This window comes from Centrocercus urophasianus, unplaced genomic scaffold, assembly GCF_019232065.1.
Source record: "Centrocercus urophasianus isolate 14NV4802_14NV808 unplaced genomic scaffold, USGS_Curo_1.0 seq_73, whole genome shotgun sequence".
Lineage (NCBI taxonomy): Eukaryota > Metazoa > Chordata > Aves > Galliformes > Phasianidae > Centrocercus > Centrocercus urophasianus.
In genome coordinates this window covers 1,396,406-1,466,700 of record NW_024885344.1, presented here as the reverse complement: position 1 = coordinate 1,466,700, position 70,295 = coordinate 1,396,406, and the positions used below count along the sequence as shown (strand labels likewise).

At 50.1% G+C, this 70,295-nt stretch overlaps 2 protein-coding genes across 4 annotated transcripts; both read right to left on the bottom strand.

The window, feature by feature from the left end:
- Window positions 1-21,593: 21,593 nt before the first annotated feature.
- On the bottom strand, window positions 21,594-41,452 carry MFNG (MFNG O-fucosylpeptide 3-beta-N-acetylglucosaminyltransferase). The gene is made up of 9 exons (XM_042837902.1): window positions 40,584-41,452; window positions 36,312-36,360; window positions 35,610-35,712; window positions 35,360-35,513; window positions 34,653-34,738; window positions 33,371-33,536; window positions 32,622-32,707; window positions 31,695-31,774; window positions 21,594-22,298 (listed from the first exon to the last, which is right to left on the bottom strand). Exons 1-8 carry the CDS (start codon window positions 40,929-40,931, stop codon window positions 31,708-31,710), a joined length of 1,059 nt encoding a protein of 352 aa, XP_042693836.1. The 5' UTR covers window positions 40,932-41,452; the 3' UTR covers window positions 21,594-22,298; window positions 31,695-31,707.
- A 2,236-nt stretch (window positions 41,453-43,688) lies between these two features.
- CARD10 (caspase recruitment domain family member 10) lies at window positions 43,689-58,541 on the bottom strand. Of its 3 annotated transcripts, XM_042838053.1 has the most exons (22): window positions 58,502-58,541; window positions 56,326-56,544; window positions 56,054-56,191; window positions 55,407-55,732; window positions 54,017-54,199; window positions 53,631-53,786; window positions 53,342-53,536; window positions 53,074-53,268; window positions 52,840-52,986; window positions 52,214-52,329; window positions 51,970-52,010; window positions 51,731-51,851; window positions 51,285-51,465; window positions 50,374-50,497; window positions 49,790-50,030; window positions 49,426-49,495; window positions 49,235-49,334; window positions 48,606-48,764; window positions 46,808-46,929; window positions 46,094-46,209; window positions 45,351-45,533; window positions 43,689-45,262 (listed from the first exon to the last, which is right to left on the bottom strand). In XM_042838053.1, the coding sequence occupies exons 1-22, from the start codon at window positions 58,506-58,508 to the stop codon at window positions 45,247-45,249; spliced, it is 3,156 nt and encodes a 1,051-aa protein (XP_042693987.1). In that variant the 5' UTR covers window positions 58,509-58,541; the 3' UTR covers window positions 43,689-45,246. The 3 variants fall into 3 exon arrangements, with proteins under 3 accessions (XP_042693987.1, XP_042693986.1, XP_042693988.1); XM_042838052.1 differs by having other exon boundaries at window positions 43,689-45,533; XM_042838054.1 differs by having other exon boundaries at window positions 43,691-45,533; window positions 53,411-53,536.
- Window positions 58,542-70,295: the final 11,754 nt, after the last annotated feature.

Below are 70,295 nucleotides of genomic sequence, written 5' to 3'. Positions count from 1 at the left end.
TGCAAAAATGTGCGTCTGTCACTGTGGCCATGAGTGACTCTATACACATAGGACAATGCTGAAAGGGGACAATGGGTACAACATGCTGCCACGTGTGTACATGGGTGTGTGGGAAACATGGGGAGCAACATGTCCTCTGAATGTTTGTGCCCACGTGTGTGTGGGACTGTTTCCTATGGGCAGCACCTATGCACTCACCAATGTGTTTCTGTACATCCACAGCCTGAACATCCCAGTGGATGCAATTCTATGAGTACACACAAAGCTATGCTAACTGCGTATGCTGTGTTCCCCCTGGGCATGTTCATTTTCCTGAGAAGGCATCCCTCTCTGGGTGGAAGAGCCCATCTGCCTCCTGCACAGTCTCTACTCTGGGTCTCTGCTTCTCCTTCCTTGCCTTCCCTCAGTTCCCCTCCCCTCACTGCAGCAGTCTGCCCTGGAAACTGACTCCCATGCAGCAACACACAGCCAGGGAATCCCCTTCCTTGTAGTTCCCTGGTATCTTCCCGTATCAAGAGCCAGAAGGAAAAGAAAACCTTGCTCAGCAACCTGAACTGTACCTATTCCCTTCAGTGTTCCTGTTGCCCCTTGTTAGTCCTCAGGATCTGCATCACAAACCTCCACCCAAACTCTGAACTTCCACCACAAACCAGACTTGAGGTTTACATCCAGTCCCTGGGCCATGCAGAGCTGATATAGCCCCAGTAGGACAGCTGAAGATAGCAGAGTTAATAGACAGCAGACGTTGTATCCAAGGGTATAAAACAGAATCCTGACTGGCTTACAATTCCCCAGCCAGCATCACCCACAACTGGGTTTGATATGTACCAAGTAACCTCCTGGCTGGGATCCAAAGCATGGAACCTGCTCATTGAAGGATCTCTTGGGTCAATGGCCCTTTAACAAGAAGCCCCAAAGCCATTTCTTTGTTCCCTTAACCGGTTCCTCAAATCACTACCTTCCTACCACCTTACCCTGAGCTCTGTATATTTCTCCCAGAGCTGATCTAAATTACTCCCCAAATTGAGCAGCAAGCAGTCAGCCTCCATTTTTGGCTTTGACTTTGCCTTGTGTCCCAGTCTGCTCCTGTTCCCTCTGGAAAAATAAACTAGCACACAAGAACCAGACGTGAAAAACTAACTATCTTCCCCGGCAGTTTCCCAGCAAGCTGCAGTTCCATCCAGACCTAGGATCTCACATTAGCCATAAAAATGGAATCTAACACTTAAGATCCATTTCTTTTCCCTTCACTGAAATCCACAATCTGTGATAATCCCAAAATTTACCCAATCCTATATGCTGACAGTCTCTAAACTCATTATCATCTCCTTTAACCTGTTCCCAGCTTTCTCTGAAAAGGGACCCAGCCTTCCACCTTGCTGTTCACCAGCAAGGCAATAAACTTCTCCATGGCAAATCCCTTCCCCAACATTTACCCCACACCCTACAGGCTGGGAAAGTCCATCCCTCTGATCGTTCAGACTTATAGTGCAGTCCTCTGGGAGTCAGGCCAGGATCTTCTAATTATTTGGGGTTTTGATTTTTTTTTTTCCCAAGAGAAGATCTCTACATGCAGCTAAGGCAGTTTGGGCAACCTTTTCACTGCTGGAAATCACTAGTACAAAAAAAAAAAAAAAAGGAACACTTTGTCTTAATAACCAAGTGCCCATCAAAACCAGACCCAGCAGCCAGCCAGGGCTCCCCATGTGCAACAACATCAGCATATCTGCTCCTCTCTCAGCCTGAAGCTCCTCCATCACCCCAAGGTCGCTATTCCCAGCCCTGCCTCTTTCTCCTTCCTCCTTGTCTTCTTTCTTTCCCCATGAGCAGCTCCTGCCCTGCGGCATCCCTGCCTGAAGGTCCCTGCTGAGCATGCAGAGCAAGCCCCTGATTACCATTCAAGCTGGATACTCATTAGGCAGAAATGCCCCTCCAGGAGATCCATTAACAGTCCGTAAGGTTAACTTAATCCAGCCAGTCTTGTGTGGTCTCTGCCCAAATTCCCGACTGCATTAACAATCCTGAGTCTTAATTAGCATGTGAGGCAGAGGTGGCATTATTAATGGAGATAATACTGAGTGTTAAGAATAAACAGGCCAGGCTGGCTCTCCCCCACCATGCATGCAAATTCTCTTCTGTGCAGAAACTGCATGAGTATCCCCATGGGCAGTGCACATGGGCTGGGGTGTTCTCAACCAACAAAGGTTGGTTGAGAAACAAAGCCCAAGGACACACAGCCAGGATGGCAGAGGACAGTGGAGAGAAAATGGGGTCTTCTCTCCCAGAGGGACCCATCAGCTGCTGGAGACAAGAATGGCAAGGGGAATGCATGATTCACGTTGTTGTATATGTGCACATAGGATAATGTGAAGGGCATTGCCCTTAGATGGAACATGCAAGAAGAGTGTCTGCCTGGTAGTAGCTACTAGAGCGTGGCTGATGGGACAGCAGTAGCTGGCTGTAGATGGGGAAGTCCACATCCTCTCTCACCCCAGGCAGAGCCATCTGTTTCCCAAAGAGGAGATGCCCCACCTGGCATGAGAGAATGGCAAGGGTCACAAGCATGCTGGGGCTGCATGGTGCAGCATGGAGCTGTGCAAGGAGAGGTTACACATAGTATATCTGCCCTTTCACAAACCTACCACCATGATGCTCGCTGCTACAGCTTGCACTCACAAAAACGTAAAACAAAAGGGGAGAAGAAGCCAAGCCAAAGAATAACATCCTCCTTGGCCACGGCTTGCAGAAGTTGAATACCCACAGGGCAGTCACCCATTGAGCATGATTCAGTGTCTGCATACCATGACCCTACAGCACTCACCGAGCAGCAAAGAATGGTGCTGCAGTCTCAGGCTGCTCAGGCCCATGCTCAGCATCCATCTAGCTGCCTCCACCCACCCAGAGGCACAGCAGGCAGCAGGCAACAAGAGAGGCCCTGAGCAGAGCCTAGCTCTCCGAGTTCCCAGCACAGCAAGCTCTGGATCCCTCAGGCCCACCAGCCAGCCCCTGCCAAATCCATTTGTCCAATCTTGTGCTTTCTACTAATCCTGTTGAGCCATCCTTTAAGTTGCTCTCAGGCAGAGATAAAAAATGCAGTTGATGCCTTAAGATGCTTCCCCCGACCTTGCTCAATTCAAGATAAAGGGCTTTGATTTAAAAAATTACGGTGGGGGTCTGTCATTTATCCATCCCGTGGATTAAAGGAAGGCAAACAGAGGCACAAGGTGCAGCTGGTGTTAAGTGAAGAGACACAGAAGAAAAGAAAGGTTACCTCAGCATGGGAGAGCAGGCAGAAGAAAGGAAAGGATGGAAAATTAAGAGAGTAGACAGAAAAATACCTTCTCCCTCATCATCTCGACTACTAATTACTGACATAAGAGCCTTACATACACCTAGTGTGTTGCAACGTCTCTCTACTTTCCCTCATTTACTCAGGATAGTAGCTTTCCTCTATAGAAGATAACTAAATGCTGTGGAAATCACAGAATCACAGAATGGCCAGGGTTGGAAGGGACCTCAAGGATCATGAATCTCCAACCCCCTGCCACATGCAGGGCCACCAACCTCCCCATTTCATACTAGACCAGGCTGCCCAGGGCCCCATCCAACCTGGCCTTGAACACCTCCAGGGACGGGGCATCCACAGCCTCTCTCAGCATTTTCCAGTACCTCACCACTCTCTCTGTAAAGAATTTCCCCCTGGCATCTAACCTAAATCTCCTCTCTCTGCACCCTGCAAATTCATTAGGCTATTTCACTTTTTGCCCTCTCACAGATCCTATAGGGACTTCTTTTTTCCTATCATGAGCCCATTTCCTCCCGCTGAACTTATTTTGTTTGAAGAATGCTCACAAAATGGCTGGTGTTTCATTTTCATTCATCTTCTCCGCATTAGCTGGCTGAGGGTCTTGCTCAACCAGTAAATACAATAAGATCTTAATATCAGCAAGGATTTTGTCTCTATGTTTCTCAGTCTGCTTGAGAAAAATCTTTCAAATGGATCAACTTCTCCATGTGCTGTGTTTGGTCTAAGATCCTTCTCATATATAATCCATGCCCTTTTATTCTCTCCTCCAACTCTGCTGCACTGCACATCACACCAGCTTGTCCAACCCATATTTTCCCAAGAAACTTGAGTCTACAGACTAACAATCATCAATCATTCCTTTCCTCTCTGCTGATCTGAACACAGTCCCAACCAGATCTCCATCACCTCTGGCCTCAGTCTCCTCACCTGCGATACTTTGACCAATCCCAACTCCTGCCTGTACTGAACACTACAGACTATTCCCAGAGAAGCTATTTCTATATCCTGAGGTCCACTTCAACTTTTCTTTCCCTTTTTTTTTTTTTTTTTTTTTTTTCCAAGCCTCCTTAGGACCCTGCTCTGTCTCGTTTTAATGGTCGAGGGCTTCAGATGGTTCAAATTCCTTTTCCAGCTTCTTCTCCACTTCTCACACTTCGTCACTTTGTTTTGTTTTTTTTGTCACCTTCAGCTGACACAAAAGCTTTCATTCGTGTGGAACCTGGGACTGCTCATCCCTGTGACATCATATCAAAACTCCGCTAGCAATGCCCCATAGCTTTCTGCCACTGTGATCTGCTGTGGCCAAGAGAGAAGCAGAAAAAAGAAAGGCAAAGGAGTACTGGAAAAGAGATGATAGAGACTGCAATACAACAGAAGTCTATAAAACCCACATGAGAAGGGTGAAGGAAACATGTGCCAACTGTCTCTTCCCATCCAAGAAACAAGGGTCATGAAATTAAGCCAGAATTCAACAGATTCAAGACAAACAAAAGGAGATGTTTCATAGCATGATGCCTTTTTTAAACTTCCAAACTTCCTGCTGTGAGGTTTTTTGGATCCTAAAACTCTACTTCAAAAAGTAGTTGAACAAATCCACAGAGGAAAAGCATCCATACAGGTCTCAGATGTGTGCAGTCTTCTAAGACAGGATCCCTCAGCCATACATCACTGGAGGCTAAAGGGGAGTTCAGAAAAGTGGTCCTATGCAGTTGTCCTGTCCTTATAGTCTTACTTCTGGAAATCCTCTCTCAGCCAGTCCAGTATCTCCAACAGAAATATTGGACTGAAATGATCTTTGGCCTGGCTCAGCATGGTCCTTTCACTTTGGCTTTCAGGTGTCTTGAGCATATAGGAGCTATGAGTATCATTTTGGGACATTAAGTCTCATTGGAAATGGATGCACAAGAGAGCAAACAACAGACCTTATTCCAATAAGAGTTTTTTCCTCTTTGCCGTAGAAGCTGGAAGCAGAACTGAGGACCAGTCATCCCAGTGCTCCCAGTACAGATCCTTGTCAGAGATAAAATTTGTTCTTGGATGCTAGTCCCCTCAATGAATTGTTTCAAACTTCATAAGACCAAATTCCCTTTCCCTGTTGGTAAACACAGAGCCCTTTCAGCAGACCATCTGTACCAGGGCCAACCCTCCCCCTTGAATTCCCTTCCATTTTCCTGACCTGTCTATCACACAATTCACGGCAGCCTCTCCACACTAATCCTTTTATTATGATCTGACTCAATTTTCCTGGCCTGTGACTGTAATGGGGAAAAAAGAGGAGGGGTGTTAATCCTTCTGACCTTGTTGTCCCAATTTTGGGCCATCTGTGACTAGGGAGTCAGAAGGGAGAAGAATGATCCTCCCAACCCCGCTGTCCCCATGCCAAATCATCTTTGTCCAGAAAGAGGCATTCACCCACTGTGAAAAGTTTAGCTTGTACTCTCCTAGAAAGCACCCCAGGCAATTCCTACAGGATTGCTTCCTAGGCAACCTCTCCAATCAGAAAGGATAGGAAGAAGCCAGCAGTGTCCTCCACCTCCATCAGACTCTATTTACTCACTCCTCCCATACCACCTCTCTGTTTCCTCAACAACAGCGTCTGAATTTCTCCCCAGCAGTGAGACAGGGAATCAATATAAAGTAAACAGCAACCAAACATCTCTCAATTTTTTTCCTGGCAATCTTACATATGCAAAAGAGGCATTGCAGGTCATTTCACTTTCATCACTGGCCAAGTCTGTCTTGCTCCCCTGTATCCCTTTTCACCATCATGTAATTCCTTGCTGTAAGCAGTTGCATCACCCTAAACCTGCCAGATTATCTCATAGTTGACTGAAGCACTCTCACCAGGAAGCTTGCACCTGTCCTGCAGGCATTTGCCCCTTCACTCACCCTCATCCCTTATCTCTGCCCATCCTTTTCCACCTCTAATAATCTTTTCCTTTTCTTGATGTTTGTTCTCTAGCAGAGAGAAATGCTTCTCTCCATATTCACAAACACACATGTTCTCATGCATACATCGATGTTCCCAGAGGAAAGATAGCTCATCGAATCCCTATAGGAACCTAATAACACACAGGGAGCTCTGATCCATCTGATCTACAGTCTGAGATTGTGATTCACAGTAAAAGTGAAGACAAACATGTGACACCTTGCCTTAAGGCAACCAGTAGCCTGTACATCATCCCAGGACACAGTCTACATGTCTATTGTGCCTCCAACGGTGAATAGTTTGCCACCAAAACTGTTCAGAACTGATGTGGGTGCTGGGAAGCAGAGGGGAAGGGATTTTCCCACAAGCCAGCTGTGGCAGAGCTACAATGCTGTGGCCCTCTCCCCACATCGTGCTACAGATGACCCTTCCTCACATAAGTATCAGCTCCACCTCTCTGCTATCAGAATAACTGACACCCGCAGGAATCAAAACCAGCCATGGCTTCATGTAAATAGCACTTCCCCTACAGCTTACCAAGACCAGATAGGCGTTATCTTTGTCTGCGGATGTTCCTGCATAGAGAAAAACATGGATTCCTGACCCCAGACACTTCATCTCACCTCTGAGAAATTCACATGGCACCATCAGCTCCGTAAAGCACAGCCTGGAACTAAACTCTAAGACAAAAATGATGAAAAAATGGAGATGCTCTCCTGGACTGAGGGCACTTGGGAAGACAAGGCCCCAGAACACCCATTGGGTCCATGCAGAATAATGGATGGGCCTCACCTTCCACAGTAGGTCAGATTCTGCTCCAGGGTTTTGATCCTGTGCCTGTCTCTGTGACACGTGGTGTCATGCTATGCAACACTATATTGCCATTGTGTTTACCCAAACCTGGTCTGCCTGCGAACCTCAAAATCTCCCTGCAATCAGCAACAGCTTTCTCACAAATCCTTAGGACCATTCACCTCCACCTGGCTCCTAATGGCTCGTTTCCAGCCCCTTATAATGCCATTGAAAGCAACAACCACCCTCCCCTCCTTCTGGACCTCAGCTGGTCAGCTGGAACCGGGTTTCCTCTTGGCTTGGAAGTATTGAGCAAATGAGGTCATTTCTCCTCAGCAACACAAAATTATTTGGTCGGTCCTATTCACGAGCAAGCAGTTCATCTCAGGCAATGGCCAAGTACCTCCATGTTCCCAGGGGACACAGAGTCTGTTGTCACCCCTGTTCTCTTAAAGTGGAGCTCATGGGATGGCAAAGTGAGACACAAAGCTGCCCCACTGGATGGAGAACATAGGAAAGCCAGGACACAGCTCTAATAACATGAGGCAGTAACTACTGTCAGACCATAGAATTATAGAATCATTAATGTTGGAAAAGACTGCTAAGATCATCCAGTCCAACTGTCAGCCCATCATCATCATGAGACTTAAGCAACTACAGCAGACTCACAACAGCAGTCCTGCCACCTCCCAAAAGCCAAGCTGGACAGTCCTATAGGCAGAACGCATGGTGTTCTGCAGGTCTCCCCATACCCACCCACAGCCATCACTGCTCAGGACAGCTCTGCTTCTCCCTGGAGGAGAGAAGCTTCCAGTTTTCCTGTGCTGAGTTGCTGCTGTCCTGCCCTGGTCCCCAGGTATGAGTGGGGGCTGCAGGTGTGCCTGAGGGATGTCACATCCCTTCCCCAGAGCTGGGCACATCTCCTCTGCTTTCAAAAGTGTGAGCACAGAGATGTTCCCGTATCTCCTGTGCTAATATAAGGAACAGCTTTGTCCAAGCCCACGCTTACAGAGGACAGAGAGGGAAAAAAACCACGATGTTTGGGCTAAGGGAGAGAACAAGCAGGTCTCTCTTTCCCAGCAGTTGTGCTGATATTTTGTGACACAGCTGCTGACAGCATCGGAAGGTTGCAGCAGGCCCTGATGTGACCACAAGCTTTTTTTCCCAGGTGGGTAGCGCTCTCCGCCACTTGCGAGTAGGGTCAGACGAGGCAGCTGCACCCTGCCTGGAGCTGCATCTGCCTTCTGACACGACCCAGGTAGGAATAACCAGCACAACCACATCGCCCTCCCTCCTCCCTGCCTGCGGTTCTATCTCTCTGATTTTAACCGCAGGCTGCCCCATCGCCTAAACAACCCCTTCTAACAGCCCTCTGCTTTATGCGCCCTACAAACAGCTTCCACTGCACGGCATTGCTTTGCAGCGGCTCAGGCAACGCAAGCCCAAAAGCCCACATCTCCTGGAGCTGGGCGAAGAGAGGGAAAGGCCACGCATCCGCAGCTCCTGTTGTGGTTTTGGATGGGAAGAGAGAGATGGAGGCAGCTCTCTGCATCCCGCTTTAGGTTTGATGCCCTAAAAGGCAGCCCCATTGCAGGGGGAAATAACAGGACGAGGAGGATGGTGGGTGGGGAAAGGGCTGGGGAAATCAGTGGGGTCATAGTGGCTTCTTCTCACCCCCGGCACCGCAGCAGAAGCCCTCCAGTCCCTGCAGTTCCCTCACCGCTGCTGGTACAGACGGGGGAAGTGAAAGGGGGGGGGGGGGGGGGCTGTATTTAAATATATTAATAATGCATGCTCTATGCAAATTAAGGTTCCTTGGAATATTATTGCATTAGTGATGCTGCTGGGCTGCATTTCCCCAGACCTAGCAGTGGTGGGGTGCAAGGAGACTGAGTGGGGACAGGAGGATGGGGGTCGCCCCAAATCCTCCCATATCCTCACAGTACCTCTTCACCCCCTCCTCCCAGCACCCCCACATCACACACTCCCACGTCCTCCCACCTCCTGATGCATGACAAATACCTTGGCTTGCAGCAGGCAATGCAGCCTTCCCTCTCCCCAAACCCCCTCCAGGGCCACGGACCCCCTCATACATAGACATACGCTCATCGTCATTTCATCCCTCCTCCAATCTCAGCAGCCCTCTCCCAGCTCCCCAGCTACCCTTAGAGCTCCCTACCTCCAGGGTGGGCAGAAGGGTTGTGCTCTCCAGCCTTCAGGAGAAAAAGGAGGGGGGGAGGGGGTAACCCCTGAGCCTGGCCCGCACACGTGCACCCACTCTACGTGCACGCACCAACCCCCAGCAGCAGCAGGAGCCTGTGTGAGGATGCAAACTGACCGCAGCTGCAAGATGCATGCACCCGCAGCACACGAGCAATGCTCTTTGCTCCCCACCACTACAGACACCTCCTTCTTTGGCTACTCACAAGGATGTTTGCAAGCACAGTGCTTGTGCACATCCTGCTCCCCACCGCCTCCAACCTCGTGCACACATGCACACATGTGCACTGGCATGCATGCACACAGGGCCAGGGGGGAGCCACCCCAGCACATGTACAGGAGGGCATTACGCAGAGCAGCTCCCAAGTACTCTGCCTGCTGCAGCGTTAGCAGATTTACGCTGCCTTTCCCCAACCAGATCCAAGCTATGGAATGGGAACAGCGGCAGTTGTGTACTCCTGCCCGTCCTGGGATGAGGTTAGGATGCATCTGCTTGTCTTTCTCCTCCACCCCCACCCCTCCTTCTTCCCCATCCTCTTGTTCCCATTCATTCATTCATCTTCTCCTCCCCCCATCCCATGCCCCAAAGCAGGAGGATCTTGATGCATAAAAATGTGGGCACGCTTTCCCTGCTGGAATAAATGGGCATACAGACACCCTGCAAGCAATACCGGTGCATATCCGCATGCATCCCGCCTGCTGTCCTGGGCCCCTACGTAAAAAGCCAGATGCCACCACCACCACACTCACACACACACACTCTCACACTCGCCAGACACCACACAATGACTTTCGTGCATCCAGCAGCCTCCCAGCAGAACGGTGTCAGAGCACAGCCCAGATTTACTCACTCCCCTGCATTCAAACCAGGCAAACACACACAGACATGGACACAGCTTGGGCTGCAAAGGCTCCCTGGCAAAGTTTGGGATGGGTCTGCTTTCTTCTCCCCATGGTAACTGCTAGCAGTGTACATATATGTCTGTGTACCTACATGTTACATGGATATAAAGGTGGCATAGGCATAAAACTACAGATATATTTACACATATGTTCATACAGAGGGGTATATACCTATAGATATGGAGATACAAACCTATAGATATGGGGGTATATACCTATAGGTATATATAGATATACCTACAGATGCATGTTTATGTACAGATGTATACATTAATATAGAGAAATGAACGCACACACGGAGACTCACACACATATACACACAAAATATGCATGGATACTCTCCCCTTGCGGGTTCTGGACTGAAGCACAACATACAACCCTGCTTGCATGCAGAGCCCTGGACCTACTCAGCATCCCAATCCCCGGCACATATACATACATACTCGGAAATGGTGATGGGGAGCACCTCTCTCCCTTCCACCACTGATGGGTGATGCGATGATAGGGAGCACCTTTCCCCCAGCTTCGCTCCCCCCCGTCTCCCATATGGGCATTTTCCCCACTCCTTCCCCATCTCCCTCGCACTCACCCCGGCTCAGAGGCACCCACCCGTGGGTGGGCAGCGGGAAAAAGGCGATCCCTCCATCCTGCCCCTCTCCGCTCCCCCTCCGAGCTCAGCCGCGTCTCCGAGCGGGCGACACCGAGCCGTACGCACCGAGTGTGTCACACGCACACGCACACACACACATACCTGCTCCTGGAGGGCCGCTCCCACGCGTGACATGCCCCGTGGAGGCGCGACCCGCAGCCCCTCCGCGCTGTCCCCCGCCCCGTGTCACCCCTCCCGGCTGCTCTGTCCCCTAAGAAGCGCTCCCCGCCGCGCACAGGAGCAGCCAGGGCAGGGAGCGCACAGCCGGGGGGGGGTTTGCTGCCTTCTCCGCATCCGCATCACCGGGGGAAGAAGGCATTCAAACGACGAGCGATGGCTGCGCCGCGGGCCGGGCTGCCGGGGCTGTGCTCGTGCCGGCTGCCAGCGGCGGAGCTGCCTCTGCCATGGATGGAGCCGGCCCCGAGCTCTGTTCGCCCGGTGCGGGAGGAACGGGGAAGGGGGGGGGCCCGGAGGGATGGGGCAGGCACGGCGCCGGCCCACGCGTGACAGCGGCAGCGGCTGTAGGGAACGCACACGCACGCACACACGAGCAGCAGCACCTCAGCTGCTCTGGATCGTGTCACCGATGTGAAAACACAATGGTTTCCAAGAATGGCACGCACACGCGTGCTCTGAAGCAACAGCTACATGCAACACCCCTGCAGGTGGATGCACACTACATGCATGGATGCCCCGCAGGTATGTGGCATGTGCGGATGTGAAAGCCATGGGAAACTGCACCTCAGTGTGTGCCTCTGTGGTATTTTGCCCATGAGCACATACAGATGCAACAGGAGTTTGGGAAAAGCCCTCACCCCCACACATACACATGCATGGGGAGACTTTCCCATTCCTGCTCAGATGAGCATCTCCTTGGACATACCACATATATGCTCCAGCTTCCTAGAAGATCCAAGTGCACATCTGCCACCGTGAATGGAGATCTCCCCTACAGACAGAAATAAGCACACGTGTGCATCAGGTCTGGAGAACTGGCCACAGCTGAGCCCCCAAACGCACAGTGACACCTGCTTTGAAACCACTGGAGGAATCACCTGCCCCATACATAGAAAGCATACATGACAGCCAGACATCAGACGCACAAACCATGTTCCACATTCCTCACAGTCAGATGTGGAGGGATGCTCTGTCTTGCCCAGCCACTCATAGCCATGCAACAGCTGCAAAGAAACTAAGGAATGCAGCTTATGGGATGGGAATTGCTTTCCTGAGCTGTGCAATCCAGTCTCCTGCTATTCCAGGCAGCCACGTGTCACAGCCTTGCTCAGAAATGTCTCAAGGTCCACTCTGGTGCTGGGAAGCGCTTTGCTCCCTGCTCAGGGCTGGCTCTGATGTCAGCATCCTGCCCCAACACTTGTGTTTCCTCATGACCAACTCACACCCCCGTGCTCCTTATGCAGCTGCGCGTGTCCCTCATACTGGAGATAGCAGCAACAAAGGAAATGCTCTGAAAGCTTCACACACAGCTGAGCAGACACTGTTTGCACCCCTTCTTCACACAGCCACACTCACAACAGCTGGGTGAAGGCATTCTTCTCAGCACCAATACATACATGCTTGCAACATCTGGGAGAACAGACACCTGATTCTGTTTACCCCATCATGCACACACCATTGCAAGCACCACAATTACTAAATATGTGATACTGTGATTTCCAGCTGCATCCAAAGAGTCATAGCTGTGGACCCACACTTTGTTCTTCAATACTAGTATAGGTATTGAAGAAATACATAAGCAATCTATCACACACCATTATGTAGGGTGAGCTCCTTTGACACCCTGTACATTTTTCTCACTGTTGGGAGAGAAATAACCTCACATAAATCGAAACCCAGCAGGGATGGAACTGCCCCAAGTCTTCTCACTTGCATTCAGCACCCTCAGGGACAGAACAGCAAGCATACAAAATCAGCTCCAGCCTCACACCTAAGATGGCACCAAGAAACACTTTGGTCCATTAGGTGCACAAATATAAGGGCATCATCCTTGTGGAAAATGGTGGTTAGGAAGCTTGTCGTATTCTCTTTTCCCCAAAATCCATGAACCCAAGTCAGAAAACACACACAGGCTTCTCAGGAAGAGAGAGGGTTGGTAATAGGTGGCTTTTAAGGGTCCCTTCCAACCATTTTGGGTAGTTCTGTGTGGAGCCAGGAGACAGAGTCAGTGGTCCTTATGGGTCCCTTCAAGCATGAGATATTCTATGATTCTATGAATCCAAACCATTCTATGAGACACAAGGGTTGAGCGGCTTCGAGGACATTTCTGTGCACTCCCTGATCCATCAGATGTCTGCTCCCACTGGGTTAAAGGACAAACCTACTTGCTCCACCTGGGAAGAGAAAGGCTACTCCAGTTTCCTTGCCTTGATCATTTGGGGAAGTTATGATTGTGGATGATTTCCTTTCAAGCTCACTTAAAGGTAAAAAATGGAGGAATGAAGTCTTGCTTCCATTATTTTTACACCCTCTAAGAAACACAGTCTAATCTTGGAGGGTGCTGTATTGGAAGAAATGGTTTCCAACACAACTCAAAACAGGATTTTCTCCTGACTCTTCTGAGAGTCATCCATGACTCTCTCAGGGAATGGGTCCCCTCCAGCTTTGCTGCTGATGCAGCCACTGGGAGGTGCTGGGACAAGATCCTCGTGTTTCTGTGGCCCGAGGAGATGTCAGATTGTCCTACCTTACACAGACTCATGAACAGTTCTTCAATCAAACAGACTGAACAGAGCCAAGAGACACACAGAAGTAGGCAGCATATCCCCAGGGATGTGGGGCACTTGGGTTCTCTATCTGATTCCAAGCCACACCCTCAGTGTTTATTTGCTCCATGACAGATGATCAGATATAAGGTAGAGAAGCTCACCCTCATGTTTATTTTGCAGAGGCTCTGTCTTTGTCAGAAGCCCTGAAAAGGCTCTGTTGTTTGTTACTTCACAAGAAAGAAAAGAAAGAAAAAAAAAAAAGAACCTCACCAAGCAAAAAAAAAAAGTAAGTACGTCATGGATACTGTAGTGGAAGTCAGCTGCAGGCTCGTTCTGCTCTATGCCCAGCACCACAGACAAATAATCACCTTTCTCATTCTTTTGTGCTGATGTCGCCTTCCAGCCTCTCTGTCTCCCTAGCAAGGATGGAAATGGTCCCACAAATTACCTTGTTTTACATGTTTAACTGAAGTTTTAACCCTCTGCTGCAGGCTGGGGTTACTAGAGCTCACATTCAGCATCCCCCACCACCAGGTCCTTGAACTGGGCAGTGTGGGTGCATGCCAAGCACCATCAGTGAAGGATCACGGAGCCCTTTTCCCTCTTTGCCTCCTCCCCATCCATCCATCTGTGCCCCCTGTGGGGTCCCACCGCTGGAAAAGAGGTCCTCAGGAGGAGGCTGGGCTCAGCCCTCGCTGCAGTCTCAATCTCTGCCCTGATCTATACTGCGGTGAGCAGTGACAGATTGATTTTACAGCTCTGCTTGGAGCCGGCCGCTGGCCCTGGGCTGTGAATGAATCAGCTTTCTCTGGGCCTTGGCTTTTATTTCATTATTTCCCTGCAACTTCCCTCACAGGCAGCAAAAGAGAGAGCAAGAGGGAGAAGCACCGTGTTGGCAGATTTCCTTCCCTGCTTGTGGGACCGCGGGAGCAGGGAGAGAAGGGATTTTTTCCTGGAGACTGACAGCTGTCAGCAACGAAGATGGAAGGCTCTTTCTGCACGGGTGGCTGCACACAGCATTCGTGGGAGATGGCGAGCACAGCGCGAGCACTACGTCGCACAGACAATTCCTGCACTGCTGCACTGGAGTCTCCTCCTTTGCCATATGGAGCAAGGAGCATTTTTCAGCGCGTTTGGAAATAATATCCCATGTGAGCTCTGGTCATTACCATGCTCAGGGAATCCAAGGTGGGAGTGCTGCCAGATTCTGCCTTAGTATGTGTGGAGCTAGAGGAGGCACATGGGCTGCACACCACTGTCTCCATCATGCTGAGAGGTTTCCAAGCATACCATAGTTAGCAGGCTCTGCCAGGATGAGACACAGAATTGGCCTTCTCTGCCCTAGCTGTGGAAGCACTGCAATTGACCAGGTGGAGCCAAGTTCAGTTCTAACTCCATTGGTTTCTGTGCTGTGAAGAGCAACTTTGAACTCAGTCAAGGTGGGAGCACTGAATCCCTCTGCGAAATTCTTAGGAAAAACGTCTTCTCAGAAAGAGCGATGCTGCAGTGGCACAGGCTGCCCAGGGAGGTGGTGGAGTCACTATTCCCTGGGGATCTTTGAGAGCCACGCGGATGTGGCACAGAGGAAATGGTCAGTGGGCATGGTGGGCATGGGCTGAAGTTTGGACTAAGTGATCTTAGAGATGTTTTCCAAGATTCATGACTCTGTGATTCTATGAAATCAAAGGGCAGAAAGGCATTGGGTTTTCCAGCCCTAGTCTGGAACCACAGTGGAGCAGCTGAAGCCCTTATGGGCTCCTTTAAGTAGGTACCAGTTTGGAAGAACTGGTCTCCACGGAAGAGGCAGGACCAACCCAAAGTGCATTGAATGTGTTCCTTTCCATACACGCCAACACACTGAGAATGAATGGGAGCAAATCTGTGCTTTATCAGACTTGCTATTGAAAAACCCCTTTGTCAGAAATGAAGGGGAACTGTTGTAGTCCTCTATCTGCACTGGCATCTGCCCTGCAAAAGGTGGAATGGACAAGGGAGCCCACCACCAGTTTTTTTCTGCTCCAGCCTTCTTCCCACATGCTCATGTCCCAAGAGGGGCTTCACATCACTGTGGGTGGCACAATCATTCACAGCAATGATTGCAAGATCCATTGGTGTTTTTTTGCTGCTTTGTCATAGAGCTTTTCAGATGGATGAATGGCCTGGGGAAGGAGGGTGTCTCAGAGGAGGGATGATAGAGTCGCTGCAGATGGACAGCTAAGACGTTATGTCAGCGGCTTCTGCAGCCTCGGATGAGCCTTCTTCTCTCCACTCGACCCTGAACGAGAATCAAAGAGCAGCCTTGTAAATGGCCAGACTGGCTCAAACCAACAGAAGGAAAAGGCCTTTTCATCTCTAAGGATCAAGAGGTGGGAGGAGAAGGGGAGGGGAGAGAGGATGGGAAAAGCAAGAGACAGGTTTCCCAGAGGTCTGTCCCAGCAAGAGGGAGGGAGGCAGTAAAGTCTATCTCATCTAAGTAAGCTTTTAATCTCTTGGGCTTTAATCTCTCTCATCAAGAATGAGACACAACATTAAGACAAAGAAATAGCAATTGGAAGGGAGATGGGGATGGTTAAGGAGACATAAAGGACTCTTGTTTCTAGGTCTTGTTACTTTCCTCTATGTCTCTCTCTCTCTCCTCCCTTCCTTTTCCCCCTCTGCTTACAGTGATAATATAAATAGTGACCAGACAGGCACAGAAACATGCCGGGGGCTCCTGCAGAAAGGGCAGTTAGTGGTATGGGGGTGACCCATGGTAACAACCTATGGGACACAGAGGCACAAAGCCCTGTACCACACGTGTGACTCCTTCAGAGTCTAACAGCAAACACTGCCCCTAAATTCTGTCCTTGTCCCAGACAGGATATCCCGAAGAAGCTATCCCACCCCCCAGTGGCAGAGGAGATATGGATTATAGGAGGACCAGGGAGGAATCGGTGGCACCAATTGCCTCATCCTTGTCTCAGCTTCCCCATCTGTCCAATCCCGTGGATAATAATCCTCACCTCAGAGGGTGATTGTGAGAGGTTAATGAATTAATGTTTGCAAAAGCTTCAGATAAAAGGCTAAGGATTATTACTGTCGTTCTGCATGGAAACTGCTCCCAATGAACATTTCCCACCTCCTCCCCCTGTGAGCCCGGGGGATCGTCTGACACAGATCCAACCACACAGGAACTCCCCCAGAGATGGGATTACGGGGAGAGCAACAGAAAGGGCTGGAGGAGAGACAGTATTAAAGGGAAGACAAATCAGGGACACGCCATCAGCCAGGCTGTGGGGCTGAGAGCCTCTCCGTTCGCCTTCTAGCCATTGATGACAGCTCCATCCCACTCCCACCAAAGTTCCCAGATTCAACCACAGCATTTGACCTCCTCATTGCCTTTCATAGCTATTGACTGATGTGAGCCTGTTGCACAAGGTACATTTGCTTCAAGTGAAGCTTAATTCTGAAAGGAAACTTCTGTGCTGCTGGCTTGGGGCAAGAAAAGAAACAAACCCAAACAAGCACTACATTCACATACGTAGGCAGTGGCTATCTGGGAGCAGATTTCAATGTCTTAAATCCTGTGCATGGTATTTTCCAGGCTGGAATCAGGAAACAATTCAAAGCTTTAGTCTTAACATTGTTATACATCTCTCCCTCATACACAAGCATAACCTCAAGAGAGAAGAGCCCTCCCTAACTCGCCTACTATAAATACACTGAACCACTTAAAATGGCTACATTAAAAGAGAGCTGGTAATTTGATAGTGGTCTCCATTTAATTAGATTAGACTCTTATTGAACTCAAGGACTACAAGCAGCTGATCCTGCTTTCTTTTTCAGTATTACCCTCTCAGCTGCCACTCTGACATGACCATCAACCATGCTTGGTCTTCAAGGGATGCTGAAAGGCCAAGTCTTAGGGACCAAGAGCTGTGGTCAGGCAGAGCATTTAAATTCATGCCCTTACCCCTGCACTGAGGCCTCTGCAAAGCTTTGAGGCCTGCCCTGCCATTGGAGTAGGGGTTAAGTAGCTGGGACAAGCCTTCCTCTGAGCCAACAGCTCCTATTCATAAGTCAAGCAATGTTTTTGGTTTTCCTAGCCACGTTCCCTTACAACTTTCCATAAACAATGCATCTGTGTCTGGAGAAAATATGAACTAGAGTATAGCAATCATTACGAAGGTCACAAGGAGACAGAGTCACCAATTTTTGTCTGAATACCTTTATACAGCTGCATGTGAGAGTACATTTCATGATGGGGGAAGAGGTGGGGGGGAGGTGGGTGAGTTAAGGGCAAATCATGTAGTCACAGGCAACTTAAGATGAAATCCCCCTGCCGTCCCATTTCTGAGTGGTCAGATCACTAACCCCAGCATGAATCATGTCTGTGTCACAACAGTGCAGAACACCAAATTCACAAGCAGAGTGTGCCCTACCTGGGTCACAAAGCTGTTCTATCATAGCAGGGGTAAAAGGCAGCCTCTGCAGCACAACGTTTGAGCACTTGCACTTGCACTTGAGCTAGGCAAACAACTTACAGCACAGTTAGTCTCCCCTGCAAGCAAGAACAAGGGACCAGAGGACAGCACTACCTTGGTATTGTCCTCAGGAGACTAAAGCAGTTAACAAAACACAAACATAGCCGGAAGCCTTCTAAAATTACCTTGTTTTCTCGACTGCTCACTTGGAGAGAAACGAGTGACCTGTTTGTAGGTTACTGGGGCTAGCAGAGTTTATAGCATTGTTGATAAGAAGACAGAAAGACACCTGGAAGGGAGAGATGTTCTGGTCTTGGGGCCAGACCTGGGACAGATGGACTTGGGATGGACAAGGGGCCATGCCATGGCCCTCTCCCCCTCCCCCCCCCTCCTCCCCAGCAATGCAGAAAGCCAGCCCATATGCAGAGCTTATGCAGGAGTCCCACTCTGCTCTCCCTGGAGTCTGATCCTGTTCTCACTCGAATCCAGGCTAATTGTGGCATCACTGTTAAACTGAAAAGTTAAGCCGGCACTTCTCCCACTCAGATCCTTCAAACCCTGCTCGATGACCTTCATTCTGTCCCTACTTCTGCACAAGTTGCCCCCTCCACAAAGCACCATCCAGTCCCCAGACCTTTTCCTCTCCATCAACAATGGAGGAAGTTGGCTTTAATGACAGACAATTTGCTATTCAATACATTCTTAATTAATATTAAAATCTATGTCAGGTTGGGGTTTTTGTTGTTGTTGTTGGTTTTTTTAGATCCTCTCTCTCTTTGTTATTTATTCGTTTCGATTTTTTTATTTTACCTCATTAATGTAGCAGTGATTTAGATGCAGTTTCCTCTCTCTGCTGCACTTAATGAGTCGTCAGCTTTATTCACTCTCACCCGCGTCCTCATGGGAGCACGCTTTGATTTTCTAGTGGGTGCATGAAAACACAGATTAAAGCAATTAGACAGAAATAATCTTAGGGAAAGGGGAGAGAGATCCAGAGCGCCTAATTATACCATTTTAATCAAGACACAATTATGCAGAGACTTTTATAGATTATAAATTAACCAAACTCCAAAGGCAGAAAAAATATCATTTCAAATATGGTTCATTATGCTTGTTGTTTCTGCCTTGTGATCTCTCCCAAACTGGACTTCAAGTTTCATTTAGAAAAAGTTCTGGACGGGGTTTGGCAGGAATGGGAAAGAGAGAGACTCAGGAGAGCTGATTTTGTTAGGACCTGGGAATCACAGCCGCATTTCTCACTCGTCTCACCAGACTTTGACCACTGAGACCAAGAGGTACATCTGTCAGGCGTGACAGAAGACCTCCAGCTGCCTGCATGGTCAGGCAAGGAGACCCCATCCAGAGGTGTGGGTTTTGCTTGTCCTGACAGGCTACGCTAAGCTGCCAGCGAAGGACTGTGGGTAGTGTAGTCTAAGAAGCAATTTTCCAAGCTACAAACATTCCAATTAAAAGCACAGTGAGTGGGCAAACAGAAAACATCAGGCTGGATGTTTGTTTTTTTTTCTTATGAACCCTGGAGGAACTTAAGCCAGCTGCTCCAGATTTATAGCTGCTCCAGATTTATTGCAGCAAAGCCACCAGGCGCTCAGGCTCTCTGAGCACGTAGGAAGGTGCTCAGCTCCTGTCACCTCTTCAGAGGAGGCAGGAGACCCCCCAGCCCCAAGATCTCTGGGGAATACCATTTTCTCATGTAGCTGTCACACTACTTTGTAATGAGGAAGATGTCTAGACTTTGCACGGAAACGAGCAGGACAGTCCCTCTTGATGGATACCACCAGGATAGCTGGGGAAGGGGACAGCACCAGCAGTAGACCTCAGAGACTGACAGGCACAGAGCTGTCCTGCTGTTAAGCCTCAGGCTCAGCAGCCCTTCCAGGTAGTGAAAGATGCTGCCTTCCCTCTGCTGCCCTGTACCAGAGTCATACTGTACCCAAGGTCTCAAAGAGAAAAATCCAAGGCTGTACAACCACCATCTGCATCCATGTGCTGGGATTGCAGTGAACTGATGGAACAGATGTGGAAGTCCCTGGGACACCTCTCCTTTGCAGCCTCCTCATCCACTTCCTCCTTCCCTTTTCTGCAGTGAGGAAAGCAGGGCTGCAGCCCTCTCCTCCATTCTCTTGATCCCGTTTTCATCCTACACCCAGGATGCAGCCCGACAGGGCTTTGGGATGACCCCATTCCCTGACCAAGGTCTGGGTCTGGTGGGTGAGCAGCAGTACCAGAGTGCCCTCTGCTGGTCCCACTTCCGGACTGGTTGGACTGTCCAAGCCTTGCACACCTCCAGCCATACAAACAGACACCTCTGGATTTCATCTTGCCCCCACCAAGCCATGTCATGTTGAGCACTGCTCCAGCAGCAGTACAAGCCAAGAAACGAGCAGCGTGTCATCTGGTAAGTGCTGTATCCACAGCCCCAAAGGAGCCAGCATGGTGAGAAAGGAGGGACAGGAAGATGAGAAGTGAGAGCTTGGCTCCACGCATGTGGGTGGGTGGGCGTGAGGTGCATGCATTGCTCTCGCCAAGCGTTGCTGCGGAGATGCGTCAGGGACTCCCAGGGGCTTTCTGGCTGTGTTCCCAATTCTGTGGGAGGCAAAGTGCTTCTCTCGCTCCTTTGCTCCCAGAGGCAAGGCAGTCAGAGGCGTGGTGCGTGGGGCTGAGGAGGAGTACGCTCTCTCTCTGGATGGCTTGGTGCCATTCGGATGGCTGAGCCTGTGATGGGAGAGGGGTTCTGGCCATTTCAAATGAATCTCCGCAAGGCTGGGGCAAAGCATCCTGGCCGCTGACCTGCTCCAATGTGCATGCCTTCATTCTCCATCCTGAATTTTCCTCCTGAGATCACAGAGAGATCTTTCCGTGCTTTGACAGCCCCGATCTGGAACTACGAAGCCAGCAGGAATGGCTGGAATTCTTCTTCCTGGAGCCAGGACAGTCACATTCAGACGTGCCAGGAGACTCCCAGGTTGTGCAAAAAAATCTTAAGACTGTGCACACAGACTGGAGGTCAAAGTGCCCCTGGATCTATACCGATTTATACCAGCTCAAAATCTGGTACACTATCTCTCAGCTCCAGAGCTATGGAGGTGACCTTCTATTGCTCTCAGTAAAGAAGGAGAGAGATTACCTTCCAAGGAGTTCAGGTCCCTCTGTGCAGCTGGTCACTTTGTACTGTGGTGTTTAAGTCATTCCAGCAGGATAACAGTGACCTGAAGAAAAACTGTGAGCTAATTAGCAGTGCTCTCTTCAATCTCCTTCCAATTTCAAATGCTACAGAAATGCTGAATACCAGGTCTGGTTACTGATAAATTGTTAGATGGAAGCAGATAACAGAAACTGGATTATCCAGAGAGCTGGGTCAGTTAGAAGACTGTGTTGAGAATCTGGGGGACAAAACAGGGAGAGATGCAGTGTGGTGTTGAACATGCCAGTCCCACAGGACCTGAAGAAAGTAAGGGAAGTCCCAGATGAGATCTGGAGGAGAGTCCCTGAGGAGAAAGCTGAGCTGAGCCCTGAAGAGCACTTCCACTGGAAGCTTCCTTTTGTAAATATTAAAATACAGCAACAACAGAAATAACACATGCAATGGAAGGAATTTATTTATTTTTTCTTAGGAAATCAAACAAAGGTGTTCATCAGCCTCAGAAATTGAAACTGTGCTTTATCCTGTCCTGGAAGGAAACATTGAAATTGCTTAGATGTGCAGCCTAACAGAACACTTCAGCATGACCTTAGCACACAGTGTTGCCATCATTTCTGGGACTGTTGCGGTCTTGAAATGCCATGTGTGGCCACTGTCTGCTAAGAAAGGCACTGGGATGTACCATATGTAACCAAGGCTTCCTTGGCCTCAGTTAAAGTAAAGCAAAAACTAAACTGATGGCATCAAATGTGGAATAAAAACTGGGCTGCCCTTTCCCCCAGCTTTCCATTGAATACCACTGAGAGCACTACCCTGTATCCCCCTCCCACAGTCATCTAAATATTGACCTCCAGACAATGTGGAGCCATCTTCTGCTGCTATTAGCCAAAAATGATGGAAGAATCACAGGTCAGAAAAAGCTCTGTCTGATATAAATGTAAATGTCACTTTAAAGAGGACAACTCCAGCCTAACAGAAAATCCATCACCTCTCCCAAAGACTTTGCGAGCTCTTCTGGATGCCATGGTGTAGCTTAGAGAACAAGGTGGAACACAAGTGTTATTCTTCCAGATGCATCTACTCAGCTGCTGTGGTCCATTTAACTGTGGATGGATTTGTCACTGCCACAGGAGCTCCAGCTTTAAAAAGCTACAAAACAAGTGAAAGACAGTCAATAACTCCTTTTTTTTTTTTTTTTTCTTTCTCTACCCAAATCCAGATGCCTGTGGTGCTGGCATGAATCCCATCCTCCATGCTACCTTGCCTAAATCCCATCCAAAGTGGTGTCAGGCTGGGAGTTCCCTGAACTCCTGTAAATTAAAATGGTTTTCTGCAGCTGAAACTGATATCCCACCTTCCCAAACTGGATCACTTCCAAGTAGCACAGTAGACTTCAGAAGGCTTATTACTCATTAGGTACCAGATCCTACCAAATAAGCCAATGTATGCTACTGGCACCCTTCAGCAGAGCACTGAGAACCTGCATCAGGGAGATCTCAGAGAAGTAACAGTTTGCAAAGCTCTCAGGTAGAAGCCTCTTAGGACTTTAAGGGTAAGAGCAGAGAGATGAAAATCTGCACTGGATTACTGAAACAAGCTTTGACTACAGCTCTCTGTAAGCTTCCTCTTTCCCTCCTGGTCTCTGTGGACTTCTGCCCTGTTTCCATGCTGGTGGGAACAGACTGTGATGGAAACAAAACCAGAAATTCTTCTGATATATGAGAACTGAAAGCTGGCTATACAAAAGAAAAGGGGATGGAGGGATACAGAGAGAATGGAAGGGCACAGATGCCAGGAAAGAGAACACAGGGCAGGAAGAGAAGGGGGAAGTCTGACAGAGAGAATGGGAGGGATATGAAGGGATTGCCTGATGTCAAATCTGATAGAAAAGAGGATTTGTCTGCAAAAAATAACCCAGATCTAAGCCACAGTATCAGAGCAGCTGTGTACAGAGCTGTAACACCCTGTATTTGTTCCTAAACAAGAGCAAAAAAAGGGTTAGTGTTAGTTGCAAGGCAAGGTAGGATTGTGCCACGCCAGGATGCCGTCCATCAGCCTGCACCAAAATGAAGGAAAGGCAAACAAAGAGGGAAGGCAAAATAAATGAGGGTAGAGACAAGGTAAGGTAGGGGAAGGCAAGAAAATGCAGGCAAAGGCAGTGGAAGGCAAGACAAGTAGGTGAAAGCAGGGGCATGTCGGACCGTCCCTCTCCAGGGTGCTGACCAGAGCTTCCGCCTCCCAAACCCTCTCCTCTTCCTTCTCTCTCCCTGACAAGAGGGCAAAGGCCATTCCAGAGAGTTCAAGCAGTTACCAAAGCACTGTGCTCCGAGAGCGAGTCGAGCAAAGGGAAAATGACACATCATCAAAGGGATGCAAAAAAAAATAATTTTTCCTCTCCCTTACTGTCTTAAGGCAAGACTAGCTGACTGGTAGTGAAATGCAAAGATCAGTCATCATCTGAGTCTCTCTGTGCAGGGTGGACTTCACTATTCCTCAGTCTAGAGGTTAAGCTCTCAGTACTTCTATCCTGTGTTGCCCTGGATGTCTGAGTGCACTTTGAAACTGCTGTTGCTGTCTCCCAGGCTCTCAGCATCCACACTGGAAGAGTAGAGAATTAAATGGGATGATGGACTTGGCCGTTCCTCCTGCATGTGATCTGTCTATAATGTATGATCAGGAATTGATTGTCACACAACTGCCGTGCTCTGAGCTACATTTGTCACCAGGGAGCTCTTGGTGAAGAGGTTTTTTTCAGTGTCCATATGGGTTACAAAGTTTTTCATCTGAAACGTGGTTTTGAAACCACAGTTCACCCACAGGATGGACTGATGCTCTGTGTCCACAGTGGATGAAAACCCTCCTATGAATCACTACATTCTGCAAAATGGAAAGCCTAGAAAGGATCTGACCTTCTCTGCCCTCAGGTCCTGTACATATCTCTGCCTTCTTCCAAACACAGCCTGGCCTCACCAGGCTTTTTTTTGTCAGAGAACTGCAAATCAGCTGCCCCACAGAGGAGAAAGCAGTGCCCTAGAGCCTGACAGAGTTGCTTCATCTGGAAATCAATACTGGCACAGAAGAAACCTGCTTTTACAAGATCAGCTTGTTACCACTGTTTAGTCATCAGCAGTTTTCCAATCGGACACTAGTAGTCTGTACCAGAAGAGCAGGATTTAGTACTTGATTGGAAAAACTTCTGCCAGAAGGGTTGGAAGGGTTGTGAGGTAACTGCTCCTTCTGCAGGACCAGATAACCCCCTGAGAGATTGATAACACCACCTCCTTAAACCTCTGAGATCCTAAAATGTGACCAAACCAGAGAGCAAGCTCTCCAGCCACAGAGACCATTGTGTTACCAGACTAATAGCTACGTAAATATTTCTTTCCAACTTTAAATTTCTAGCAAAATGTCCTTTGGGGATGCAGATTCAAGGCATCAGCTGGGGCCATTTTCTCCTATCCTCAGAGCAGATCAGGGAGCCTCCATCCATCTGGGTCCATATCTCATGAGAATGTGCTACCCACCAGCAACCCAGCTCCACTCAGGGAGATGATTAAAGCAAGGAAAATACACCAGGAAGAGTCAGATGAGAGTAATACAGTCTCAGGCCAGCAAGGATGAACTACTTGTCTTGTGGCATCTCCCCCAGTTCAGGCCTCACTGGCTGTGCTTTGCCCAACAGCTGGCTGAGTAGTTATCCTTCTTTTGTAGACCAGCACCACATATCTATGCTGGAATATTATTTTCCATTTCTAGGAAATTGGATTAAAGGTCAGAGAATACCAACTGTTATTTACCTTTGATTGAAACCACCCCTCCTCCCACTTGAGCTGGAGAGGCCAATGTTGCTGTTATTTACTCTGCTGCCAAACCTGGAGTTCAATGCCTTCCCTGCAGCACTCAATAAAAGCCAACCCGGGAGGTGAGGGGGTACAGCAGGCAAGCAGAAGGGGCTGTGTGGGTGAAAGGGGAGTGATTATCCAGGTCAGTAAGTTCAGTTTGTTTATTTTGCTGTCAGGCTTTGGCTCAGCACGAGCCAGGGACAAGGGTGCTGCAGGTGCCTACCTTGCTGGCTCAGGAAGTCATCAGAGATCTATGCAGGGTGATGAGAAGCAAGCTCTGTTTGTCCCCATGCTTGTCCTCTCCCCTCAGCACTTCCACTGTCAAACTGCTTTCTTTTTTGCTTCTCCTCCTTCTCTACCTTTCTCTAGCCTCCACCTTCACTCTCCACTCCCATAAGATCTTCCTCACCTCTCTGCTGCCTTTTCCTCCCCTCCTTCCCACTCTCTCCCCCCACCCCTATTTCTCATTCCTTTCACTCCCCCTCCTTCCCTCTTCCTTCACCCTTCAAGCTGCTATTCCAGGACAATAGAGCAGATGGCAGGCTGTTGATTTTATACATCCCTTTGGAAAACCAGCTCAGCTGTTGAATCTGCCACTTTTTCTAAAAACAGACATTGTCCAACTCTAGCTCAATGCCGTGAGAAAAGAAGGGGTTATGGAGGGGTCCTGTTTCCCTGACCATCTGCAAGGATCACACCAGGACTTCAGAAACTGGCCTCTTCAAGAACTCAAAGTGGAGATCTCTGCCCCACATTTGAAGAAATATCACAAGTGGAGGGAGCTTGTCCAGTCTCTGCAGTCAGCCTCATTGCAGTCAAAGCTGATGGTAACGTGGGAATGGTGGGGCAGTGAGGAGGGCCAGAGTCTTTCCTGTGCATCCTGCTTCTCTGAGTGCCCGTGAGAGCTGAATTGCACCGGGATGTCCCCAGGCAGCAGCCATGCAGCACAGAGCAAATTTTGATTCTCTTTTCCAAGCCCTACATTTCCTGATATGCCACTGGGGTAGTAATGTGTGAAAAGCCACAGGTCACTGTGTGGACTGAGGGAGATGCAGTGATGCAGTTCTTGCCTTTTTCTTTCCAGATTTCCCTCAAAGGATCAATCCTCAGGCCAGCATTGATCAGCTGCCAACACAGCCATGAAGAGGACATAGATTTTGTTCTGGTTCTTTATCCAGGCTACTTATCTATCCCTTCACCTCTCCATCCCCATCCTTCAACTCCTTCATGGTATTTGTGGGTGGAGAAAGAGATTTTTCTGTGATTCCTGTCCTTCCCTGTCCCAAACATAATCTTTTTTTCCCCTACTCTGGTATGGCAGCACTATCCCACTGGTTTTATAAGCCTTTTCTACCATGCTTCTGCTTTGGGGCAGGCACCATTTTTCTCTCTGTCCATCACCAAGCACAAGCTGGCCTGGACTCATGACTGGGTCTGCTGGATGCAACACCAGATGTTTCAAGGCACATTCTCCACCTGATGCACTGTGGCCAAGGGCACCAGTTGCAGTTTCTATCTCTGTCTCATTTATAGAGATGGGAGAGGGAAAATGGAGGTTCAGCATAGCAGCATTTCTCCCCCTTCAATTGCCTTGTCTAGTTCCAATTCTTTTTCTTACATTGCCAAAATCAACAGTCTTCTTCTCAAGCAGTGGCTGGAGGGTTAGGGCCATAAAATCCATGTACAAAGTGCTCTGTTTAATTTGTTCTCAAAGTTCTCTACAAATCAGATGCAGCTCCCAGTGAAACCAAAGGAGGTTTAACCAAGGAGCAGTCAGACACAACATCTGAAGAGGCTCCTTAGCCTTGCAAAATCCTGGAAGGCAATTTGAGCATGACTGATAGGCAAGCAGCCCATTCTAGAGGTCTGTAATTAAGCACACACATTTCAAACAGAGATACAGATGAATTCCCAGTCTTCTTGGAGTCCAAGCTGGATAAAGCAGGAGTGACAAAAAAACTCATGCTTTCAAGGAATAGCCTTAAAGAGGTAATGCCAGCTGAGTGACAACAGCTCAGACCTCAACTCCTTTAACAACCCAGGTAATTGGGTAGAAAATCTATAGGAAAAATCCTGCAGTAGTTGGTGAAAACAGAAATGGGTATTTATATTTGTCACAGCTCTTGGTTTTGCTTATGTCTATGGCAACATTCACATCCTTTTCAGTGGAGCCATAAGCCCAGATTGAGATTCTTTGTGTGAGATCCCATGTCTGGCACCGACTGAGAGCAGGGGCCAAACCTGTACTCATTGTGTGGTTTGTTGCCTCTAATTCAAAGCTGTGATGAACACACGGTCCTTCAGCTTTGAGTTCTATGATTTAATTGCATATGGAGCCCACTATTTACAGGGGAAATACAGGTGAAATTAGAAAAAGAATGTGTGGTAGATGAGACATGAAAATGTGTCACTATGGATACAGAAAAAGGTGATCAAGCATTTTTGTTTTTGTTATTTGAAAACCTAGACCCAACTACCTCACCCAAAGAAGGGCATAAGGCCAAGGAATCAAAAAGAAGTGTGTAGAGCCCTGGTGGCCAGTAGTGCAAAAGGACAAGCCTGTTGTCCTGTGGGTTTATTCAGGGATTGGAGATAACAGAAAGAAATAAATGAAAAGTGATGCTGAACACACAGGCACTTAAAGAGGTACCTGCATCATAAGCATGGGCAGACAAAGACTCAAAATTAAGATAAAACTTCTGTGAGGAATTTAGTATAAATGGCATATCAGCTTTTCATAAGCAAACAAATAAGCAAACAAGCAAATAAAAAGAACAAAATGAAGAGAGTTGGGGCCAGCCAATCTCACCTCTTCCAAGTTCTACTGCTTGGTTGTTAGTTTCCTTCCAATCTCTTTCTTCCCATTTCTCGCCCTTTGGTTTCTGTTTAATACACTGTTGGTCTTTGGAAGGCTGCATCTTTAGCAAGAGGCTTGGGGAGGGAGCTGTGGCTGCAGCCTTGGTACAAGCTCAGCAGATCCCATTGGTCCACTGAAATCTGTTTTCCTTCAACAGCAGAGCTGTTAAGAGGAATTGGCACCAGGAAAGCATTATATAGCATTACTATTCTTCTCTCTCCCCTTCAAGCCTTTAGCAACAATTGCAGTTTCCCACCTATTTCAACTAACTTCGGTTTTCCCCCTGAAGAAAGGATAGTCATTAGCATTTTTTGCCCTGACAAACTGGGCTTTTCTTGTAAAAATTCTTTGCAGTTCAGGGAAAAGCATAAAAAAAGTTATTGTTAACATGAAAGCTCCACTTAATACATTACATTTCAAATACTGTAAATGGCTTTTTCCCCTCCTTCCCTTTTCTCTGAATCTTCAGTACACAGCTTAAACATCATTAATAGTGTTCGTTGCTATGGTGTTGGGCAGCTGAGGCCTCTGTACTTGAAATCCAGAGCTACACATAATGTTGTACAACAGCAGGGTCATGCCAACACCTTTGGCTTTAACCCCATTTTTCCCAGTAAAATAAAAAGACCATGCTTCCATCCCTTTAGTTCTTGGGATAGAGTTTTTTTTCTTTTTTTTTTTTTTTTAAACTGCAATGAGAAATGGGAATGTGAAAGAGGGAAAAGGAAAGAAAAACACAACATTTTAATAGACCCAGTGGAACTCTTTCAAAAAAACTCTTGACTGTTACAATCTGTTACATCAGAAAATCATGAAGGAGAATAAAAAAAAAGATCAGCCCATGGAAAGTTTCACATGAGATTGTTACTCATTTTCCCAAGCAGCTAAACATTTTAATAAACTAGGAAAATGAGACTGTAAAACCACAACATCTGACAGCAAGCCCCAGGGGCAGGAACCATTCCTGAAACTAATTTTAACTCAGGTTTTAACACTGATCAGATTTCAAGAGGAGAATGTCCCCTTAAGCTGTTTCTCTGTTCTTGGAGAAGACGTGGTTTCTTATGCTGACTCTGAAAAGCAATTTTCTTCCCAGTGCTTTGCTCTCACAGGTACATCAGGACCTTTCTGTCATTCATTTCTCTACAGCCCGAGAGATGCCCTGCCCAGACATCCCCTCATTTCTTCTCTGTTTTCTTATGCAAGAGGATATTTTCCACAGAAGTGGCACTGCTCCTGTATAAAAGCCTCATCTGAAATGGTCCCCGTGCAGCCACTCAAGGACCCAAATCATTGAACAGCCTTACTGAAAGCACTGGGCCAATTCAGAACAGCTGAGGCCAGGATCCAACAAGACCTTCCAGTTTCTTCGAAGGGCAGTGAGTCTGCTGTACCAGCTTCTTCTTCTCAGGCACACAAATCTCATTGTGCTTTGGCTGATACCGGGACATCCACAGATTGGACTGGCATTTTTGCTGCAAGACTCAGTTAACAGCATAGCTGTGAGTTGAATGAGGATAAAAGATAATATCTGGGTAGCATAGATTCATAGAATCACAGAGTGGTTGGGTTGGAAGGGACCTCACAGCCCACTCAGTCCCAACCCCTGCTGTGGGCAGGGCTGCCCCCACCAGCTCAGGCTGCCCAGGGCCCCATCCGACCTGGCCTTGAGCACCTCCAGGGATGGGGCATCACAGCTTCTCTGAGCAGCTGTGCCAGCGCTTTACCGCCCTCTGAGTAATGAATTCCCACCTAACATCTAACCTAAATCTCCCTCTTTTATCTTAAAATCATTCCCCCTTGTCCTATCACTATCAGATCATGTAAAAATTTGGTCTACCTTCTGTATATCAGCTTCCTTTATTTCTTCTCGTGAAAGCATTTTTCATCTTCTAGTTGAGTTCAAACAAAACCACTTGCCCTTTGGGTAGGACTATTTTATGCTGCACCGATTGTCTGATACCTGGGTTGTCTCTATTTTGAGCTCCATGTCTCACACGGCTGCGTGAGATGGAGCGCTTTGCACTTCTCCCAGAATGGTCACTGCTATTACGTAGTTCCTGCCACTGCTCAGCATGAATTTCCAGTTCAAAGACATATTGTGCAAGAGCAGAAAGAAGGGTTCTTGGCTGCTTCACAAACTGCCTAAAGCTCATAAGAACGACCAGGCTGGAAAGCAGCTCCGCAGGCCCCCTCTTTCTTCTTCATCAGTAATTACAGTGCTCATTCATTTCTAGGTCCCTCTTTGATGAGATAGAAGGTCTTTCTGATGCCTTTTCTTTAGGCCTCATACAAGCTGTAGGGGAGATGCTGGTGTCTGAGGGGTGAGGTGGGATGGGAAAATAGGGTGACCAGTTTCCAGCGTGGTAGAGGCATGGCGATAGTCCCCCCTTGGCTCTGCCAGCCCACCAGCAGCAGGCTTAGTCCAATCAGCAGCGTCAAAGCTGAGCAGCTCTTTGGAGAAAGGGCACGTGTCCTTTCAACCAGAGATTACAGGAATCTCTCTCTGATTCCAGCAGTCTGTTTTGAAGCACTCTTTAAAGAGAAATACCTGATTGTGATGCTGCCTGCCATGTAAAACAGCTCCTTTGCCTTCCAGCCTTCCCCGCATTGCTCTCCCTCAGCCATTTATTCATGTGTACAGGCACAAAATGGTGTCAAAGTCCATTCCCCATTGAGTGGAATTGTCTCACTTTCATGGCAGGATCTGTGCTGAGAAAGGGGTTATCCATAAACATGCTAGAAAGCCTGTAACCTATTTGGGCTGTCTCCTTCTCCCTGTTGTCTTAAGCAGGGACAGCAGGAAGGCAGAAAGCTGCTCTTAGCATCTGGAAGAAAGAAATGCAGAGATAAAAAGCTCTTTGCCCTGCAGTTTCCATTCCTTCACGACTTAATTTTTTTTGGTCAGGGCACAGAGAAGATTTTAAAGGTGTAACCTCTAATCCGCTCCCGAGTGCTCCTTCTCCATCTCTTCCTTTCTCCTCTCTTTCAGCCAGTTTTAATCCTTTATGTCTCCTCTCTCACAGGTAGGAGTTGGAGTCTAATCTCAGACGACAGGTTGATAATTAGAGCAAAAGATTATGCTGACCCCATATCAAGCAGGTAAAAAGAGAGGAATAATGCAGGGCCATACAAGATCAAGCCTTCAGTGTTTAGAGCAGAAAACATCCTCATCTCCATCTCTCCTTCCATGATCCCCATTTCGTACTCTCTCCCTTGTCCCAGCCAAGGAGTGATTCTTGATTTCTTACATTTCTTGCCCACCTCCCCTCTGATGGCCAAGAGCTTTGCTTTTTCAGCACTCATTCAGCACAGAAATGATCACATTTTCCATTTCTGAAGGGAGAGTGGAATCAGAGTTTAACGAGGCAGAGACTCAGCCAAAGGGCTGCAGCTGGGAACAGTGGGAAATGGGGGAAGCCCAGGCACATACAGAGAAAGAAGCCTCAGAGACTGAAGCCAAGGCACACTTCCAGTGATCCTCAGTCTGGCACTGGGTACCCTGATCCAGCATCCTTCTGATTCAATACAGTGAAACCACAACAAGGAGCAGTGGGTCCCATCTCTACCCACATGCTCAGCAGTGCATACCCAGTCCTTAATCTGTTCAGGAAAGCATGCTGCTCTCATCTTTCGTAAGCATCCCAGCACAGATGGGAAGCCCATCCATGTGTCCAGCCCACGTTATCCATCTTTGGTACAGATCTCTCTTCTCCTGTATCACTGGTACTCAGCAAGGACCAAAAAGCCCCAACCACCATAAGTAAGGGGAAGCTGGGAGCACCAAGCTTCTTCAGTGCCCCATCCCCTACATGCACAAGCTGAAGGGATAACACCAGGACTCACTGTAGCTTGGGCATCACCAACCAACAGCCTGAAGGCACCAGGCGGTATGAGGATAGAGATGGCAGTGGAGAGATCGAAACCTGCAGGGGAAAGAGTGAAGGAACATCATGTGGCAGTTTTTACTGCAGAACAAGGTGGGGAGTGGAAGGCTTCTGTCTTGTGTCACATCCCACATCAGATGTTCACCCTGCATTACAGTGCTCTGGGACTGGCTCATCTTACAAAGTCTTGATTTGGCAAAGCTGAGCAGCCAAGCTTTCCTCCAACACCTGAATCCTGCTATGGACCATGGAGCCTAACTCACTGCTCACCCTCACTGATCGCATTCAGTGAGATTGGGACTGCACCAGACCCTGCTAAACTGCTCTGTAGATGCCCTTTTAATTGCGTGGTTACTTCCCACCCCTTCTATCTCCAGCCAGAAGCTTCCTACCCAAGTTCTGCAAATAACAACTTCAGGTTTGTTCATTCAAAGCAGAGCAAGTAAATGAAAGAGCACTTTTGTTAGCAGTTATCCTGAAGCAAACCTTTTTCTTTTCTCCCTTCAATTTTCTCACCAAAACAAAGAAAGTAAAATAAAGCAGAATTTCCTCTCCTGTGTTAGAAGAACATTTCAGTTCCTGTCCCAGAGGTAAAAGGTTAGCTTGTTTTTTTTGTGTGTGAAATGAATGGCAAACTTTTGGCTTAGTAGCTGTTCAAATAAAATGTTATAATACGTATTTTCTTTCCTTTCATCCAAAGTGGTTTGCAAAATGTGTGTTTGCAAACATCTTAATGTTGGTATGACCCTCACTCAACAAGACCTGTTACTGCAAGGCTTTTGTCCCTCACTATAGACCTCCTGCCCCCTATTTAGCAGCCTGTACCTGCCACCCTGCTGTCCTACAGCTCAAACCTCAGCAGTGCACTGAGCACTCACACCCCTACCTTGAGGGATCTTCCTGGGGTGAGAAGGGACCGCTGAGTTTGATAACGTTGAGCTTGTTCTCAAAGACACCATAGCTGAGTGTGACCTGAAAAGAAAGACAGGGAGAAAGGAGCAGGGAGGGTGATGTGTTCAGGAATCTGCTTTGAGTGACAAAATCTCCCATTCTCATTCCATCTCTGGTGGCTTGGCCCCTGCTTTCCAATTCTCCTCTCCTCCTTTCCATGATGTAATACTGTAAATGCCCCCTGCCCTAGAAGCATTCAAGGCTAGGCTGGATGGGCTTTGACCAACCTGATCTAGAGGGAAGTATATGCAGGAGGGGCTGGAACTGGATGATCTTAAAGGTCCCTTTCAACCCAAACCATTCTATGATTCTATGATTCTATGGTCCACCATGTGAGTCACCTACACCATCTGTTATCTGCCCATGCAAGGCAGACATGGTGCAAAAATCTTTCCCAACCAATCAGCGTTTCTCCTTGCCCTGATACCATGATCCCTCCAAGGTCTGCCCCCATCCTCCCCTCACTCCCTATACACATGCTACCCACCACCAATACACAGCAATTGGCATCTGTGCTGCAGGCAACATCTGCTCCTTATTGCAAGGAAGCACTCGTTGGCAAAATATCTTCAGAAGTGTGGACAATTGTTTCAATTCACATCACTGCCACCAACTGGCAACGTCCCCCACGCCTTTTTCCACCTCCCATTTCTCTGAAACATGTCTCTTGTTTCTGTTGCTCACCTGCTGCATGAGATGAGAGCTGGGGATGAGTTGCAGATTCTCCAGGTGGGAGTGGAAGAGCATGTTGGGCAGCAGCTGCCCACCAACTTTGCACTCAATGATGTAACCTATGGTGCAATCGTCTGGCAGACGGATGAGCTCTGAGGTGCTCAGGAAGTTCTTGCCACTGGAAGAGAGCAGGGCTACATGAGTTATGTAAAGGAGTATGAGGAATATACTGAAAATCAGAGTAAACCTTGAAACAAGGAAAAAAATCCCTTAGTCCTACTGCAAAGATGTGGGAATGCGTTTCTGCTCTTCAACCATGTCCAAACATGCTGTCCCACCAATTGCTCGATGCTATCCCTGACAAATAGAATCACAGAATCATTAATGTTGGAAAGACAAATGAGATCATCCAGACCAACCGTCAACCCATCACCACCATGCTAACTAAACCATGTCCCATGTCATCATCACCACCACAACCATAGTTGATGGTTGGTCTGGATGATCTCATTGGTCTTTCCAACACTAACAATTCTATGATTCTATCCGTGTCACTTGAATTTTACCCTGGATAACAGATCGTTGTCCTTTCTGGATTTTGCACGAAGAATGTAGCAGGGTCTTCATCTAAATCAGTAAAAACTGACCATGAGCCACCTGATGTGGACCAGGCCTGTCTTTCTGGGTACGCAAACACTTGGTTAAGGCTGGCACAGATCATTCCTGTTGACATTTGCACATACAGTCTGTAAGATAACCTAGGGCATCCTGGAAAACATCATCATGTAGGTTGGACTAACACATGTCCCCAGGACCTACTGCCATTCCCTATGCATCAAGCTGAGGAGATAACCATGGACACTGTAAGCAGCTGAATAGAGTTTAAGGTGGAGGACTTGGAAATTAGATCAGGAAGGAGGCAGAGGAGGTTGGAAGGAGACAGAGCTCAACCTGGGCATTTACAAAAAGAGCCAGAAAAAGCTGAAAGAAAAAGGAAGGAAGGTTGAGGAATAACCAAAAGATGGAAGGAGTTGGAGGAGGAGTGTGTCATCGTGTGATAATGTTTGCTGATGTGCTTTCTCCTGCCTTTCTTTAATCAGGTGGGAGATCCACCCACTACATCCTTCCTTCAGTCCCACATGCTTGCAGAATTGAAGCGTGTGGCTCTCTGCACCCTTTCAAACATCCCTGCAAACATCACATACACAAATCCAGATTTGACATTGGCAGAAGTTATTGTGTGTCTGTGTTCCTAATCCCAAAGACTCACATACCCTGTGACTGTACAGCTTACCTCGCCCAAGGCATCATCTTCCTTGCCAGCCTGCGACTGATGCAAAATCCAGCTCCTCCTGTGGCAAACCAGAAGTGCACAGATTTCTGGAGAGAAACAGCAGAGCAAATCAATGGCAGAGGCTCAGATGACACCATGTTCCCTGAGCTGGGAATGCTACAAACACAGCTTTGACAGAGAGATAAAGAGCCCTATTGTCACCCCCCAGTTCCTGCCCAGTGCAAGCACCTGTTGGTAACACAGTCCCAATTTTGATCTCCTCATATGGCTGGGAAGTCAGGATGAGCAAAGACTGAAAACATGGCACTCTCAACCAAAGGGAAAAAGAGCCAGCAGGGGTGAGGAGACCACTGGCCAAATTACAGCATGCATGCTAAGAAAGGCTAACTGGAAACCAAGGCTAAACAGTGCCAGCTGGCCCATTTGGAGCAGCCAAGCTCCTGCAGTGGAAAGTAGGCTGCCCAAGGCAGGCTGATCTCCCTGCAGATGCGTACCCAAAGGCACAGCAGAACTGTTGAACATCACCTTTCTTCCTCAGGTGAGATTGGAATGAGTCAACACATGCTGCTACATTCAGACAAGACCACACAGTTTTCAGCTGATGTCTCTTGCTCTTGCGACTTTTCTCTCATCAGAGTAGAGCTATGGCTAATGAGTCAGAGCATTAAAACCAAACCCCAGCTGCTCCACCCTGCCATAGGCTGTACCGTCTGGTTGTTAGACAGTGTTTCAGAGGCTCGAATGGGTCGGTTCAAGCTGGGTTTCCCTAGGTAGACATCCTTCATTGGAGAGTATGAGGACAGGAGCTTCAGGAGGGCCTCAGGGTTCAGATAGTTGTCATCATCCAAATGGCAGAACCAGCTGGAGAGAGATAGGAGGAAGTACACAAGAGATTTGCAGTAAGGAGGTGCCAGCATCCTCAAGAAAAAGTTCACTTTCACAGCAGCCCCAACTCACCTCTTGTCACTAGACAGGAATGCGTCAAACTCTGCAGCCATCTTGCAGGAGAGGGCTGAGTGACTGTGCTCAGTAGAGCAGCTGGTGAACACCACACGGTCACCTGTGGACAGGGAGAAGGCTGTTGCTTACTGCTGGCCCATACAGACATGGAGAGGACTTCTGAGTAGGATGAAAGAGGTTTGCTCACAACCAGATTCACCATGGTCTCTCAATCCAAGCCTGCTATGATGTTGGCTTCATCTCCCACCTGCTCAACCCTTCCCCTCATCAACCTCAAGACATTCCCTCCCTACAAGCCTTCTCAAAAGGCTTGTAGGATAGGAACCTATCCTAACAGACCCTGCCAAAGAGCGTGTCCCATTCTTTCTTACAGCCTCCCTTCAGACATTGAAAGGCTGCATTCAGGTACCCAAATGGAAAGACATTTGGTCTCCAAACAGTAAGACAACAAACAAGGGTTTCAAACTCAAAGAGTGAAAACTAAATTGTACATAAGAAATTTTTCACAGTAAAAGTGAAGAGATGCTACTACAACTCTGCCCATGGCTAGGAAGGGTACAGGAATCAAGGAAGGGTTTTCTCACATGCTGCTTGCACTGTGTGGCTACAGCCTGGAGCTAGCCATCCTGCCTGGCCCCCTCCAAAGGCCATGTTAGCTCAGAGTGAAGGCAGAGATGGTGATATAGGAAAGGTGTTTACCCATTCTTCTCTTCAAGGCATCATCTTCTTCATCTGTGAAGACATACGTCTGGGGAGATGAGAAAAGGATGTTACCATCAGGCGTGGTGCTGGTGCTTCTACTGCATTCCAGGCACTAGGCAACAGAGAGGAGGGACAGTGGCTGCCCCAGTCCTCTTCTTTCCCACTAAAGCCTCTCCAAACCCTCACAGGCCGTGCATGCAGACCCCATCACCACCATTATCCCCATTGCTTCATGCTGCTTCCTTCCACTGGCCTGGAAGGGCCTGGGAAGCTTGCTTTGCCCTTGCATAGTCCCGGGGGTTGATCCCTGCCCTGAGCAGAATCAGCATTCCTTTGTCATCCATTACTCCCAGCTAGCACCATCCCTGTTTGCTCTGCTTTATTTTCTCCTAAAGTTTCAGAAAGAGGAACAAGAGGGCCTGCAAAACTAAGAGAGAGGGTGGTTTAAGTGTCCACTGAAGAAAAATGAAAAGCACTGTGGCCAAGGAACGCTCAGGCTGAAAGGAGAACATCTGTTTGTGTGATAAGTGTGCTCAGCCCCCTGCCACTTCCCTGCCTCCTCATTCTCTTCCTCCACCCCCAGGCTCTCTAATCTCCCTCTATGCCATTATGTGGCACACCTCCCCCTCTCTGGGTCTGGGCAGGGATCACAGCTTGGGAAGAAAAGCTTTCCTCAAGCAGAAAATGAGCTTTCATGAAATCAAAAAGGAGGTGCAAGCCTTAAACAGTCTCTCCACCAGCTGCCTACAGGCTGGTTAAACACTGCGCCTGGGCAGGGACAAAAGGGACGAGGCAGATGGACAGCAGCTCCTAGGGGCTGTCACTGCTCTGATGAGATGTCCTTGTTTCGACACCGCCCCATATCACCGAGTGCTTGGGTTGGGTGATGTGCCCTGCATCAGCAATGTGTGGGAAGAGAAATGATCTGAACACACAAGGGAGGCGATGAAGGGCTCTCAGAGAGCACCCAGTCAAGCAGAGATGGCAGGGTGGACAATCTCAAACACGCAAGCTGTGAGTCGGCAAATTCCTCTCCTGCCTCACAGCTGATTGCAAAAACTGACTGTGCATACAGTCCTACCATGCCTCAGCAAGATAAGCCCTCTTAGTTTAAACCACTTTCAAGGCGGTCATGGGACTGGAAGCAATTAGCAAAGTCACAGGTGAAGGAGTCCTGAGTCAGGTGACCGTATCTTAATGTTCAAACACAGCAGGAATTCCCAGCAGCATGGGACTCGCCGTGCCAGCACATCCAAAGGCAGAAATTTCCACTATGACAAATGTTTCATCTGAAGAGAACAATTCTGAAACCACTCAAATTTCCTGGCATGCAAAAAACAGAAATGTTTCTAGAAATGACTTGCTTACAGTTGCAAAACCAATCAGAAATCATGTGCCTAATAAACTTAATATCTCATTGCCTATCTATCTTTCTATTAATGGTAATACTCTGAACCACTCACATTCCCCTAGATGCAAAGGGGAATGTTTACTTGCAGACACCTGGCGTACTCCTTTAGGAACCCAAGGCCCGTGGACACCTTCTCTGACAGGTGGACCAATGGGCCCACAGAGCTGTCATTCTACCACAGCTTCCCACTCGCCTTCTGCACCTCACCTTCTCTAAGACCATTTCTCCTGTCAGTGATGGAGGGAAATCACACGAGGATCAGGCTGGAAGACATCCTTCAGTTCTGGACCAGAGAAGTGGGAAAAGATGTTTGCTGGGAGCTAGCAGTGATATGGAGCCACTGGTGTCCAATGGGTTGACCAGGCAGCTCTTTATGAACTTAAGTACACATGTGATGGATTAACACAATATTTTGAGGCTTCCTCAGACCAAACTGGAAAGTGACCCAAGCAAGAAAAATGAGAAAAAGGGAATAAATATGTGGAACCTGACAGTCCAGGATATTAATCTCCCAAGCTCCCAGAGTATTTCTTCCCCAGGAAAAAACAGCCTCCAAAATGCAAACACATCAACACGTGTAATGGTACAGCTGGGCAGGAAACTGTTCCCCTGCCCAGAGAAGAGATTCAAAGTCTACAGTGTGTTCACAACACTGAAAGCATGAAAAAACACTTCAGGGTGGGTCACTCCGAGTTTTCATTTCCATCAGTTGGATGTTTGGGTTGCTGAAAGGAAGGGTGCCGGAATGTGTTTATATTACCGAATAAAACAGACCAGAAAAACTAGGCCTATCTCCATCAGAATGTGAAGAGGCCAACAGTACCAGCAACTTCAGGATGCTGTTCAGCTTAGACAGTCATCAAAACTCTTGTGCTTAGATGAAGCTTTTTCTAACAAAAAGACTTTTCCTTGATAATTTGGCTCCCACACAATCTCTCCTAACCATAAAGGATCACAGCTGGCCCTGCCTCCTGCTGCAGTCACCTAAGCCTGGCCTTTGAGGTCCAGGTTACTTCCTCTGGGAGGGCACTGTGCAGGAACCAGCTCTTAAGCCAGGCTTGGCATCAGAAGCATGGCCAGCTGACAAAATTTCCCCACTAGCTATATATTTTTTATTTGTTGACATTCATGTATTTCTCTTTGCCTCCCCATCCCTCCCCTGCCCTCAAGGGCATTTAGTACAAAAAGCAGAAGAAAAACATGGAAAATTGAGAGGGGCTAGGGGAAGGATAGTGCTGAGCTTGTAACAAAATTTGATAACAATGAAAAAACACTGTTTAAAAAATGTCTGACCCTCCCATTTGACCCCTTCCTTCCTATCCTCCCACAAATGAAGTTTTCCTATGGGTGGGCAGCAGCACAGAAAATTCACTGCCTCTCCCCACGTTGGAACATCACTTGTCTGCCAAAAAGAGATGGTCTGGTGAATGTGGGGAGATGCTATCTGAATCCTGCCACAGAACCGTAGAATCACAGAATCATGAAGGTTGGAAAAGATCTCACAGATCACCCAGTCCAACGTCCAGCCCACCCCCACCATGCCCACTGACCACGTCCCTCAGTGCCACATCCACACGGCTCTGGAACACCTCCAGGGATGGTGACTGCACCACCTCCCTGGGCAGCCTGTGCCACTGCAGCACCACTCCTTCTGAGATTAAATTTTTTCCTGAAATCCAACCTGAACCTCCCCTAGTGCAACATATGGCCATCACCTCTCATCCTATCATCTGCAGGACAGTAAGATGTCTGTCTGTCAATTGAACAAGAAGGGGAAGTTGAGCTGCTGTGTGCAAGACCACTCCAAAAGCTCAGTTGGAACTGTTGTTGAAAGCGTGTGCCCCGGGGAACAGTTTGGTTTCTCCAAAGAACTGTTGGGCTTAGAGGAGAAGTGCGTGTGGAGGAGGAAGCAGGGTCTCTCAAATGCTTAGGACAGTCACACAGACAGGAGAGGAAGTGTGTCTGAAATAGGACATGATTTCCTGTGACTACCACAGCAGCACCCGAAAGTGGAAAACCACCCTTACCCAGAAAACCCTGCACTGCTTCAAGCACTCTCCTACCCAAAACCTCCACCCCCGCCTCCCTTCCGCACGTAGGCCTGAAGTCGTCTTGTTGCATGCAGGCAGAGGCAAAAGGAGGAAAAAAAATACCCTTTGGGGACAGCCGCAGGGTTTTTTTGTTCTTGAGGAGCAGCTTTGTGAGGGGGGAGAAGCGAGGAAGAGAACTTCTGCCCACCACAAAGCCAACCTGCAGAACAGCACAGTTCCATACCCTGCAAACTTGTGAGGAGATGGGAAGCCACTATTTCAGATAGGCTGTGGAAGGTCTGTTCTGTTCATCTGGGGTGTCCCGGGCAGTCTGTGCTGTTAGTCGTTAGACATAATGAAAGAAAATCCCTTCCATCTCAAGCCAAAGGAGTTGGGGTTAGGTTAGGCAATGGTGATGCTTGCTAAGAGCACTCATAAAATCATAGAGTATCTCGAGTTGAAACGGTCCCTTCAGGATCGAGTCCAACTCCTCAATTCACACAGCACCACACAAAAATCAGACCTCATGTCCCAGTCTTCATGGGAAGTGCCCACTTCAGCCCCTCTGACCACCATAACTAAGCACCAGTGGAAGCTCTTGAGCCTCTCTGACCACCCTCCCCATGAACCAGCTATCAATGCAACATTTCACACGATACCATCTACCTTTCAGTGTGAATAGCGATGAGCATTAGGGAAAATGAGGCAAAGGGAAGCAACTCATTGGGAAGTGCCCAATCTCTGCTTTTGTTGGCTTTGTGCCTCCCCATAGACTCCCCTTGCCATGTACACTCTCTGTAGCCCAAATCCACATAACCACATGCTCACCTGCTCTCTTGCCCGGGATATCCACGTGTCCAGAAGCAGCTCCACCCTGCTCTGGTGAAATCTCCTGGTGGTCTTCACAGCTATGAAAACATCCCCAAGGGTCAGGTTCCCTTCAGTCTTATATTTGTCCAGAGAACTGACCTGCAGGTTCTTCTGCCCAGTGCCACCACCTCCCTTGGCATCCTCTGGGCTCTCATGTGTTCGTTGCTCTGGATTCTCCAGTACCTGCTCCCTGAGCCCTGGGTATCCCAAGGTTTCCTGAGCTCCACGGTGCCGTACAGAAAGGAGAGCCACACCGACCAGAAAGACTGCAGCTCCGGAGAGACCCCGTAAGAGCCGACGGCCCATGGCTTATGGATAGCTCAAGCAAGGACAGCTTCAGCCAGCCTGTACCTCCATGTGAATCTCTCCGCTCTTCTTTAAAACTTTAGAAGGGTGAGATGAACTGAGAGTAAGGTATGAGAAGGATGTGGCCAAGGACTTTATCCAAGATGAAGACCAGCAAGATAAAGCAACAGATGAAACAAGGGGAATTTCCACAGACCAGGGCGCCGATCATCCAGCAAGATGCGGACACGTGATGGGAAAATACTCCAAAGTGACTGGTGGGTGGCTGGCACAGGCTGTCAAAGGGACAGCAAGCATTCTTGCTCCTGGTCGTGAAGATGAGAGTCCTGGGATGGATGTGGAAGGGTCAGGAGAGGAGATCAGAGCCATCAGGGAGGTGTCCGGACAAAGACATCAGCTCCTCAGAAGACAGCAGCCAGTGTATCCAAGCCATGTGCTTATGGGGCTGGAGCAGGGCTGTAGGAAGGGGCTGCCTGGCCGTCCACCTGCTCCCTCTGCGTGGCTGGGTCCCTGCCAGCCCCCGGTCCCGCCTCCGGGTATGGGGCGGAGCGCCAGCCCCCGGGGAGGAAGAGGATGGAGGGGGGAGGATGAAAGGGGGCAGCCCCCAGGCTGAAAGCGGATTGGCTTCATCTGCTGCTCGAGATCCCCTGGCTGGGAGCACTCCTAGGTGACAAGCAGCTGATGGGGAAGGGCAAACCTGCTGTTTGAGTGGTTATCCCCTTCCCCCGTGAAAGCCCAGCCCCCGCTGTATGGGAGGGCACAAGCCCTGTGCAGCCTTTCGCTGCTACAAGAGCGTAGGGAATGGATTCAGGTTCAGGTCAACAGGATCTCACTAGTGTCTGGCTCACTAGTGTCTGAAACTCATCTCCCCAAATCACAGCGCCAGCCCACTCACTCTTGAAAACTCCTTTCCCACTGCCCCCTGCCCCCCCAGCGCAAGGACCACTGCGTTTGGGGTCAGCACCATGGGCTGCCCCATAGGGTTTCTGGGTCAGCCACCTTTAGGCCACTCCAGCGAGAACTTGAGGGGTATGGAGAGGTAACCAGCCCAGGTTGGAGCTGGAGTCCACTCCCACCCCAGACTCGGTGGAGAAGCAAGCATGGGGACAGCAGGATGACAGCGCTCCACATAAAAATCAGAGCACGTCCTTAGGGAGCTGCAAGCTGTGGGCATCGAGTCTGAGCAAAAAATAATAATAACGAAAGGGAGAAAAAGGGGGGAGCAGGGTGAGAGTGGCATGGTTCCCTGGGTGTGCTGTGTGACAAAGACCTTCTCCCTTGCACGTCTGATTCTGGGTAGTTACAAAAGGAGGTTAGGGCAGGATCAGGCTCTCTGTTGCACACTCCCACTGTGTGGCCGGGACATGGGGAAGATCTCCCTGCAGGACTAAATCCCTATTCTTTCACATTGTTTTGAGGTGGGGGGGGGCTGTCATTTCCTTTCAGGCCTTTACTGCAGGAATGTGACTTGGCATAACCAATCCACGGCCACCAGACTAGTGGGATTGCCCCCATGGCTCATCCCTGCTCCTGAACCAGAAATGACCCTCTCTAAGTACTTTGGCTACATCTGTAGGCCTAGGCAGATGTACAGGGGCATCTGGCACAGGTTACTCAGAGAAGCTGTGGGTGTCCCATCCCTGGAGGTGCTCAAGGCCAGGTTGGATGGTTGAATGGGCAGCCTAACCTGCTGGGTGGCAGTACTGCTTGGGGCTGGGTGGGATTTAACGTCCCTTCCGACTCAAGCCATTCTATGGTTCTGTGGCTCCCAAGCATCCTGCAGTACTTGCCATTCCTGGCTCAGGAGATCTTCCGGGAAAGAAAGGGGGACACAGGTGGAGGGTCCCCACAAAAGCCCACTGGGGGCTGCCAGGGTGAGCCAAACCACCTTGTGCAAAGGATGTTGTTGAGCAGTAGAGCAGGTTCTACCCAACCAAGTGCAAACCCAAACATGCCGTAAGCTAGAAGTGACCTAAAGCTGCTTCAGCTCTGCTTGGGACAGCATGGGGAAGGGCTGGTGGCCTCCTGCCGTGACACACACACCACTTGGCCCCTGCCCTCCCTGGAGGGAGAAAATTTGCTCTCGTTGACTTTACAAGGGTTTATGCAAGGCTGGCACAGCTGGTAATTGATGCCCAGGGCTGCTAATTGCATTCTGCCCATTACCTAACCCGTGACTCATTCCTCTGAGCACACAGCTGCACCCCTGGGGACACAACTGAGGTGGGCAGGGGTGCGCAGGGCAGGGGAGTATTATGTTTGTCTCAGAGTCCTCTGCCCCTTTTCTCAACCATGTCCAGGGCTAGTTGCAGCTGGATTCTGAAAGCCTCCAGGGAGACAAGATGGATAAAAGGAGGGTTTAGAGAAGGCTGGAGCAGCAACCTGCCTCTCAATGCAACTTTGCTTTGCCTCAGTTTCCCTCCCAGTGAAACACAGACGACTCAGGGAGATGTGTGGAGAAGTCTGTTTTGCTGGGGAGTAGTAGCTCCTCAAAGCTGGGGGTATTGCTCTGTAATCAACCCAGCCATGAGGCTGGTGACAGCTCCAATGCCAGAGGGCAGGAGGAGTTGTCAAGCTTTGAATCAGTGCCTCACAAGCAGTATTTTCCCTCGGTACTCAAACTTCATTTTTTCCCCTGAAAAGCTGCAGGCTCCAACCTCCTTCCCTTGCAAACCCAGCGTGCTTTGGGACTGTCTTCTCATCTGCTCAACAAGAGCCCCGCTTTGCTCACCTGCAGGGCATCTGCCCTCCCAGGGCTGACAGTGCTGGGATGCCTGGGCTGGTCCCCTGGAGGGGACAGCACTGGGGACCTCCTGGCTGGAGCCCCTTTACACCAATCCCCTCCATAGCTGCACAGCTCCAGGGCAGATCTGGGACTTTGCTCTACATTTAAGTGACTGCAGGTTAAAGTATTCTTTTTCTTTCCTCCCCCCTTTCACTCTTGTCCTCATAAAAGACAGAGACAACTGTTTTAGAGCCTGAAATAACACCTCACAAGGGACCCATGAAGATCAGCAAGTTAATCTTTACTTGGAACTTCAGAAGTGCATAGCAGTATCAGTTCCCTAATCATAGGGGCGAGGAGGATATGGAGATCTAGAGTCTGTATGTGCTGGTGGCTCATTGGTTTTCCCGTTGACCCCAGCCCACTGCCCGGTCTCCTGCACCATAGAGATTCCCACAGCCACAGCCCCCATTTTCCTTTTGCATGGCTCAGGAAACCATCTATCCTTCAAATACTTAACCTTGTCCATGAGAAGGACAAGATGGTTGGCTTTTCACTTTGTGATAACCAGGATATAGAGGGATTTGAAGCTCTAGGAACCTCAGCCAGACACCAAGTAACCTTCTCAACATGTAATTTGGATATTGGGAAAAATTTCTTCTCCCTAGGCGTGGCTGGACACTGGAACAATCTGCACAGGGAAATGGTGTAAACACTATCTCTGGAAGTGTTCAAGAAACATGTAGATGTGGTACTTCGGGACATGGTTTAATGGGAAGTATGGGTGGTAGGTGGACAGCTGGACTACATTATCTTAGAGGACTTTTCCAACCTTGGTGATTCTATGCTTCTCCTTGGCTGAACTAGAGCACCTTCAGCACTGGGGAGAGGGAAGCAGCTGAAAAATGGGGGATTAGAAGAAACATGAGGAAGCCCAGCCTGTGGCACGCTCAACCTATCCTCTCCCTGTCCCTCTTGCTTCCCTACAACAGCAATGCTGTCTTCTACCCCTACAGGGCTGGGCAGATGTGTCTCAGGAGAAAAACATGCCCACATATCATCCAAGCCTTCCCATTAACACGCAAGTCTGCAGCCAGCCTCCCATTCCCATTATGAATGGTATTTAATTCTCCTTTGCACACGGGTTGCCGATAAAAGGGCCCATTAATAATTTACAAGCAATAAAGAGTACAGCTCCCATAAAACGAGGGTTGGTTGCAAACTTAGTGTCAGTCATGGCTGCAGCAGGGTTTCTGCAGACAAACTGTGTTTCCTACTCCGTGGGGCAGGAGATGAGGTAGAGAAGGGAAAATAGAGGTGATGAGAGAAGGGTTTTAGTGCACTAAACTGTGCACAAATGAGATATGCTCCTGATCAACCTCATCTCACATGTTTTCCTCGTGTTCCCGGTCTCACCATGTACCAGAGCCAAAGGCTCAAGGTGATGGGGAACAGTCCATGAGATGTCCAGCAAGAAGGTGGAAGACTTCTCTCCAATCAAATATGGAAAGCTCAGGCGCGTGGGTCAGCATTCATTACGTCCCCAACTCTTCATAGCTTCAAGTGGACCTTAAATGCTACTTGGTCCCATTACTGCTGGCTTCCCCTTGGAGAGAGAGGACATGCTACATGAAGGACAACTCCTGGGGAAGGCTCTGTACCTCCTGATTCAGTCATCACCATCCTCAACCCACAGCGGGCGGTTTTGCTCCTGGAAGATGCAGCCCCGTACCACCTTGGGCAGTTCTTCTGCGTGGCTCCAGGCATGGGGTTCCACGCGGGCCCAGGAGCAGGGCAGGGCATGGAGAGCCCTCTCAGCACCACGGCATGCCTTCAGCACCTCTGCGTCTCGTTGGCCTGGCTGCCCCAGCAAGCTCCTGGGGAACACAGAAACAAACATCATCTTCACATAGACAGATGGAGTTGGAAAACACCAACGTTGCCCCAAACAAGAACCTTCTCATGTGCACACAAAATGATTTTTTCGCCCTTCTTTTCCCCTCACAACAACCAAAACCAAGAAACATACATGCCTCTATTGCTGCCAACCCTCTCTGAACCTTCTGAACAGAGGGGCTATAAGAAAGAACTGGACAGATTCTTTAGCGAGGTATGTTGTGATAGGACAAGCAGAAACGGTTTCAAACTAAAAGAAGGGACGTTCAGATTGCATATAAGGAAACAGTTTTTATGATAAGAACAGTGAAGAACTGGAACAGGTTGCCCAGTGGTGTGGATGCCCCATTCCTGGAGAAATCCAAGGTCAGGCTGGAGGGGCTCTGAACACCCTGATCGAGCTGTGGGTGTCCTGTTCATTGCAGGGGAGTTGGACTACGAGACTTTTAAGGGAACAACTTCCAACTCAAACAATGCTATGATTCTGTGATTCTTCGCCCGCTTGCAATGCCCTCCATCCATCCACATGGTCTTATCTTACCTGAGCCCCCTGATGTTCTTCTCAGTGACCTCAACGTGGATAACAATGGGGTATATCTCACGTTTAATTAGATCCCTCACACTCTGAACTCCCAGCTCCAGCAGGCAGTGTTTATTCTGGAAGGAAATTGAATAGATTTACTGATTTAAGTGGAGAAGAAATAGCTCCAGCCCCTGACAGATGCATTAAATCAAACCCCATACTGTGAAATATCATTGCTTTTCCAATAGTAATTCCATTAAATGTGGGATTTACAGACAAGGCCAAGATGGAAGGAGAGAATTACAGAGCAGGGTCACCCACTCCATCACAGCCAGCCCAGCCCAAGAGCCCACCAGATGTCTCACTCAGCCTCAGCCCATCTTCTTATCCCTTTTCTTATCATTGTCACCAACAGCCCCACATTTCTCCATTTGCCCTCAACAGAGCTCTTGCTGCTTTCTTTAAAACGAGGAACATGAAAACAGAGAGGTTGCTTCTGCGTATGGCACTTCCCACTCTCTCCCCTACCAGTTCCCAGTTCCCATTTCTCTCACCAGGTCTTGAAAGAGACTCAGGGAAAAGACCACAGTCACCGATTCCCAGACCCACAGCACCTCGACCCTCCAAATCACACAGCCCTAAAATAGACAATTGCCTTCCCTTGTCCCACCCTTTCTTCCCACCTGAACATGGTACCCCATCCCAGCCTTCTCTCCCCAAACCACTCAGCACCTTCTCCGTTGCTTCCTGGATCGTGCAGACTTGACTGTTCTCCCTTCGATCCTGGGGGGCATTTCTAGACACAGGGGGCTCCTGCACATGGGCAGCACTGGGGTTCCCTTCTGTCAGCTTCTCTGCAAGGGAAGAGAGAAAGGAGAGATGAAGAGGGAGGCAACATCCTCATCTCCCTCTTGTACATTCTACCTCAGATTCTGCATGCTTGCTATGGTGCTGATGCTCACTGAGTTCAGTGTTTACGGATTCTGTCGAGCTAGTCTAATTACACAGCATTACACGTTGGCATGGATTTCCTGCTGCTTTCTGCTTACAGAACAAGCAAGATATCACAGCTGAAGACCTTGCAGGGCAAGAGCAGCTCTTGTGTTGTGGTACAGCAGCATCCAAAGCTGTCTCCCATATCTGACCCCCCTTCTACACTGCTCCAGCCCCTCCTTGATGAAACATAGCAGAAAATGAATTATTTTATTTTGCCAGGTAATATATCTGCAAGGCTGGTGAGCTGCATGAGCTCACAGATGACTGGGGAAGCAGGGAGAGCACACATTTTGGCACAGGAGATTGGGAGGAAGGTGGGGAGCAAGCTGAACCTCCTGTTGGTGTCAACTCAAACCACCTCTCTCTGCTCAGAGGTGGAAAGATGGCACCTCAGACCATGCCATGCAGCAGAGCAGCAGAAAGGTGATGCCGAGACAGAGAACTGGGAGTAGAGTTGGTGGGACAGTGAAGTCTGGCATGATCAGTGCACGCCACGTGCCCCCAGCAATTCCAGCAGAAGACGAGGCAACTCACACAGAGACCACAAACGGTAGTAGGAAGCTCTGAATCTTAGTATGGCTGAAGCAGGCACTCCAGCTGCAGTAAATGGCTTTGAAGCACGTTCCCGTGCAATGTTAGGGGGACCCTGCAGAGGGCTCAGTAGGACAGGATATATGGTCAAGTCACTCAGCTAAGAAGCCCAGCCACCACATTTTTGCAGAGCCATCCTTTTTCAGCAGAATAGCTTTTTCACCATCCCCTAAAAGTATGCCAGTTCATTTTTCAGCCCAGCAGCTGGCAAAGCATGAACTCTAAACATGGGAAAGGAGAGAGATGGGAAAAGGAGGATGAAGGAGGCAGGAAGTAGAATTTGTCCTGTGTGAAAACATTGTATGGGAGAAAAGCTTTTTTCCTACAGCTCCTACAGTGGTGTGACAGTCTCAGGTCACTGGTGGAAAGAAGGATAATGTCATTCCCAAGGAGGAAAGGCAGGAGTGAAGTCAACCTACACATCCCATCTCAGGCAAGGGCTTCAGCCCTTGGAAGAGCCACCAGAGCAGCAAGGCAGTGCCACCATCACCCACTCAAGGAAACAAGAGGATCCCCATGTCTCATGAAGACCAGAATGGAGGACTAGCCTCCCTGAAGGCCAAAGGGATAGGATCCGATTAAGAACAGGAGGGAATGCCTAGCATTGGCCCAAAAATTGGCTCAATGGTTATCATCTGGGAAGGCTGAAATACCCCCACAATTAACTACTGAAGATGCACCTTGTGTCCTCTCCAAGAATCCCATGTGTACACATCTCTTACTTCAGGACTTATTCCTTGAACTGGACTTTCCAAGGCCTCCACAGAAATTACCTCCTTGAGCAGCATGTTTTCTTCCTTCCTCATGGCTAGGAAGTGACAGGAGGCAACAAAGTGAAAACAGCCCCTTTTACGTAGAAAGCAGGCAAGTTGCACGCTGTATGTCACTTAGCCATGGGCTCCTAAAGCAACTTTGTATGTGTCTGCCACTCTTAACTGCCTACCTGCTGGGCACACGTGGAAGTTCAGGCGAGAGGTGGGCAAGTCCAGCAGGTTCCTGATGAGCCGTGATGCGATGCAGCTGGGTGACAGCACCACGGGACGGGGTGTCTTGACCACCACAGGGTGCACCAGGCTGTAAGGCTTCAGTCTCCTGTCTGGGTCTGAAAGACAGGAAGAAAAAAGAGAAAGACAAAGGTGAGAATTTGAGAGAGCAGTCTGCCACCATCCCACAGACCATTCAGTTCTTCCTGCACCAGCCTCTATCATCACTCATGGAGACACCTACCAGGCATCTCAAGCAGAGACCCTTCCCTGGTTACATCACTGCCTTGGCTTTTACAACCCTCTTTCCATTCCCTGGGCTTCACTGGAGCTGGACACCAGTAGCGACCTTATGACCATAGTGACCTCTTCTCTCTCCATAAAACCTTAGAAGATCCCAGGAATTACAGAAATGTTGGAAAGCCCCAGAAAGCCTAAGAGCAGGAGTTTTTAAAATATGAATTGCCTTCTCAAAATCTCATTAGAAGGGCCCTGGCCAGGGAGACTAAAGCATCCCATTTGCTGATGTCCTCTCACGGGGGATGGCTGGATCCCCAGACACAATTAGACAACACAGCTAGCAGCTCACCTGAGCAGGGGTCCAGCCACAGCTGCTGACAGGGCTGTTCTGAGTTCTTCTGCTGTTTGGATTTCACCAAGCGCAGTTGGTCCAAGGCCCGTTTCTTTAGCTGAGGAGGAAGGGAGTGCAACAAGGTTGAGAACATTGACCATTACAAAAGTGTGTTACAAAAACTTTCCTTGCTGGCTTCTCTGGCTTACGTTACTTCTGTGGCCCTTCTGCTGCCCAGGTATGTGGACCTTCTCCTGGATCTTCAAAAGCTGGTGTGCCCTGAAAAGACAATGGTGTTGAAATCAAGCAATTCTAGAGACCTCAGGGACCACAGTTGGCTGTGATGCTCCTTCCCAAACCCCACAGGTATATCAACACCCTCACTCAACCTCCCTGTCTGTCAAGGGCACCCAAAAACTACAGCACTGGTCCCCAGCACAAGTTTTAAGGCTTGGAAATCCCACACAATGAAAAGGCAAACCCACACGCTTCTGAACTCCTCAGAAAGGCTCTCCACAAAGAAACGAAGCAAGCACACCATGTACATCCCTGCTTTCCTCCTTCCTCTGTTACCTGCTGTAGTTGGGCACCGTCCCCTTGTCCAAGTCCCGCATGGTCAAGGGATCAACACGGGAACAGTACCACTCCAGCCGGCCCTTGTACATGGTGTCTGTGACGTGGAGGATCTCCCGACATTTGACACATAGTGCATAAGGGTCTGATGGCTCCAGGAGGGACAGGTTGGTACGGATGTAGAAGGAGTCTCCAGAAAACTTCTTCCCTTCTTCCAGGGCTTCCTGCAGAGGCTGGTACCCTGGAGTAAGGGATGTAGGTCACTACAGGTGGGGACACGGTAGACACAACCATAACCGACAAGATAGCCAAGCCTCCAGCACATCTCTGATGTTACGGTTCGGAGGGGGATGCAGAGGAAAACAGACAGAAGGTCTGTACCTCCATTATGTAACAGAGGACATGTGACACCAGATAGGAAAATAACCAGTGCTATGGCCAAGCCCAGTATCACACCTGGTAGCCTAGGACCAAAGAGAAGAAGACAGAGAATAGCTGAGACTTACCTCCAGGGCTGGGTGAAAGGCTTGCAAAGGGAAGCAAAGAGCTCAGGCTGGAAGGAAATCCAGCTGCCAGGGCCTTACCTTGCAGGTCTAGCTGGAAGACAAGGCTGGAGGGCTCATCCCAATGCAGCAGGCTCAGGTAAGCAACCTCACGTGTACAGTTCTCCAGGGAAAGCACCTCTTCCTTCAGTGATGGGACCCTCAGCTAGCACAGAATGGATGCTATTAGATCTGGAAGTGCAGGCTCCCCTCCGCTCCTCACCCATCAGGTTTAACCAAGAGATGGTACAGGCCCAGGGCAAGCTCTGCCTGAGGACAAGCATCCTCATCAGCCTCTGATTCTCTCCTCTGCCTCTGAAACTGCTGCTGTCAGCCACCCCCCAGTTTGAATGCTGGGCTGATAATGAAAGCAAACACATGTGCACAAACACGTGTGGGAGCAGAGGCGGGGAAGCTGGGTTATTTTCAGCTACAGGTGGGATATCAATTCAAGCACCGTGGCTGTATTTAAAGTGGTGTCATTCTTGCCAAAACAAATGCCCTTCCCTCCTTCCAGGAGCTCTCTTCACAGCAGTTATTCTCTGAGAGGGTCATGAAAGCCTGCGAGATGTCTCTCCAGAATTGATTGTTTTGCAACAGGCATATGCAGAACGCAAACTGCTCTGCAATACTACAAGGACAGGAAGCTCCAGGGAGACAGTCATATTGCTGCCTTAATCCATGTGGCTCCTTTTTTGATTTCCCCTTTCACACCTGAAGGAAGCATTTCAGCAAGACTGAGCATCATCACATACACTGGCATGTTTGAGTGCAGAGGACTCTATGCCTGTTCAAGCTGCATGAAGCTGTAGGCAAAGAGCAGAACTGGAAAACAAGAGAGATAGAGGAGGGCTTCAAGCGAACCAGAAGCCAGTTCACACTGGGCCTCACTCCATGCTCATGCATTCCAGGTCCAGTGCACATCTCCAGCATGATCCCATTCCCAGACCCACCTCAATGAGCCGGCACCCTTCCCTGAGTCCTGTGCTCTCAACTTCTGAGCCTGGCTTGACCCACTGGACATAAATCCCCGTCTTGTTCCCTCCAAGGATGGAGATGTCTGCTCCCAGCCTCTTCTCATGGGGCGACAGGCTGCTGGGGTGACCCATGCTCGTGAGCTGCACCACCAGTGACCTGGCAAAGAGAAACACCAGCAACTGAAGCTTGCTGCCCTTTGTAAAGACTAGATTCCCATGGCTCATGGTCCATCACCAGGGCAGGTGCACAGAGTTTGTGAATCCCCACATGCCTCTCTACCCCACTAAGCCCAATATGTTTATCTTCTCCCTTGCTATCAGGGAAGGACTTGCAGGACAAACAGCTTCCCAGGCATGACTCCTCAGCACCAGAATACATTCCCCCAAGCAGCGGGTCATGGTCCTCCTCCTGGAGGAAGTACCTCCTGGAGATCTCTTGGTGGCTGGTAAGCATAGACAAGCAGGTCTCTGACTTCACTCTGGTGTAGGTACTGCTGGAAGAGGAGGAGAAGGCCCCAGGTGGGATGCTAACAAAACCACTGCCTAGGAAAGAGAGCAAAAGGAAGAGAGAGGGCACATCACCTCTTGGAATGCTGTTCTATCCCTAACCCCACCACTTCTCCCTTGCTAAACTCTTTGGGGAAAGCTCCCACCCTAGTACCTGTTGTATCTTCCATGTTGCTAAAGGAGCCACAGGACAAGCTGTAGAGGAAACACAATGGTGAGATGAGGTAGCAGCTATTTCAAAGCCTGTTTGCATCCCATTCTCAACTCCATCCCCACAGCTTTCCACCAATTCTGACACAGAAGTTTTCACCCTCAGCTCCCACTCCAGGTTTCCCATAGCAAAACTGCACATTCCAGCCCTCACAAACCCTGGATGAGACCCCAACTCAAGTAGTCACCTTTTGTAGGGTATGCACCTATCTTCGCGCTGCCGCCGAAGGATGGAGCCAATGCAAGGAGGGAAGGGGAAGGTAGAGAGGCGGTTGATGTCCTTCTCGCTGTCAGGAGTCCCCTCCTTGGGCAGAATACGAGAGAGATGCCTGCTTGCACCAGCACCTCTCCTTCCTTTGGGCTAGGTTGCTCCTGGGGTACCTCTCTTCAGAATTACACTAACACCCAGGGGCCTTTTGCTTTCCCAAGGAGACAGCAGGAATGGAGACACCTGCCACTGTATCCCCATCTTTTTGTAATGTACACCCCCCAGGGTGTGATTACAAAGCTTTCTGGGGAGAACAACAACCTTATATGGGGATGTTGATTTCTAGGTTGCCAGTTGTGGCACTGACGGGCATGGTTAGTGGAAACGGTGCTGATGGGTTGATGGTTGGACTAAATAATCTCAGTGGACTTTTCCAGCCTTAATGGTTCTATGTTTCTATGATTCTAAGAGTTTTACTCGCCCCACTCTCCCACCAGTTGAGTGTGGCTCCCTGCCCCACACCAAGCCTTCCACCAAGTCAAAGCCCCGTAGTGTGTCCCCACTGCCCCACTGATCAGTGCCAGATCCTCATGGTGCAGTGCTTACCATGCTCTGAATGGCAGAGTCCCCCGGGAAGGTGATGGCAGAAACATCCAGCGGGTCAGTGAGTCCACTTGTTAGGTCAGAAGGCTTGTCCACAAGGCTCCATGTGCTGCTGAGGTTGGAGCAGAGGGAGTAGGAAGAGCTGCACATCTGAGAGAGAAGGGACTCATCATTCTCTTGCATTCCCCCTGAGATTAACCCTGTCCTCAGCTCCCTCTTCTCTCCAGCCCTGCTCACCTTGCCCAGGCTGCGGTTGCCCCGGCACCGCTGCAGCTGTGCTTCCAGCGTGCTGTTTAGCCCTTCCACCCGGCTCAGCTTGCTCAGCAGCTCATCCCTCTCCTCCTCCAGGGCCCGCACACGTTTGCGGTACTGATCCTTCTCAATCAGGCTCTGGGAGTATTGCAGCTGCACCCCATCTCGGCTCTGGATAGCCTACAAGGAGCCACGCTGGGGGTGAGAAGGACCACACTACAAAACCCACTTCCCACTGATAGAGAAGACTCACTGGGGAAGGAGAGGTACCCAGAGCAAAGCCAAAAGCCCTGATTCTGCTGGCAGGCAGAGAGCACTTCACCTGGTCCCGCTCCTTCTCAATCTCCTCCAGCTGCAGCAGTACTGTGTTCATGCGGTGCTTGTAGAGATCGCAGTCCTTTTGCAGCGTTCGATATTTCAGCTGCAGGTCTTCCACCTCCTGTAGGTACTGGCAACAGTGAGCAGTGAACATTAGCCACTTAGTCAGAAGTGACTGCTGTGGCTGCATGCCAGGAAAAGGGTGGTGGTGATGGATGCTTTACCTTATCCCTCAGCTCCTCAGCCCACTGCAGCTCACTCTGCAGGGAGTTGAGTTTCTGGCAGAGGTCCTGTCGGTCATCTTGGGCTTCCTTCCAGTCGTGCTCCAGGATGTCCAGCAAGATCTGCTCAGAGCCTGGCACTGGGACCTCGCCTGGAGTCTAAGAGATGAGGAGATGCCTTCACCACATTGCCAGCACCTCCAGCTTAGCCCAGCCCAGCAGATGAGCAAAGGGCAGGCTTGAAAAACGGCCATAATCATCACTGGAGCTTGGACACCTTCAAAACCCACCTGGATGTGGCCCTGAGCACCCCACTCTGGGTGTCCCTGCTTGGACCAGATGGATGCAAAGCCCCATGCCAACCCAAACCATTCTTCCCCATGGGGTACCTGCAGCATGCCCTGCAGCTCCTGCAGTGATGCCGTCAGCCGCTGATTCTCAGCCCACAGTTCAGACATAGCGTCAGGGTGGCTTCGCTCCTCTGCATCCCGTTGGGGCATGGTAGTCGCTTGCTTCCTCAGCAGGCTGCACTCCTCCTCCAGGCTGGTGACTTTGCACTTCAGCTGGTCCACCTGTGAGCCAGAGAGAACACATAGCCTGACAAACGTGCCTTGGAACTTCTGCCGCCATGGGAGAATGGGAGCTGGGCGGAAAAATGGCCTGGAGGTGAGGAAAGCAAGCTGGGCAACCACATGAGGGAGAATCCTTCAGCTAGGGAAAAGTTAGCACGCTGCACACTAAAGCTTTTCCCTGCAGGAGAGGAGAGGAGGGTGCACATACATCAAATTTTTGCATAAGCACTTTCGATCTCTGACTCCTCACTTTGTGCAACAACTTTCTTGCTACCTTAGGGCATCCACTGTGCAACTGGCCTTGACACTGCATGGACCAGGGCCCCCAGGTGTGCTGCCAGCGTGGGTAGCTGGGAGTCTCCTCGAGGGCTTCCTAGATCTGGAGCAGCTGAGATACATCCACAGCAGAGTGCCCCCGTTTCCACAGGGTTTCTCCATCCCATTGTTAGGATCATAGAATCATAGAATCATTAAAGTTGGAAAATACCACTAAGGTCATTGAATCCAACCATCAGCCCATCCCCATCATGCCCTCTGACCATGTCCCTCAGTGCCACATCCACGTGGTCCTGGAACACCTCCAGGGATGGTGAATCCACCACCTTCCTGGGCAGCCTATGCCAGTGCCTCATCCACAAGCAATTCAGTTCTCTGCTCAGAGGAGGTCTGGGAGAATGAGCGCAGGCAGGAACAACAGATAAAAGGTAGCGAAGGATTCTGGCAGGAGCAGAATGAGATAGGGAATGAGAACCGCAAGGCTGTGTGAGAAGCCCAAAGCAGGAGGGGAATGCCAGGAGGCACCACCTGGAGCTGGGTTATTAAGAGGTTCCAGGTATTTTGGTCCTTGCCCAGACAGGAAACGGGTGCATGTTTGCTGGAGCTGAGAGCTTGGCAGCTGGAGTGCAGTGTCATTAATTCTTTCAGGTATGCAGCATGAGTCTCCGAAACGTCAGCAGAGGACGAGGAGGCAATGGGGAGTGCCGGGGAGGGGGATGACTCTTGGCCAAAGCGCTGCTACAGGCAGCAAGTCTAACTCCCCTGCCATGAACAGGGGCACCTACAGCCAGATCAGGTAACCTAGAGCCCCTCCAGCCTGACCATGAATGTCTCCAAAGACATGGGCAAGCTGAATGTCCCCCTGGGCCATTCAACCCCACTGCTATGGGACCCCCCTGCCCCACTGATGAGCCATCTCCCAACACCCTACCAGCAGTTGCAGGTCACGGCTCCGCAGCACAGCCATGTTCTTTTCCTCACAGAGCTGCGCATAGCGCATGGCCATCATGTAATTCTCATCCTTCAGCCTCAGCAGCTCCACACTGTTGGAGTCCCACTCCTCCCGCAGTCGCTGGCAACGCTCTTGCACCTTCAGGAGCTCCTGCAGTCGCTGCTCCAGCCGGGCTTGCTCTTGCTCCAGGGTTTGGTTCTTTGCCTGGAGCTGATGTTCCTTCAGCAGGTGCTCTTTCCTCTGAACCCTCATCTTCTTCACTTCCACCAGCAAGAACTGCATTAGCCCCTCGGGGCCTTCTTCATCTGGAGGAGACGAAGAAGACTCAGATATGGCTGCTGAAATGGGTAACTCCCAAAAAGCACCCATCACAGGGCGTCACAGCCTCCTGGAGGCGTGCAGCCTGGGTTAGCGGCACCACGGACCATTACACAAACGCATTTGGTCCCCTCGGTCCATTGCACGCATGCATTCAGTCTGCACCCTGCCAGATCCAGAGCACACGACTGTCAAGGTTCCTTGCACACAGGGACCATGAACCAGGGGTTTATGCATGCACGCGCCCATGCACATATTTCTGGCCCTTCCCATGCAGCAGTTGAAGGGAAGACGAGCACTGCCCCTACCCAGGATCATGGAGCAGCGCTGGGCCGGTTCCCTCCCTGTTAGTCGTGTGTAGTGCTCTGGGTAGTAAAACTCCAAAGACTCCAGGAAGGCTTCATAGCCTCGCTTCCCCCGGCGCCGAAGGATGTCCATCAGGTAGCCTGGAAGAACAGACAAGGAGTTAGGGCAATACAAAAAAGCATCTCCACCAATTCTACTTCCCTCCATGAAATGGAGGGGTTGGAGAAGGGAATGGGGGGGAGAGCACTGCTTGCCAGTCTGTGCTTTCTCCCACCTGTCTGGTTGCTTTTGCAAGGGAATCGGCATGAATTGAGCACCTCCTCTTCATCCTGCTCATCTATCACACGGCATTGGCGCAGGTACGGGGTGAGTTTTGCAGGGTTCAGGGAGCGGGTCAGCTGGTGCCGTGCGCTCTCTATCTTCTCCCAGAGAGCATCTTCTTCCTCTTCCTGCTCCGAGAGGCTGCAGGCTTGGAGAGAGGCATTCTCCAGGGCTGGGAAGATAAAAAGAAAGAGAAAATCTGAGGAGAAATGAATAAGCAAAGGACAAAATACGTGGGAGGACAAGTCAAGGTACGATTCTGCAAACGGTTCAATCATCAACCAGGACTCAGATATGTCAAAAGTTATTTTACAAACAACTCTGTCCAGTAGGATCTTAGTAGGCTCAACTACTGTCTTATACGGAGGCAGTGGGGCATAAGGAATTTAGGAGCATATACTATAAGAAGACTGGGGAAGATAACATCTTCACACCATAGTGTTCTTAAATCGTAGAATCATAGAATCATTAAGGTTGGAAAAGACCTCTAAGATCACCCAGTCAAACCATCACCCCTGCCCACCATGCCCACTGACCACGTCCCTCAGTGCCACATCCACACGGTTCTTGAGCACCTCCAGGGATGGTGACTGCACCATTTCCCTGGGCAGCCTGTGCCAGTGCATCACTACTCTTTGTAAGAAGAAATTTTTCCTAATATCCAACCTGAATTCCCCGGACCACCACACATCTTCCCCTATTCCCCTATTCCAGAGAAGTGAAAACTCGAGCATAAAAGTATTTACGCCTGAGACATGTTTCTCATACTGGGGTAAGAGGGGTGTGTTTCTCTGGGGATCCATTTGCCCTGTGCACCGCCTCCAGGCAACAGTGACTGAACTGAAGGTCTCAAGAACAGTGTGCAATGAAGCAGCTTGGCTGCAGGTAGTGGAGCCAAAGGGGGGATGTCAAAAGTGAATCTTCCATGCATCTTCCACACGTGTGTGCAGAGCACTGCAAATACTCAGCAACAAGGCAAAGCTACAAGGCAATCATTCCGTCTACCAAAGCAAGAAGGACCTCCTGAAGTCAACAGGCCAAAGCCTCTTACAGCTGGTGAATGTGCCCCATGGATGAAGCAATGGAGCAGGTATCCATATCCTCTTTTCTCACTCAGGTATCAACCCAACCAGAGCATCAATTTTCAGTTGAGAAACAACACTCACGACACCAGCCAACACAAATCCTTTTATAGCAGGCAAAGTACATCCAACTCCTTCACTGAGGGTGCCATAACCTCCTGTTCTGGTGCTGGCAACGAGGGCAGCTTTCCTACCCCAGCCACCAACATCCTGAGCAGCAGTCATAGAATCATAGAATATCCCAAGTTGTAAGGGACACATAAGGATCATTGAGTCCAACTCGCGCAGTGCAGAGGTTCATGTTGCATGAAGGCAGAAGGAAGAAAATCTTCCTCTTTTTTTTCTTTTTTTTCTCTATTGTTGGGAATGGTATCGCACTATTTCAGAAGGCCAATCAGCACAGCAAGGAGGGTGTCTGAGAGAGGTGCGCTGAAGGTAATCCTCCAAACAGAACTACAGAAGGCTCAGGGTCTGCTGGGTGGAGGATAACAGGACGAGGGGACTCTCGAAACCACAAAAGATACACAAGTGTCTGATTCCCAGCACCAAAAGGCTTAGGAGCATAACCGCTGCTACAAATCTGGATCATCCTGCTGACAAGGAGGTTGAACAAAGAAAACAATCTGCATTTCTTGCAGAAATGGGCTCAGTCCCACAGGGAGATGAGTATACGGGAGGATGCAATAGAAGTCATGCTGTTTTGAGCCCTGCTCCTCGGGCTCTAAGTCAAAGTTTATGCTTTCAAATCCAAGTTTCACTCCACAAAACCCACAGCTGCTGTGCGAGAAGCTTCTCGGCAGGCAGGGCCGGGAGCAGGGATCCTCCTGGGATCGGGGTGGGGAGTGCAAGGCAGTCGGAAACCCGTAGAGGGAAAGAGGGGAAGAGGAACAAACTCCAGCAGCGCGGTCGCCGAGGCAAAATCTGTACTCGGGAGCAAAATCTGTACTCGGGGGCAAAATCCACATTCGGAAGCAGAATCCACACTGGGGGACAAAGGCAGTAAGTGGAGGGGACGCGCTCCGAGGGCTGCGGGGAGCTCAGCCTTACCTGCCATCCCGCTCCGATCTCCGCGCCCCGCTCCGCCGCTCCCGCCCCGGCAGGTGTGTCTGCAGCGCTCTCCCCACCCCGCTGCACCTTTCCCCCTCCCTTCCTCCCTCCTTCCCTTCCTCCCTCCTCCGCACCCCCCGGCAATGCGAAGCTCAGCCCCGCGCCCTCCCCTCGCCGACACTCACCGGCGGGGCGGGGGCAGCCTCCCCTCGGCCGCCGCTCACCTGGGGGAGCCGGGGAAGGGTTTTGCTCAGCCCGTGGACCGTCTGTCTCTTCCAGCTGCTGCTCCGGACTAAAGCTGATCTCCGGAAGGATGTGGTTCCCCGGCAACTTCTCTTCTGAAATACGACGGCTTTCAGATCCCCACTGTTGAATGGGGTTAAATGGGGGTACCCGGTGTGGCCTCCCTCGGTACAAAGGCGGGGCTCTTTTGTTGGAAGGGTTTCCAGAAATTGTATCCTGAACCTTCCAGATGTAGGGCCAGTTCTGGATGGAAGGGGGTTCAAGCAAAAAGAGAAAATGGGAGTGGCTGGGAAAAGCCCGGTGGAGGTCAAGAATAAATGCTCCAGCCTTAATTTCGGTCCCTGGTCCTCAGCAATGTGTGCAGGTGGAGCTGGGTGTGGAGGCATCCCCGGGAAGTGTGACTGAGCCCAGACCCAGCATAGGGCTTCTTGGCAGGGAGCCTTCCTCCAGCCCAGCTCCAGCAGGCACAGCCACCCCAGGAGCAGGGCTGGAGTGCCCCAATGGGCACACAAAGGACTGCTCTCACCACTGCCATGTTCCTTCTTGCCCAAACCAGCCCCATGCCACAAGGACAAGGAGGGGTCCAAGAGAGGTGAAAATCAACAAAGTGTAGAACAAGCTCCAGGGATGAATCAAGCCTCCCACCATAAAAGAGCTGTAGGTTTCACCCTGGACCCAAAATCATAGAATCACAGAATTAAACATTTGAGTTGGAAGGGACCCTTAGAGGCCACCCGGTCCAACTCCCCTGCAATGAAAAGGGACACCCACAGCTCTACCAGGGTGCTCAGAGCCTCTCCAGCCTGAACTTGGATGTCTCCAGGGATGGGGCATCCACCGCCTGCATGACCCAAACCTTTCTGTTTCTCCTGCAGGGGCTGGTGGAGGCACTTCCTCTGGTCCCCACCGTGTCCTTTTCAGAGTTGAGCACAACCCCATCTAAGACAAGTTTAGAGACTCACTCCCAACATTTTCCTCTGTACATCACACAGCTTCACCACTTCTGCTGTTACACACCCAGTGAGAAAACACCAGGCACACGCACATGCAAGGCTTCTGGCAAACACCGCCTCCTCTCATATGGCATCTGTCCCACCTGCTGACACCTGGGTGTTTTAATTCTCTGCTGACTCACCCATTCCCCCTGCTAGGGGTCCCCCCCCCCTTCGCCCTGCCCCCTTCCTATGGATGCAGGACCACCAGCCAGGTCCTCAGGCAGGACACGGCTTCATCTCCAGCCCTTACCTCCAGCCAGAGGCATCCAGTTGCAAATGAGTGATCAAAAACAAGTAGGAGCAAGGCTGCCTGCAGGGAAGGGTTCTGACTCAAGCCCTGTCGATTTGTGCCTGCTAGTTATTCTCTTGCAAACATCTCAGGTCTCTCTCTCTCTCTCTCTCTCTCTTTAGAGAAAAGATTTCCTGAGCAGGATATTATGTAGTGATAGAAGATAAGATCTTTGCCCCTTACAATAAAAGTCCCAAACAGCGTTGGTTTTTCTCATTCACCCAGACAGAAGCAAACTTAAGGAAGGCTCTCCTCCACCCGCCCTGACCCCACCGGCAATGGCTGCGGTGCTTTGTGACTCAGAGCACACGGAAATCAGACAGAAATCAGACAGAGTGCTTCCCACATCAAGTGTTATCTGTCACATCTATTCTCAGAGGTGGGCAGGAGTCCTGAGAGCTGCAGACCACCCCAAAGGCCAACAGAGAGCTCCTGAGAGGATGCAGATGTCCCATCCCATATTTTGACCATGGAACAGAGGCACAGTGGTGAGGATCTCACCCTTTGGAAGACAGCTGTACCAGACAGCCCACTTTCAATCACAGAATCAGAATATCCCAAATCAGAAGGAACCCATAGGAATCATCGAGTCCCCCAGCATAACCCAAAAATTAGACCAGTTTGTCCCAATGTCACCACAAGGCACACACAAACAGGTATCACGTTTCCACACTGGCTCTATCAGTAGTACCAACTCCTGTGCTGATACGGTTGACTTCACACCAAGAATGCCGCTGTGCACTCTGTTGTCTGGCTGGGTTGGTGGTTTCATGTTTTGTTTTCTTTTTTTTTCAAATCCTGACCAAAATAGTTGCACGGTTAAGACTTTCCAAACACCATCGGCTCACACAGGAAACCTATGACAGGCCAGCAAACAGTGAGCCATGCAGTGTTTCCACCGAGAGAGGAAGGCTTTAGCATATATGGCCCACGACACTATGGGTCTTCTGTGAGGTCTACAAACCTGCCCAGAATCCTCCTACTTTACAGGAGCTAATCGCAATGCCTTCAATAAAATACTTCTGGTTTTCATGGGATCATAAAATCATAGAATGGGGTTTGTGAAGATTTACACCTTCCAACGATTTTTCAGGAGGGAGGTATGCTGAGATTCCAGCTGGTCTCCACGGTCGACTTCAGAGAGCTTGAAACCACCCCCCCTGAACCATCTCTCCCCATACTGGCTGCCCAACACCACTCGGTGTCACAAAACCTCTCAACAGTTTTGTTCCTCTGTGGAACAAATGCTCAGAAGATGTCGTGAAACAGAATTCTCGACTCCAGCACGGTCTGATCACTGTCTCACACCAGCTTAACTAACAGACACAAAGAATAAAAAACACTTTTGTTTTTCCTACTATCTCTCACAGAGCTCAGTGCTTACATCAACAGCCTGTGCAAAGGCTCTGGCTGCTCGTCTCCCCAACGCTTCTCTGGGCCACAACAGGACAGCAGTGGTTTCCTCTCTCCATGGCAGTGCAGATGTCTGCAGAAAAGGGGAACAAGGCCTTCATGGCAGGAAGGAAATGCACACATGTGTGTGGAGATAGGAAAACAACCGAATGCTTCCTTCAGTATTCCTCCCACTCACGCACACACCCATTGCCTGGGGCTAAAAGAGGGAGAAGCATGTGGGAGCTCCTTGGTTAGGTGTTGACAACACATCTCCGTCCTCATCAGGGCATCCAGGTGTGTGGGGTGGCAAGTGAGAGCTGAATTAGAGCAGGCTTATGGGATTCAGTCACTAAGGTGGGCTTCTTTGCTCCAAAGCTGCCCCATGGCTAAGGGCCTCCATGCCAGCAGGCTGGGACTGCATCCCAACTGCATTTCAGCTGCAGCACACCGCAGCTCATCAAACCCACCCAGTTTCCCTCGGTGCTTTCCTTGCACGCTGAGGCTGCAGCCACCAGAGGTCAATGTGACCACATCAACCTCAGCCAGCTGGTGGGTGCTGCACCAAGCCCTTTGAACTCTAGGATACCAAACAGATATTGTTTTCCATCTCTGGCGAAATAACCAGGGTAAATTTTTACATAAGCCAACATGCACAGCCCCAGTGCTATCCTGAAAAACGGGAACAGAGAATGAAGCTCTCCCCAGCTAGCATCCCACAAACACTGTGCATTGATACCCTGCCACTTCTCCATGGTTCTTCAGGACCCCACAGATGTTTCGGCCACTCCAGGCACATCTCCTACTGCTGGTTTTGGTGGCACTCAGATGCTTTACACCAACCTCAACCCTGCCCTGTTAGCAAGAGATGGAAACGGGGTGTCTGTCCTTCCTGACCATCACTGCTCCTCCCTGGGGCACGAGGTCTGCCACAGGGAATGAGGTCTGCCACAAATACAGGCTGACTGAATTAAATGAGTAGCTGACCCGCAGCCAGAGGGCAAATGGGCCAAAAGGGCAGGGTCATCAATCTGTATTAGAAGTCAGACAGGGATGATGGCACTGTGCAGAACAGAAATCAATATGTCTAGATAGCTCTGTAGCATTCACCTGCACTCCTGCACATACCAGTTATCTTCCCTCCACTCCACCTATGTCCTCCCCTAGACCTCAATCAGTGCTGGAGAGGCTCTTTCCATCTCTTTTAACCTATTTCCCAAAAGGTGATCTAGCTGCCCAGACTGAGCGTGCTTCTACCATCTCATGTCAGCTCAAGTTTAGAATGGGAGTGAAGACAAACCAGAATAAAAATCCCATCTTGTGTTGGCAGAGCAGCTGAAGTCACTGGCACCGAGACAGTGAGAATTACAAGCAGCAGCTCAGATGCCATCATACAAACTGGCTGTGAATAATCTGAATTCAGAAAAATAAAATATCTCCAAGAGATCAGACACTTCTCTGGGAGCTCTGCTTTGACCACTTCAAAAATACCCCTGGTCCCCTGTGCAGCTTGGAAAGAAAGAAGGAGAATATCATGCAAATACCACTTTGATCATCTCCTCCTCCTCCCCAGGATGGTCAAGGTCCCAAGTGGCTCCTCCTTTAGTTTTGTTACCCAGAGAGGTGGTGGATTCCCCATCCCTGGAGACATCCAAGCTCAGGCTGGAGGGGCTCTGAACACCCCAATCGAGCAGTGGGTGTCCCTGTTCATTGCAGGGGAGTTGGACCGGATGGCCTTTAAGGGCCCTTTCCAATTCAGATGATTCTATGATTCTCTCCTAAACACGGACATGAGCACATCTTGGGGTCCCTGGCATCCAGAGTCCCCAAAAGCAACTGTCGGGCTGAGATTGGCCAGATATTGATGGAGTAGAGGCAGGAGGGGACTGCCATCCCAGGAGAAAGGACAGGATTCATGTGCCAGAGAGGGAAGATGCTGCTTACCCAGGCCACCAGCAGATATGTTCCTCTGGGCAACAACCTTTGCCCAGTGTTTGTCGAGCCTCCAAAAGCTCTCTGCTGCTACAGTAGCTGGGGCTTTAAGTGCATGGGATGCCAATGTATATGAGAAAGCACATTGTTTTTTCTCCTTGCAACTCACTACACCTTCAGCAGAAACTGCCAGAGGTAAGATCCCTGCTCACCTGTGCACCTGGCCTTGTGGTTCATGGTTTGGGTAACAAACCCCAGCTTGCTGATTTCCAGCCTCAGGAATACCTGATTGCCCCGGGCAGAACAATGCAAGTGCAAGAGACAGGCATGCAGTGATATTAGAATTACAGAATCATGGGATGGCTTAGGTTGGAAGGGACCTTAAATTTCATCTAATTACAACCCAATGACCACCTAATTGCTGGGGTTTCCGTATGGCAGTACCAGGACAGGACTTTTCCTCCATGGCTGAAGAACAATCCTGTCCAGGATGCAGAGAGGAAAAGAGCTGTGCTCCAGCTAAACGGAGCCAAGGAGCCAAGTCTCCCTAGAGAGGGAAAAGAGCAGCAAAGTGCCACCCACACCTGTAACACTGCTGCAGAGCCATAGGGTGGCACCACCCCACCGTCCTAGCCCTTGGGGGAATATGTGGCTGGGGAAGTGCCAGGGCCAAGCCCAAAAGCTTTGGGTCAGCGTGGCCTCATTTTGGAGCCCTTACAAAGGACGTGGGGAGCTGTGCCCAATTCCTGCCATGCAGATCAGATCTTCTAGGGCTCCTTGCTCCTTTCTGCTGGGGCCCTTCCCAAGTCTCTCCACCCTGGAAATTCTGGACCCATACCAACTCCTGTCCTTTAAGGGTGCCATAACTCCCCTCTGCTCCCATTGGTATTACCTATTGGGATGTGCCCTCCAGTGGTGGAGAGCTAGAGGTGGGTCTGCACAGCTCACCCCTCAGCCCACATTTGGCATTACCAAGGGCTACCAAGGGGATCCAAAGCTGACAATCTGACAAAAGTGGTGCAGATCTGACCAAAGCCAGACTGAGTGCTGGAGGTAAAGGAGAGAGCACACCTGGAACCTTATTTCCTTCCATGTACCACCAGGGCTTCCATAAACAACCTGCAGGATGTGGCCCTAGGTGACACGGGAGGTTCTTGCAGTCCTTTTGCATGCTGAGTGCTGGAGCCATCCTGGTTAAATGCTGTGTTATATGAACACTTCCCCTACGCATTCCTCCACACCTGGCATTCCCAAAGCCAACACATATATATGGGATGCAATAAGAGCCATGCCTCACTTCCTTGGGAGTCTGCTCCAGCTTGCCCCCCCTTGACCCAAACTCAGCAGCCCCAGCCTCTGGCTGGTGCAGGAGCTGGATGCCCACACACCCTGGGGTAGGATTAGGGTTAGCCAAGACTTCCTGCAGGGATGCAATCCTCAGCTCTTGCTGGAGCCTGCCCAAGAGCAAGGCACTTTCCAAGCCCTTTCCCTTTCTCGAGGGTCTGTGAGTCACATAAACAGGAAAAGCCTGGCTCTCCCCCTCCCCCTCTCCAACGTGATGCAAGACCCTGCACTGGGTGGCTGGCCCCCACGGGAGGAGCTGCCACAGGCCCCTGACCTCCAGGCTATGCATTTCCTGCAGCAGCTGAGAAGGGAGGTGAGGCCCCTTCTTCCAGATGCTGGGGCTGGGCATAAGGGGGCTGCTGCAGGCCAGCCCAGGGACGTAGAGATCGTGGTGGTCCTCCTCCAGCAGTCTGAGGATGCAGAGATGCCAGATGTCCTGACAGAGATGGAGCATCCCTGAGACCTATCAGAGGAGAGTGTGGCTGAAATGACAGGGTGAGCACAGCTCTCCAGTCCTATCCCTGCAAACCCTTCTTTATCTCCTGGCACTTATTTCTGAAAGCTCTGCGGTCTTCCCTCCTAAAACCAAAGGCATCCACGCCAGGCTGGGAGGGCGTGCACACATGAGCAGAGCGAAGCAGAGCCCAGAGCAGTTAACCCTCGGCAGATGCAGCTCTCTGGATGGCAACAATAACCCAGCTTTGCTGAACAAGAGGCAGATTTCCCATCCCAGGTCGCCATCCATGCTTTCCCACCAGGCTCCGTGCCAGCCCCAGCAGAGGCAATGAGTGGTGCCTGCTCCTTACTGCATGGCCAGAGGCATGGAATGGCATCCCCAACTCAAATCTTCTCGCATGCCTCAGCACTGATTTCCACTCTGCCCTGGAATGCGCCCGGCAGCAGCATGTGGGAAAGTGGAGTCAACAGAGACCTTGGATGTGTCAGCTTCCATCTGAGTAAACAAGAGGAGCCCTGGCAAGCATTCAGCCCCAAGCATCCAAGACCTTGGGAAGGGGTATGGACATAGGGAAGTGCTTCTTTCCCCTTCTTGCTCAACCCAGATAGAACATCTCCTAACCTCCTTCTGCCTAACCTCAGGTTCTCACCTCGCTTCCTCTTATCCCACATGTGGAAAAGCAATGGCCAGGGAGAGGCAGCTCTAGCACAAGGTGGATCGAACACTGACAAGGAGGACAAGAACGGTCTGGTATGGAAGGGTTGGTTGTCCAACCTGCAACACACACTCATCCATGTCCCTTGGTCACCAACATGCTGGGATGCCAAATTTGTCCCGTATCATTCCTGCAGGTTTCATAGGGCCAAGGACAAGGGAAGTGTTGCCCCAGTGCCACTTCCTACCTCTCACTGAGTGGCTGCCATCACCTTCATCACCTCCTCCATAGGGTGTGCTTACATGAGACCACTCCTGATATAAGGCATAGGGTACAGCAGGGCAAAGGGACAGGCTGGGAAAGTCAGCCTGCATCCAGCCAGCTCTCCTGGCGTTGTCCCCAGCTGTCTCCTTGGGGTGGACAAGGCCATGCCTCCTCCTGGCCGGGAGCCCGTGTCCCCTATCACTGCTGGCCAGGCGCTGACGCCAAGAGAATGAGCCATTGTTTCCCAGCCTCGCAGCCTCTTCCTGTCCCCGTAGGGCCCAGAGACAAACAAAAGCAGAGCCAGACTCTTTGGGGAGGAGGACAGGCCTGCTCCCCTCCTCCAGATCCCGCAGCAGCCCCACAGGCAGCAGACAGACAGACGGATGCCCGCCTTGGGGGAATGGGCAGGGACACCCCTATTTTTAGCTGCCTCTGCACCCCACCCCCTTCCTTCCGTGGACAAAAATATGCAAGCTCGATGGACAGGCAAAACCATTAGGATTAAAGAGCTGTCCAGGCCCCATTTCCACCCACTCCCCTATCTTCCCTTGGAGCAAGGCAGGTTCCTCTTGTATGGTAATCCTCTCAATCCATGGATGACTCCTCTCTCCATCCCCATTCTTCTTTCCCTATAACCCCACAGTGCTGCCTTCTTTCCACATATCATGCCGTTCCTCATCCTCAAGCCTTGCTCCCAATCATTTCCATGGACATGCCACCCCTGGGGACCTGTTCCCTTCTCTTGGGACTGTCAGCTCGTCTTTTCCTTCATTCCTTTGAAATCCCACAGAATGCTCCCCTCCTCATCCAGCAAAGGGCCCATGCCAGCAAAGGGCACACGGACCCACAGAAGCCCCTCTATGCAGAGAGCTGCTTCTTACTGCAGAGAGGAAAGCTGAGCCCACCCCCAAGTCCCTCCTACACCTCCTTAGGTTTTGTGAAAAGGAACTGGAGAATCAGGTGGTGGGAGATGTAATATCCATATTTAAACAGATATTTGCATTGCCTTTCCCAGTGCACGGAATCACAGAGGTGTTTCCAGGCTACAGGCAGCTGTTCTAGGATTGCTTCTGCTTTATGCAACAACCCCCATCCCTCTCACTGCTGTGTCACAAAGCACCCCTTCCTTCCCTTCTGTGCCAGAGTTTGCATCTCCATCTTCAATCTGCAAAACCCCCACGTCCACAAGCATGAGGAGAAGGCCATGGGCAAAAGGAGGAAGAGGATGAAAACATTTGGGATAGCAGGAGATAGGCAGAGGGCAGGGAAGCAGAAGCCTGAGAACTTGTCCCTACCTCCTCCTGGGCTTTGGTAATCCCCAAGGCTTAATATTCCTGGCCCAGCTCCCCAGGAAGAAGCACCCGTCCCTTTGCAAGCCCAAGAGCAGGATGTGGTTGATCCTATTCTCTTGGTTTCCCCCCGTCCCAGAGCATAAAGGGACTCTTACAGTGTCAAAATCAGCCTTTCTCCTGTGAGCGCCATTCTGCTGTCTGCTTTCCATCCATGGTGCAGCACAAGGATCCTTCTCCCAAGCATCATCACCAGGCTGAGGGACCACCATCCCAATGGAGAAACCATGGGGTGATAGCAATGTGGTGCCCACAGAGCTGGTGTCAGAGCAGGGAAGCAAAAGGGTACCCCACTGAATTCATCCATCACCCATCTTGGGATGTGCTACCATCCCAGCCTGCTCATCGCAACATCACGGTGAATGAACCTGGACCCACAGTGGGATGCATATCCTCCTGGCCCCCCATTGCAGCAGGGGCTGCCAGCAGCACCTTTCAGACCATGCAGTATGCATCCTCCTGGTTGCCGTGAGAAGAATGGAAACATCTGGAAGTCGCCCACAAACGAGCAGCACTCCCAGTTAATGAGGAAATATGAGCCAGGGAGCCTGGGCAGCAACAGGATATGGGCTGCTGGTGTGCGGAGAGGGAGCCCCTTCTCGCCTGCCCTCCCCTTCACAATCCTTCCCCAAGAAATTTCCAGGGATGGGGCTCAGGAAGAGGTATAGGTAACCAGGGCTGGATGCCCCATCCCCAGGTTGGGGTGTTCTCACTAAGTTCTCCCAAAGCAAAATGGAAGGAGAATCTTCACGTCCTGAGAAAGGTCCTTTGCTGCCTTCTCCACCACACCAGGACACCCCATGTCCCCCCCAATCCCTCACTCCCTTCCTGTCACACCAGCAACACTTCAGCCCTGCAGTGCTCTGCCCAGGGGGAGAGCATGAGGAGGAGAGGGGTCAATTTGCACAGCCCCAACTTTGATGTTGCAGGAATCAAAGCAAACATCACCAGCACCCAGGGAAGCTGCAGGGCCACTCATCTGCTCAACGATAAGCTGGATAGCCAGTCTCTCTCCATCATGGCTAGACTGGTAGCGCTGCCTGGGGTGTTGCAGAGGGATGAAAGGCAGAGGTGACTCAGGGTAAATGAGGCAGCTGGGTGTCTGGGGCAATGGGGCTGGGAGGGGTCCAGCCATTAGCTATCGCCATGGGCACCCATGGGTTTTGCAGTGGCTCTGCAAGACCATCCAGACCCACCACATCTCTTGCAAGAACAAACAGGGGCAGATGTACAGCAGAAGGGGAGGCTGGGAAGCAGGTTTATACAGATACACTTTCCAGGCAGCTGAATAGACAAGGAGGGGGATTAAGGAGGAAACAGCCCAAGCCAAGGTATAGTGGGGCTATTCACATCACTTTGTGCCCAAGGGTTGGGATGAGGGCTGAGTCCTGGAATCAGCACAAATCCTACAGGTCTCCAACATGCTTCAATGTCATCCCCAAAGGGACAGCTTGGCTGGCACAGACACAAAACCACAAGGTTCGAAGAGCAGGAGAGGGGGGGTTCCAGCTGCTTTCCTGGAAACAGAGCACAGCCCAGTGCACAGAGATGCTCTGAGCACCGGCAAGGAAGACAAGGAGAAGAAAGAGGAGGAGGGGGTGAGCTACAAAGAGCTGAGCATGGCCCCTGCCCCATCTGGAAGAGATTTGTTCTGCATTCCCCAGCGGAGTCAGCAACCACTCCCCTCTACAGCCCCCGCTGCAGGGCACTGGGATGGGACTGGAGGCAGAGATGCCCTGGGAGATTGCAGAGGGAGAAGAGCTGAAGAAAGTACCTTCCCTGCCTCTTCCATCACCTGTCTGACTCCCTCTGGGTGGGAGGTGCCCACTACAGCTCTGGCAAGTAGGGATGAAGTAGGTCATGGGTTCTTCTCCTTTCCCCACTGTTGGCATAGCTCAACACCTGAGCTCCCATCACCCTCCAAGCTACAGGCCCTCTAGATATACCCCAAAAATTGGTATTTTAGGGGTATTTCAAGTCTTGTACTCATAACCAACATCACATCTGGCCTTCATGGAAGGCAGAAATTGCAACCATTCCATTTCACAGGGCAGAAGCCTGAGGCTGAGAGGCTGATGCTGTGCCAAAACCCTACAGCTGCCTCTAAGCAATGAGCGAGGCAGCGAGCTGCTCTGCTCGCAGCCTCTGGGAAGTGGCATGAAGCCTATCTCCAGCAAAGAGCTTCCTCTCATTATCACAAGCAGCACACGCTACAGATAAACATTGGATTATTCACTGGGAAGGATAATCCTCGAGAAGCAAAAGTCAGAAAAGGTTCGAGCCAGAGAAGCCACAAGTAGTGGTAGTCCTAGGTGAGAGGCCGTGGTCTCCTTCCTCCAGAAGCAGAGCTGGAGCTGAGCTGTATGGCCAACAACATGTTGCCCATCCTGCCCAAGGCCACTTGAGCCAAGTGAGAGGCCAGGCTCCATTTCAACATCTGTGCAGACATTTTGTCGTTCCTCAAGCTTCACCCCAACAAGTCCCATCTTGCCTTCACCAGCAGAGCCACCTCCCTTCTCCTCCATGGGTTGGGTGCAGTGCTGGTGTCTGGTCACACATTCCAGGAGAGCCACTGAGCCTCATCGCTAGGCCATGGAGTCACCAAGGACACAAGCAAAGCTGTGTCCACCAGCGTTGAACCCCTTGGTGGCACTGGTAGGGTCTTCTGTCCTGTGACCATCAAGGGACAAAGCAATGAATCGTGGAGGGACGCAGTGTCCCACAGGTGGGCAGAAACTCATGCCACCTCCACAAGTACACCTAGTGCCACTTCCACGTGGTGGCACCAATATAATGCTTGTCCCAATCCCATAACGCTTGTTCTGACCCCATAATACTTGTCCTGACCTCGTAACGCTTGTCCTGAGACCGTGA

What these genes read in the sequence shown, in the direction of transcription:
- MFNG (XM_042837902.1), bottom strand. Translation starts at nt 40,931, where the DNA reads ATGGGCCGTCGGCTCTTACGGGGTCTCTCCGGAGCTGCAGTCTTTCTG. An exon ending in TATCCCGGGCAAGAGAGCAG is followed by an intron (nt 36,361 to 40,583) that starts GTGAGCATGTGG and finishes TCATCTCCCCAG; the next exon opens with ACGTATGTCTTCACAGATGA. An exon ending in AAGATGATGCCTTGGGCGAG is followed by an intron (nt 33,537 to 34,652) that starts GTAAGCTGTACA and finishes GCTCTCTTCCAG; the next exon opens with TGGCAAGAACTTCCTGAGCA.
- CARD10 (XM_042838052.1), bottom strand. An exon ending in CTTCCACGTGTGCCCAGCAG is followed by an intron (nt 46,930 to 48,605) that starts GTAGGCAGTTAA and finishes CTTCCCTTGCAG; the next exon opens with AGAAGCTGACAGAAGGGAAC. An exon ending in TCCAGGAAGCAACGGAGAAG is followed by an intron (nt 46,210 to 46,807) that starts GTGCTGAGTGGT and finishes ATTTCCTTCCAG; the next exon opens with AATAAACACTGCCTGCTGGA.